Here is a 72,089-nt window from a genome sequence, read left to right on the forward strand (position 1 = left end):
CGCTCTAAAACTCATAATTGTTCTTTTGCTCTCGAAAACACAACTTATATAGTCTGATTTAATTGAAATTAGTCGGTTGAATTTTCCGTACAATCTGTTGATTTCACTTAACTTAAGTGAAATCAGTTGATTGAAAAATAATTCAACTAATTGAATGCATTCATACCAAAAACTATTAACAAGCCTTTTAACTTGTTAAAGCCCTTTTTAACATATTAAAAAGGACAAAGTAAGACTAACGAGACATCTAACCTATGTCAAATAGCCTACCAACATTATATAACGTCTAATCATTACATTTAACACATTATTTCCATATTTAATACACTAGAAACGTAATCTTCAAGTGGATATTCATCAATCTTCATCAAACACATGTGATCTTCATGCACTTGGCTTTATCAAATCTTTGCTTCAAACTTGCTTGTGCCAACAATCTCTCCTTGATTAGATGAAGCCAACACCATCAAGTTGAATTGATGAGCTAAGATCCATTGAAAAACCTAAAAAAGCTTTTGTACATAAGATACCAATATACAAATACACACCCAAGCAAAAACACATAAGCATACATACATATCACATATGCATATGATCCCCCTATCCCTAATAATTTGATTTGAATTGATATTTAAGATCAAGTTTGCTATGTTACATGGCTCCAACATATTTAATTTTAGGTTTTCCAATTTTAACCCAATTTTACTCATTTTTAACTCAACTTTACTCATTTTCTCACCCTTTGAATTAATCAAATTAAAGATAATGGACATATCATTTTGGAAAGAGTAAAATTTTCATTAAAGTAGTAACATAAGGGACTATCAGGGCAACTGATAGTGAATACAAACACTATAGAATCAAAACAGAAATGTAAAACCAAACATGAAGCTGAGACTGGTATAATCAGTCGATTCACTTTGAAAAATAACTGATTAAAATACTAGAATAGACAAGCAAACACACAAATGCAACAACAATATGCAATGCATGACCTTTAAGCCATCCCCTTCACTCATTTGTGGGGTTTCCTCTGTTGTAGACATTCGAGAGGAGGTCATGAACATTATGAAGTTGATCATCCAAGTCTTGGAACCTTGTTGTGAAATAAGCATGATGTGCATTTTGTGCCATGTTCAAATCTTGAAGTTGGTTGAGAACCATCCTCTCAAATTGGGAATAAGTAGGTCTAGTGTTCTCAAGAGGTTGATAAATCTCAATGGCCATGGGTTGTGGATCATTTTCTCCTTGGTTAGCTCCACTTGTGCCCGCTTCATGATCATTGGCTCTAAATTCAATGTTTGCAACTTGCTCTCCTTCAACCAACCATGTATTGCCTACCTTGGTGAATCCCATCTTGTGCATATTTAGTGTGGAAACATATTTCAACAGGCCAGTGGACTCCTCAAGCTGTCCTTCCACATCAACACCAAAATGCTCAATGAACTTGGAGATGAAAACCACATATGGAAGCTTGAAATCAGTGAGCCTTTTTGTCTTCATCATATGGTCACGGATGTTGTATGTCTAATCAACTACCACACCATTTTGGATGCAATACATCACCACCAAGTCACCTTCATTCAAGGTTGCATGATTGCTCCCCCTAAGCATGATAATTTTGGTCACCACTATGGCTAGCAACCTTTCCTCCACACGAAGCTTTCCCACATAGAAATTTTGAGTTTGTTCACCTTGATTACACACACATTGGTTGATATATTGGACCTTGTTGAATTCATCCACTGTGGTAGTTTCACGCTTGTGAACTTGCACACCCCTTTGCCTTAGGCCAACCATATCCTTCCACGTTTGCCTAATAATATCCATCTCAACACCTTTGACACTTGATTTGAGAAGGATAGAATATGTGAAGCATGTGAAAAGGGAAAGCAAACCAAGGTTTCCTTTAAACAGAAAAACTGTATTTCAATTGAAAGGCCCTTGGAATTGCTTCACATGGATCTATTTAGTCCTTCTTGATGAGGTCGACGACACCGTTAATCAGATGGAAATTGCTACAAGCAATGGAGAACGACTTCCAAGTGTCGATTGTTCGTGAAATCGACGAGAAATGTAGCGGAAGACTCGATTATGGAACGAATCTCTCTCGTTCTCACACGAAAACTCACACACTCACGGTGTTTGGGCAACTCGACAAGATGAAACCTCATCTAGGGTTTTTGAGCTAAGACAAAAGGGGAAAATCCACTCTCATATTCTTCAAAGCTAGCTTACAACTAAATGACCTGCACCTTTTTTAGATGAAGGGCAGCCGTGAGAAAGCAAATGAAAAAGAAAGGGAACACCGTCTAACAAAGGATCCTAACGGCAAAGATGAAAAGGGGTTGGTTGTCCGTCAACTACGAACCCTACACACTAAGAGTGGGACTGTGTTGAGTGGCAGCAACAAACCCTAGTAGAGGGTTAACACGCGTGATGAATCCTAACGGCTTGGGAAGGTCTGTGTGACAATGGGATGAGGCAAAGCGTGAGAGAAACCTAGCAGCTGTTGTTTCAACACGTGAAGAAACTCGAGAAGGTGTGGAATAAACGCTAATAGAGGTTTGAACCCTAGCAGAATGAATGAGGAGAGAATAGGCTGCAACGCGTGATGAAATGACAAAAAATGAGCTTTCCCTTTTGTTTGGTCACGCGTGAGGTTTGGGAGAATTCGGCTCGGGCCCAATAAAAACGTATAATGATGCTGATGCTTGCAGACGTGCAATGGAAGTGATAATGGGCTTCAAATGCCAATTTTAGGCCCAATGCCTTCACGTAGTCACACTGGTGCATACATGATGTAGATAAGCCTCCAACCTCCAAGGGATGAATTGGGCTATTCAATTCAAAGGCCCAATACACTTAACTATGACTCAAATGTGTGCTCATGGAACAGACTTAGAAATGGGCTGCATTGAAAAATAACCTCATTAGAACAATCATTTATTTAATTAAAAAATAAAAAAAATAAAAGAAATGGGCCTGGCCAATGGCCCAAACTATGAGCCTTGCTGGGATCACATCACTTCTAGAACCATGAGTCTTGGTGGAAACTTCTATGCAATAGTCAATGTTGATGATTACTACAGTGGATGAATTCAACAAAGTCCAATATTTCAACCAATGTGTGCGCAATCGTGTGGAGGAAAGGTTGCTAGCTATGGTCAATGGCGGAACTATGAGTTGACATAGGGGAGCCACAACTCCCCTATTTTTTTTAAATTTATTATATATATATATTTTATATTTTTTTAAATTATATTTATATATTATTTATATTAAATTTATATTATGGAAATTATAATAAAAGATAAAATAAAAAATTTAATGGAAACATTGATTTATAAAAGAGATTAGGATTTTTTTTTTGTTATAGAATTTTTCACCATGTAAATTATCATGAAAGTGTGTGAGGAGAAATAAGGTTTAATTAGTCGGATGGTATCCACTTTCATTTAGTTGTGTCAGTTTGATACCCGCTTTTAAAAAGGTATCAATTGAGTTCCAACTTTTGAAAAGATGTCTCAATTAGGTCCTTTTCAACAAAAAATTATTAGGTCCTAAATTTTGATATAAATATCAACACTTAATTTTGTAAGTCATTTTAAATATCAATATTGTTAACGGCTATAGTAATTTTTGTCTGAAAGGGACCTGATTAAGACACTTTTTCAAAAGTTGGGACTAGATTGACACATTTTTGAAAGCGGGTACCAAATGGACACATCTGAACGAAAGTGGGTACCATCGGACTAACTAAACCGAGAAATAAATACAGAGATAGATTGGAAAATAGAGGTTAGTGAACATATAGATAGAGATTGAAGTAATTCTCGCATGATCTCTCACAGATCAAGGTCAGTATCTTATTATGATTTATGTATGTTAGATTTATGATTTTTGTATGATGTTTCTCTAAATTAAGTTTATCCCAAATTAGTATAAACCTAATTATGATTTTAGGGATTCTTTTATGAAATTGGTATGAACCCTAATTATACTTTTTTCCAAATTATTATAACCCTTAATTATGAAATTTAGGGATTTTGTGTTTTCTGCTGCCTATGGTATTTTTTTTAAGTTTTGAATTTATACCGTGTTGCTTATTTAATTAAAGTGGTATGAGTTTTGTTATGTCTTGCATTTTGCATTGTGATAATTGTGATTTTTGAATATAAATTTTTTCTTTTTTCTAAATAGGTGAGATGTGATAAATTTATATTAAAAAGATTATGATAAAGAGTAAAAAAATCGATTCTTCTTTTGAAGAAGAAGGTTTGTGATCAAGATGAAAAAAAGGCATATATGTTAACTAAACTTTTTATGAGAACCAAGAATTCAAGACAATGAAAATCAAATCTCTAAAGTTTCTAGAGTTATATATAATGAATTTAAAAATTTATTAGAACGCGATCCGGAAAAAGCGTATTCAAATTTGACAATACCCACCAAATCAAATTGATGAGGTACAAAGAGCTTATCTAAAATAATATTCATGGTTTGGTATCATGATATAATAGAAAATAATAGTAATATTTTTTTGAATTACACTATTATGTGTGTTTGTTTTAAGTAGAGGAAATGAGAAGAAAAAATGAATATTTTTTTTTCTAACTAAAACAAATTATATATAACAAATTTAATTTGGCACCCCTAAATATTTTCTCCAAGTTTCGCCACTAGCTATGGTGGTGATCAAAATTATCATGCGTAGGGGGAGAAATCATGAAACCTTAAATGAAGGTGACTTGGTGGTGATGTATTGCATCCAAAATGGTTTGATAGTTGATTGGACATACACCATCCATGACCACATGTTGAAGGCCAAGAGGTTAACTGATTTCAAGCTTCCATATGTGGTTCTCATCTCCAAGTTGATTGAGCATTTTGGTGTTGATGTGGAGGGAGAGCTTAAAGAGTCCATTGGCCTGTTGAACCATGTTTCCACACTCAATATGCACAAGATGTGATTCACCAAGGTAGGCAACACATGACTGGTTGAAGGAGAGCAAGCTGCAAACATTGAAGTTGGAGCCAATGATCATGAAGCGGACACAAGTGGAGTAAATCAAGGAGAAGATGATCCATAACCCATGGCCATTGAGATCTATCAACCTCTTGAGAACATTGGACCTACATATTCCCAGTTTGAAAGAATGGTTCTCTACCAACTTCAACATTTGAACATTGCACAAAATGCACACCATGCATATTGCACAACAAGGTTCAAAGACTTGGATGGCCAACTCCATAATGTTCATGACCTCCTCTCCAATGTCTACAACAAAGACAACCCCAAGGATGAATAAAGGGGATGACTCATAGGTCATGCATTGCATATTGTTGTTGCATTTGTGTGTTTGTCTGTTTGTTCCAATATTTTAATAAGTTGTTTTTTGCTTTCAATCGACTAATTATATTAGTCTTAGCTTCATGTTGTGTTTTCCATTTCTGTTTTGATTCTGCAATGTCTGTATTCACTATCAGTTGCCTTGATAGTCTCCTATGTTACTACTTTAATGAAAATTTTACTCTTTCCAAAATGATTTGTGCATTATCTTTCATTTGATGAATCCAAAGGGTGAGAAATATGATGAAAGTTGAAAATGAGTAAAGTTGAGTTAAAAATGAGTAAAATTGGGTTAAAGTTGGAAAACCTGAAATTAAATTTGTTGGAACCATGTAATATAGCTAACTGAATGTGAAATATGAAGTTAAATCATATTATTAGTGATAGGGGGAGCATACACATATGCGATATGTATGTATGCTTGTGTGTTTTTGTTTGGATGTGTGTTTGTATATTGGTATTTTGTATGCAAAAGCTTTTTCAGGTTTCTTTATGGATCTTAGCTCATCAATTCAACTCGAGGGTGTTGGTTTCATCATATCAGGGGGAGATTGTTGGCACAAGAAAGCTTGAAGCAAAAGATTTGATAAATCCAAGTGCATGAAGATCATATGTGATTGATGAAGATTGATGAAGATCCACTTGATGATTATGTTTGAATTGTATTAAATCTCTAATTGATGTGTTAAATGTAATAATTACATGTTATATCATGTTGGTAGGCTATATGAAATAGCTTAAATGTCTTGTTAGTCTTAATGTGTCCTTTTTAATATGTTAAAATGAGTTTTAAAAGGTTAAAAGACTTGTTGTATGTAGTTTTTATGGTATGAATGTATTCAATTAGTTGAATTGTTTTTCAATCGAATGATTTCACTTAAATCAAGTGAAATCAACTCATTGTAAGGAAAATTTAACCCATATATATATATATATATATATATATATATATATATATATATATATATATATATATATATATATATATATATATATATATATATTCCTTTTTAAAAAATACAAATATTTATATTTATAAAAAATATATCATATACATACGAAGAATATTGAATTGTAAAGTTTTAGATGTTGCTGTTTGTAGCCGTATTAAGAAAATATGAAATTTTACAACTAATAGAAAATGATATTATAATTAATAATAGTTTTGTTTTCATTGAAAATTTATAACTGAAAAACTAAAGGAACTCGATTAAAACGTACTTACTATATTACAGAAGTTCAATTGAAAATGTTAACTGAACGAGGTTTAAAACTTAATTAAGTATGAAGAAAAAATAAAATAGAAGACGTATGTATATATAAATGGAAAACAAATTATAATAAAATTTAACAAGCTTAATATTTTTAAAGAGAATGCTATTTTAATGAGACGTATAAGAAATCGTCTTATTCATTTTAATATTAGTTATCTTTAAAGTTTCAAAAGTTTAATATCTTTCTTTGTTTATATATAATTAAAAAATATTGTAAAAGCAAAAATTATATTTATATTTTAAATCTAGTTTTCTTATGAGGACAAAAAAAAAAATGTAGCTTAGCATGTGCATTGGATGTAGGGTGGCGAGAGGCTTGTATTGAAGCACGAGGGTGGATCGCACATTTAATTACCTGTCAAAATTAACTCATATTTATTTACCTTTAGCTTTTCCCATTCGTTTGTTTTCAAATGACATTAAAAGCAATTGTAACTATCAAAAAACGTTGTACGTAGCTATCATTGAAATGTTTCGTTTGTGGATGGTTGTGTTTGCTCTGTAGCTTTCCAGATTTGTAAGGGGTTGAATTGGGTTATCATATCAAACACTTTCTTTTGTTTAAATTGAAACGTGTGTAGATACGAGGAGTTGCGTGTTATTATCGTGTTTCAATGGACAATAGTATTCTGGGTCTTCTCAAACTTCGAATTATAAGAGGTACTGATCTTGCAATTCGCGATGCCATTAAAGGACGTGCCAGTGACCCTTATGTGGTCGTCAGCATGGGCGATCAGGTTCCAACTTGCAATTTCTACACTAATCTTTTCTTCCTTTACTTCCTTTAAAGTTCCATTGTTAGAATATATATCAACTTAATTGAGAATAGATATGAGTGAAAGTAATATTTTAAATTTTAAATTTGGTATTAGGATGATGATATATATATATATATATATATATATATAGCTTTAATTAATTAAATCATTGTTATCCTTTTATTTAATTATTTGATCTCTATTCATATGTTATTTAATATTTTAATTTGATATTTATATAATTATAACTTTTTTTATATTTAATATTGAAAAAAATTTGATGATATAATTAGGGATGTCAACGGGGCGGGTAGGGTACGGGTAGTAGCTCCCCTGTACCCTACCCGCTGGATAAATATTTGCCCCGTACCCGTACCCATATCTGTCGAGTATTCGTTATGCGAGTACCCGTCTATTTTTTTCATATCCGCGGATATCCACGGGTATCAGTGGGTATTTACAAAAATATTGTAAAAAATAAATATTTAACCATAATTAGTGCTTAGATCAACAAGTCCCCTTTCTCCGATTGATTCTTGAAAAACAAACAAATAACAAATCACTACCAATTTATATTGTAGTTTATTTTTGAATAAAATATTAAAGAAATTACTAACTTCATCAATGTCCACTTTTTGCAACATTGTATAAAGTTTCATGTTGTCCAATTTTAATCTAGAAGAGCCTTAAAACATAAGAAGTTCAGTAAAAATTTCTAACAATCACTTAATTAAAATATCTAAGTAAAAGTGTTAATTTCATTACCTTCTATGTTGGTCCATAACCAGTCTTAGAGACACATCAATACCTCCACAGTATATGGAAGTAATTTACTCATTTGTGGGGTAAGAATCTGACCACCATTATTGGATGAAGACTCATAATGTTGTTTACTAATATATATATATATATATATATATATATATATATATATATATATATATATATATATATATATATATATATATATATATATAAGGTAAAGTTTAGCGGGTATGGGTATCCACGGGTACGGATACTATGATACCCGTACCTGCCCTGTTAACATGCGGGTATCAAAAATACTCATACCCGCAGGTAGCAGGTATCCATTTTTAATATTCATTTCCTACCCGTTGCGGGTTTTATCCGCAGGTACGGATTTTTTTTACGTCCCTAGATATAATATTCTCTTTACTGTAATTTTTATTTATGTAAAATAAATTATTTAATTAACATTTGAAATAATAAAGGATGATAAGTTATACCGATTTAATGAAGATAGGGAGGAAGTAAAAATTTCATATTTGTTGAATGTGAAGAATGGGATAAGGAAACATTTATACTTGGAAATTGAGATTAAAATAGTCATCCGTATCTTCCCTTTCCTATTGTCATCCTTAATGACGAGGGTAAGTACATTTTTTATCAAATCAAGAAATTAATCAAATAATATTAGAAACTAAAATTTAAATCTCTTTCCATATTCATAAAATTGGTTTAATAAGATTAAGTTTGGAGCCATTTTTATATTACAATCCAACCTTATATTTATTTAGTTAATGTGATATTTAACACATTCTCTCAAGTTAATAACATTAAGTGTAAAAATAGATGAAATTCTATAAGAATGGAATGTCTATTAAATATGTATAAGTAATAGAATAAAAAAATAATATCTTATTAATGTCTAAACAAATATCAAAACATATTAAAAAATAGAATTTAAACTTGAAACAACTCTACATAACTACATAGTTGACTTAGTAAAATAAAATTTATATGCACTTATATATATATATATATTATAATCTAGTTTTAGAAAAATAAAATTTACATATTATATATTTTATAATTTAATTTTATCTTTAGTTCGTATTGGATCTTCAACAAACATTGTTTTTAATCCGTTTATCTTGGATGAGATTGTATTTATAATTTTATCAACGAATAGTTGTTGGAAATACATCTCTCTTTAATTAAGATGCAATTCCTATGCATTGAAATAAGATCTTGGAATTCTTTCTTTGACTCTCAAAAAAATTTACATTCATATTTAAAAAGGTGAAGAACATTTAATATCCATTATCACTCTTGATCTATAAGCCTCAAGCATTCACACACAAGTAGAGTAATTCAACTAGTAAGTTGAAGAGTAGTAATGAGTTGAGTATGGAGAGAAAAAAGAGAGTTTTCATTATTTCTTGGTGAGATAGTTATATGTCATCCAAAGGGCGAGTTTGTGTATTATCCTCTTGATAAGACAAGTTATTTTGTAATCCTTCTTTTATCGTGGAGGTCTTATACTGGCTTGGTTCCATGGTTTTTCCTTCTCACTTTTGAGTGAGTTTTCCCTATTAAAAATATTATGAGTTATGCATTTTTGTTATCACTTTTTCTCTTAATCCTTTTTTAAGTTACACAAATAGAGGGAAATTTTTTCCGCTTCCACATATTTTGCCCAATTTCCCAACAGAGGTATCAAAGCTCTCTTAATTCAAAGGAGCAAACCTATTAATTTAAGATGAAAGGAGTCATCTCACATGATGGAGATATGCTTAAGCTTATTGTTGACAACTACTCATATTGGAAGCCAATGATGGAAGATCATTTATACTGTAAGGATTTCTATGAGCCTATATCATGCAATGTGAAGCCGAGAGAGAAGACTGACAAAGAATGTGAGCTTCTGAATTGAAAAGTCGTTGCTATGATTCAAAAATATATTGATAGAAGTTTGTTTGAGTATGTGTCGACGTACACTAATGCTTATGAGTTATGGTCTAAGCTTGAATCTATGATTCAAAAGAAAACTCATAGAAATAAAGCCCATCTTGTTAGAAGATTGGTGCATATGGAATACAAGGATGGTCAACCACAATTATTGTATAAGAGAAATATTTTTTTCTCATTGGAGAAGACAATTACCCATTATGGTGATTGTTCATAGATTATAGACTCTAGTGCATCGTTCCATGTAAGTCCACATGAAGGCTTCTTTTCAAATTATAAGAAGGAAGATTTTGGCACTATTAAAATGTAAAACCCATTTCAAGCAACATTGGCATAGGAGATGTGATCATGCTAACAAATGCAGGAAACATGTACTTGACCTGCGTCTAAATCTTATTTTCGTTGGGAAATTAGACGATGTTGGACTTGTAAGCCACTTTGGAGCCAAAAAATGGAAGCTAACTAAAGGAAGCATGGTCATTGCCAAAGGCTTAAAAGAAGGATCCTTGTATATATTTTAAGGAAGAATTTGTACTCGAGTAGCAAACCTAGTAAACGATTCCAAAGATCCGTGGTATAGATGATTAGGTCACATGAGTGAGAAAGGATTGTAGATCCTTGCCAAAGATGATCTTCCTGGAATAAGTGGGCAACATTTGGAATCTTGTACTGATTGTTTGGCTGGGAAGCAGCGCAGAGTTAGTTTTTAAAGAGTAGATGATCCCTCAAGGAGGAAGGAGGTTCTTGAACTTGTTCACTCAGATGTTTGTGCTTCATTCTAAAGATCTCTTGGAGGTTCGTACTACTTTGTAACCTTTATTAAGGATTACTCTAGAAGAGTTTGAGTGTATTTGTTAAAGACTAAATGTCTAAGGTCTGACAATGGTGAAGAATATTATGGGGCTCTTGAGGAATATTTCCAAAGACAAGGTATCAAGCTAAAGAAGACTGCTGCAAAGACTCCTCAGTTGAATTGAGTGGCTGAAAGAATGAATAGAATGAAGATAAAGTTAGATACATGTTAAATCATGCAAATCTCCTTAAGCCTTTTTAGGGTGAAGCTATGAAGACGGAGGTAACACTCCTAAATCTCTCACCATCTCAATCTTTGAAGGGAAAGATTCTAGAGGAAGAATGGTATGGGAAGAAGGCTTCTTACGATCACTTGAAAGTCTTCAGATGCAGAGCATTTATCCATATACCCAAAGATGAAAGAATGAAGTTGGATGCCAGGACTAAGGAATCCATATACCTTGGATCTCCGAAGGATGAATTTGGGTATAGATTATGGATCATATAAAGAAGAAAATTGTTAGAAGCAGAGATGTAGTGTTTTTTGAAGATCAAATAATTAAGGATCTTCAATAGATAGGACAAGCAAAATTCAAGTTGAGCAATGGTGATGTGTTAAATCACTCTACAAGTAGAGTTTTTAGAGGAGATAGTTCTCAAAGTCAAATTGTTTCTACGAATTCTAAGTTATCATATTCTCAGAAAAATCTTGAAAAGCAGGTAGATGATTAGACGAATCCAGAACTCCAATTAAGGCGGTCTTCAAGAGTTAGACATCCTTCTAGTAGGTACTCATCAGATGAATATGTTACATTCACTGCTGATGGTGAACGATAAAGCTTAATGAAGTTATGAAGATGAAAGATGAAGAAGAATGAATCAAAGCCATGAATAAGGAAATTACCTTGTTGCATGAGAACCAAATGTACGAGATTGTAGAGTTAACCAAAGGGAGAAGAACATTAGAGAAAAAGTGGGTATACAAGCTACAGTTTGAAGAAGGGAGATCATAGCCCCAATATAAGGCCTAAATTGTTGTAAAGGGTTGCAATCAAAAAAATTGAATAGATTTTAAAGAGATTTTCTCACTAGTAGTGAAGATGCCTACTATAAGGGTAGTTCTAGGTCTAACATCTTGCCTAGACTTAAAGATAGAGCAATTTGATGTTTGATATTATTGGATAAGGAAAGCTTTGAATGATGGCTTATTACAATTGGAGAAAGTTCACACAAATGATACTTTGTCTGACATTTTAATTAAGATGATACTATTCAGAAAACACTCGATTTGTTACAAGGAAGTAGGACTATAATTAAATACCCTAAATTAAGTCAAGAAGGGGGAAAAATGTTGGAAACACATCCATCCTTAATTAAAGGATGCAATTCCTATGGATTGAAACTAATAAATGGTTTATTCCAAGGTCTTGGAATTATTTCTTTGACTCTTGAAGTGATGTAGGTTTATCTTTGGAACGGTGAAGAACATTTAATATCCACTACCCACTACCACTTTTGATCTAGAAACTCCAAGCCTTCACTGTAAATAGGGGTCTTGAGAGAGTTGAATACATACAAGAGCAGTTGAGTAATCTAACTAGTAAATTGTGAATTAAATATCATTTGAGAGAAAAAAAACGTGTTTTCTTTATTTCTTGGTGAGATAGTTACAAGCCATCCAAAAAATGAGTTTGTATTTTATCCTATTGATAAGAGATATCCATTTGTAATTCTAACTTTATAATATAAAGATCTTATACTGGCTTAGTCCGAGGATTTTTTCTTTTCACTTTTGAATGAGTTTTCCACATTAAAAATATTGGGTTATTCTTTTCTCTTATTTTTTTTTTCTTTTAAGCCTATTTTAAGTTAACAAATAAAAAGAAACTCTACTACAAATTTTGCTCAATTTTCCAACAATAATTACGTTATTACGATATTCGTTTGTACTTTTGGGAAATGTTATAATGGCATTGTATTAAACTCTTTGACTTTGTATTTTGGTGCAATTATTATTTTGCATATCAAAAGAAAGAAATTGGTATTTATGATGGTATTTGTATTAAATTATTTTGAAATTTGGCACAACAAAATTATGTTTTTGGGAAGATCGTTTGGGAGGGCTATTAAAATGCTGTTTGTTTTCGATATCAAACACATGTTTTCAATATAACAGTATTGTATCATTGGATAATTGTGGTCTGAAAATTATTATCATATTTATGTAGAAGCTGAAGACTTCAGTTAAAAAAAACAACTGCAATCCTGAGTGGAATCAAGAAAGGACTCTTTCTATAAAGGACGTTACAACCCCAATACATCTGGTAAGGTCTCATGAAAATTATAACAGCAAAATAAGAATTCATATAATTAAGGGTAGACAAAAAATCCGGTTTATCTGATCTAATCTAGTTTTGATCTGAACTGATCGACTAAAAATCTATTTTCTAAATTCTAGATTTGAGTTTGAATCCATATTTTTTAATTTTTCAAAGCAGATTTTCTGTTTTACTTTTATGCATTTTAAACTTTGGATAGTCTAAAGTTATTATTTGGATCAGACTAGAATCCCCTCAAATCTAAACCACATCATTTAACAATCAAATTGTTGCAGTTGTGTTGATTTTTCCATGAATTATGTCTATGTAAACTCTTGAAATTATGCTCAAGAAAAAAATCTGCGTGTCTGCTCCTGGAATATGCCATGGATTTTGCTGTGTTAATTTAAGTTCACTTTTTTTATATACCAATTATTAAAAATTAGGGCTTAATAGGCATGCATTGTCAATGTAAAAATTTACACTGTCAACTAATAAAAAAATCATGTTTTGTATTATTTTTAAAGTAGTTATTCTAGAAGTGTAAAAATCTTTCACTATTAGAGCATATACTTTTTTTTTTTTTAATTTTGTTGGTATAATATTCATAGTTGGAATTGATTTTTGAGATTCTTTTATTTAGAAATGATCTTTGCATCTTTTACTTTACTTTACTTGAATTAAGTGGCTCTAAAAATAAGAATTTGCTTCAGTTGAAACTTAAGTAATAGTATGATATGGGAATTTTCAGTAAAAGTATAGATTTAGAAATGAATCTAAATTTAAAACTGTATCTAAATAATGAATTTAGATTTAGAACTTGATCTAAATATTTAGATTTGAAATTTAGGAAAATTCAAACTGGTTTCACAATATTTTGGATTTGGATTGGATTTTCAAAAATCTGATCATGATCGCCCTTATAATATCACAAAAGTTAATCGCATTAGATGCTATGTTGATATATATGTTTTCATTGAAAACTTTTTATAACAAAAAGAGTAAATAAGGGGTCTTGTAAGTTAAAATCAACAATAAAATGTTTAACTTGTTTTCTTTTATGAGTCCTTCTTTATTCAATGATATAATAAAATTTAATTTGTTAGAAAAGATTAATTCATTTTATTTATTTATTTATTTATTTCATCAATTGTATGTTTGGTACCGAGGGAATAAAATAGATATTATTTGGATGAAAATAGATAAGAAAGGAATATAATTAAAGTAAAAATTGTAGGGTGAAAAACAATATTAAAATATTTTTTAAGATGATTTAATTTAAAAAATCATTTTATTATTTTTAATATTAAATTTATTTTGATTATCAATATAGTATTATCAATATTATTATAATTATTTCATTACTTATACTATTATTTTTTATTAATAACGTGACTTATATATATATATATATATATATATATATATATATATATATATATATATATATCATTAATTTAATTTATTCTTGTTAATATTAATATTGACGTACAAAACAAATAACCTAAACAAAAGAAAATACAGGAAAATGAAACATAAAGAAAATGTGAAACAAAAGAGGGAGAACGTCATATAATCCATTATTAAAATTGCATAATCGATTGTCCCTCCTTATAAAAAGTGTGAATCTTACCTTTTCTTTCCATCATCTTGTTTTCTTCTATATAACTTTCTTTCATGTACTCTCTTTTATCTGTTTCAAAGAAAATTAAATTATTAGTAGGAACACTTAATATTTAGACTATGAGAGTAAAGAAAGGTAAGATTATTAAATTAAAGTATATAATTTGACTCGTTGACTAGTTGTTGAAGATTTTACATCAACTAAAAAAAGTGAATTTATAGTATATAAGTAAGTGCAAACTTGACTCTACAAGTCAGTTTTGTGGAGTTGAGTTAAGTTTAAAGTTTACTTTTTAAGATGTGTAAGAGTTATTTAAAGTGCATTCTATCAAGATTTGTTGTTTGTTGAACTTATCATGTCACATGCTATCAGACCACTTATTAATATTTAATTGATATATTGGTGCATGTTTCAAAATCAATATATTTTAAAAGCACAACAATCACAAAAGAAATTACAAGGAAATCTAAATTAACTAGGATAAAGTTAAGTATTTGAGGAAGTAATAACAAAAGAATACTTGAATGAAGGATAAAGTTAAGTATTTGAGGAAGTAATAACAAAAGAATACTTGAATGATGGAAGAAGGGTTTTGCATTTTTTTTTTGTTTTGCAGTCTGTTTATGACAAAGACACATTCTCAGGGGATGACAAAATGGGAGATGCAGATATAGACTTAAAACCATATGTTCAGTGTGTACAAATAGGGTTCACTAAGCTCACAAATGGTACTGTAGTGAAGACCATTCAACCAGATGAAACTAATTGCCTTGCTAAAGAAAGTAACTGCATTTGGCAAAATGAAACCATCATCCAAGAAATGGTTTTGAAATTGAGAAATGTTGAGAGTGGGGAATTAGCTGTGGAAATAGAGTGGGTTGATGTTATTGGTTGCAAGGGCTTATCACATCTCGATCTTTAACTTTGCTTCCACCATTCCTAAAGATATAACCCCATTTGCTAAATGTTATGTTGATTATGAAATTTTTGTCATATTTTGAAGATATTAGTATTAAATGCCTTATGTTGATATCTATAAGTGTAAACCAAATTCGTCTTGGTATTACTTTTACGATAGCTATTACAAAAACTATAAAAAATTATATGATCGATTATAATCGAATAACAATATTATTTGATTATACAAGTAAATAACTATCGTCTTCAATATTTGTAAAATATATCACTCGTCGAGTAAGATAAACACTAACAAATTCTGAGATTATTTTTGTGAGAAAATAAAAGCTAACAATCCAATGAAAAAAAGCTATAAAACATATTTGACATGCCATGCTTGGAATTGTGGTTCTTCAACAAGTACCTTCATGAAGGAAAACAAAAACATTTATACATGCTTTTGTTTGGAAGAAAAACCTATTTTTTATGGAAAGAATAAGAAAAATAAGATTAATATATATATAGAAGTGGGATTGAGATTTTATATTAGATTAACATTTTTACTATTTTAAATAATTCAAGTAATAAAATTATTTTACTAGTGTCGCAAAGACTTCCTACGTCAGTTTTGGATATACAATCGACATAGAAAGTTTCTATTTTCTATGCCGATTCTAAACCCTCATATAGTGTTAATGCTAGTTCCGGATCCATAGAAAGTCTACTTTCTATGTCAGGTCATAATCAACATAGAAAAATTTGTCATGTTTGTAACAAAAAGTCACTTTTTGTGGCGATTGTGCACCCAACTGGCATATAAAGTGTAACTTTCTATGATAGTTACAATCATAACCTACATAGAATATGAACTTTCTATGCCAGTCATGACAATAACTAGGGCAGACCTTGGTTTTGACAAAGGGGAACCACGACTCCCCCAAAATTTTCTCATTTTATTTATTATATATTTTAAAATTATATTTATATATTATTATATTAAATTTAAAATTATATTTATATTTATATCTTATGTACAACTTATTTTGAAGATTACTTCAACTATTTCAATTTATTTCATATTAGTAATTTTTTACATTTAGTAATAGTTTTTTATAGTTATTTTATGAAATGATAATGAATGGTGGTCATATATTTTTTTGAATTCTATTATCATGTGTGTTTGTTTTAAGTAGACAAAATGATTTTTTTTTAATTAGAAAAAATAATTTATGTATAAAAATTCGGCACCCCTAAATTTTTTTTCCAAGTTTCGTCAATGACAATAACCTTCATAGAAAGTGGTGTTGTTTTCTAATTCCACATAAGACAACATTGAAAAACCATACAAAAGATGACCAACATACTCACACTAGTATTGAATGCAACACTTGTTTTCTCAATTACATCAACAAAATCATGCTACAAATAGTCGTACCCGACATTCATTTAGTCCCTTGCACATTCATTTAGTCCCTTGCTGCAAATATAGGTGTAACAAGTCAATAAAACCATGCAATAAATCTAGTAATATGCCAACAACACGAAAGTGAATGGATTTCCAATTGTTAGCTACAAACCATAAAAATGGAATCAGGATCAGGCGGAGGGATTCGTGAAACATCAATTACTATTAGCTCATTGAAAATATAAGACTTTAAGACCTTAGTGGATGTTGTTTGCATATATAACCAAAATGCTTGCACATATAAACTTCAACACAAACATATCCAACAAAAAACGTGGCAGTTAAAACCATGCAAAAATTATCAAGCTTTAAAATGGTTTGGAGGAGTCATAGAAATGTTAACAAAGTAAACAATTATGTATCTCTTTACTACCAAGCGTTTGTACAAATTAAATAGTTTCCTGCCATAAAAAATGTGACATTTGAAATTAGAAGGTAATTTTACAAAACTGTGCTTTTATATCTGATCAACTTGTCAACTTTAGCACATTGAGAGTTTAAAATACGAAACTTGTTCATGGGAGACTCGACATTAAAGGTGATCTAGACTTTTTAATATCCAATCTAGAATCAATCTAAATCCAATAAAATAGATTAGATCTATAATCTATAATCTATATGAACTAAATTTGGATTTTTTTCAATCCAATTTAAATTCAATTAAAACTAGATTTAATCCATTATGTCAATGAAATTAAATTGAATGACACTAATCTAATATATTAGGTCCATTAGATATGGGTGGGCTAACTTGGCTCAAACCTTCATCTTAGGCTGACTCACCTTGACCTGTCGGCTTAAGTCGACTACTCGACTCGACGTTAGGTCTAGCTTTACACGGCTCGACCAATGCCGACTTGGTGGAATTTTGGCTAGTAGTCAAATTTCGACCAGGGTCGCTTTGGCTAAATTTTGGTAGAGACCTACTCAACCAAATTTTGGGCGGTGCTAACTTGATCAAATTTCGACCGAGGCTAACTTGGCCGAATTCGGTCAGGTTTGACTCACCCCATTTTCAATCGAGGCTGAATCTGCCAAATTTTAGCTGGCTAACCCGATTGAACTTTTGCTGGGCTGGCTCGACTAAATTTTGGACAAGGCTGACTCGACCAAATTTCAGTCTAGGACGACCTAGGCTGAATTTAGGGATGGACAAGTCGGCGACCTTCGGTCAAGAACAACTTTGCTTGACTCTCGGTAAGGACAACTCAGTCAAATTTCTACCCGGGCTAGTTCGACCAACCTTTCATCGTGGTCAACTTAGAATGACCCTCGTTCAATGACGACTAGGGTTGGGCTTCAACTGCGAATGACTCAAGCTAACCCTCAATTGTGGACCTTTGACGTACTTTCATTTTGGATATTTAAAATCCAAAATATTATCCAATTTAAATTCAATCCAAATCCAATTAAATGGATTGAGATTTGGATTTTTAAAATTCAAATTCAATTAAATGGATTGGATTTTAAATCCATAAATATGGATTTGAATTTGGAATAAATCCATTTAAATGGACTTTAAACAATTTGCATTTGGACTCTCATGGACTCAATCTCAAAATTTGGATCTTTTACCCACTCTTGGAATGTGAATAGTTGTAGAAAACTGACTATAAATATTGAAAAAATAAACACTAAAGTTTGAATGAACAAAAGAAATCAATGCTGCTAGGAGGTACGTTTTACCAATAAAGTTTTGACAAACATGCTTTCGCATCCAACATCCATATACATGTATTTTCTTGAAGCAAACCATCAGTTGAAACAAGAATAGCAAGTAAAGACTTACAATTACTTCATCTGGCAACTCATAAACGGGCACAAAGTTCTTTCAAAAAGAGTCTTTGTTAAGAACACCAAGATAATATTTTACAACTGTAACACCCCGATTTAGGATGTCACAAGCAGTTATAAAACACACACTTCGTAGAAAAACAACAGAGATGAAACTTTAATATTATCTTTAAACGTGTAAGTCCAAAATAATTTTTCAAAAATTTTTCAAATAACAACAGTAACCTAAAATAAATTACATTGCCTTTGATATTTATTCGCAATAAAACTTAATAAACGAAAACCTCGAGTCCATCCCATTCTCTCATCAATCTACACCACGTCGAACACACATGTATTATCAACTACTCCCGTATAACACACACGTTCTACGATCATCGCATAAACACACAAACAAACAAATAGGGATAAACTAACCATAAATAATGATATATAAAAGTAATTCAGCAAAATAAAACATGGAAATTAATACTCAACATTACATCCAAGTAAAACACTTAAGCGTTATAATCACAATCAAGCTTTGGTTATCCCGCCACCTAGAACCACTCGTTTATGTGACTTATTCTCTTCTTAAAATGAACCAAATGCACTAAATCTGACGCATAAAAAGAAGAGAAAAAACAAGGTTGCACCCCAACCAACAACCCCGAACGTCTTTTAAGTAATAAAAGTACCGTTTACTTGGCCCCTAGATTTCCATCAAATATTTAAACATGAAGTTTTTCTATATAAGGAGAACAAAAATACATACATCCAAACACGTAAAGAGAGAAAGGAAAGAACTAATAAATAGACAAAAACCAAAGCATAATGTTATCTATGAGTAATGCCATGCTAACCCTTTGAATGCACCAACCCCTCCCTCGCAGCCCCACAAAGAAGTTTTCAACATCATGACTTTCCTAATGGCCGCGAGAGGAATGAAACAAACTAATATACTAATGGTTGCATCAAAACAAGAAAATAAGTTACATTTAATGTGGGTCCCATGATTTCCACCAATCAATTATGCATGTGATATGCAATTTAAAGAGTACACAAGTGCATGACTTTATGTGGTGAAAGAAAACAGACCAAAGCACGTGGACCCCATTCTCCTTCAAACACCTAATTCATAAAGTGAAAAGAGAAAGGCCAAAAGCTACAAAACCATCACATAACTAGAAAAATAATTTACATCCAAAAATCTTACACCAAGCATCAAAATCAATGCACCTCAAAACAAAAGGAATAACAAAGTTTTAAGTGAACCCATGGTTCCTTTCAAAGCACTACCACATGAATTAGAAACAAAAAAACAAATAAAACCCCACACAATCCAATTAAAACATTAGAACAATAGTCTGCAATATGTTAAAGAGAAAATAAAAAAGAGAAAGAAGAAGAATCATGGTCTTGGAAAGAAATCGAGAATGCACTTGCAACTTCAAAATGTTGTTGGTCCATCAAAGGTTACAAAAGTGTTGACACCTTAAATGCACAGTTAAGCAAATGGAAACATGCACTTTACAAGGGATTTATTGGAGTCTTCAAACCATTGTACCATCTACAATGGTAATGAAAGACGTAACTAAAACTACTCGTCAAAAAGTACAAATTCATCAAATATTAGAGGTTAGAAACAAGGTTCACCAAGGAAAAGGAAAAGAAAACACATTATACAACTCATTTTTCCAAAGAAACTAAAACGCAAACACCATGAATTTCAATAAAAAACGTGACCCTCATGACCAACAAATATTCCAAACATGTTGCACCAATGTTATATAACACTAAGCCCACATAGAATCCTGCTGTAGAGAATACATGCACGCACTAAAACCTCACACTAAACCTGGTGAACATCCACCCAAAAACGTGAAAACTAAATGGAATATTAGACCTATGCATGCACTCCATCACAACTTGGGGTATAGGTTTGTAGGTAGCCCATGAACCCCTTGCATCAATGAACATGCACCAAACATCAAGCATGCAAAACGTAGATACGACACCTTCACACCCCCTCCCAACGCAGATGCACACATAAACAAGGTTTGTAAAGTAACCCCTTTCCCACAGAGCACGAAAAAGAGCATGGTTTACAACGTAAATCACGACACCCATAATCAATTCATTATTTTTCAAAGTTTGAATGTCAATCAGAAAACACAAAGAGAGAAAAAAAAAGACAAGCACAACCTTCACAAACACATACAATGGCCATATATAAAAAAAATAACCACAAACGATTTGCTTCTCCTACCTGGATTTGGAGCTTTAACCTAATGTCTCCCTCTTGCAGCTCTTTCGCGATCTCTCTCGGTTTCTCAGCCTCGTCGTTTTCTCCCCTACTTTTCTCTCTAGCCACTCAAAACCTTTTTTTTAACCTATATGCTTTACCCTAGAAGTCATCACTATACCCCTCTACTAAAACCCTAGCATTAAACAATATATTTTATTTCAATTAAGATTTTGGCAAGAAAATAAAAATTGAATATGGGTTTCCTTTCCTTTAAATTGGCAGCAATAAAAAAAATAAGAATATGTGCGATCCAAAAACGTGTTGTAGCAAGTAATGCAAGAGAGAGAAAATATAAAAGATTTAGATGGGCCCCACAATAAAGGAAGAGAGAGAAAATAATGTAACAAATAAACATATCCAACAATTGGCCAACCAGATTCAAACTCCAGCCCATGCACACCCAAACATATATTTCAACCATTAAGCTACATAATTTCTCATGATTTTATGCGCTCCACAAATTTATAAACACTTATATTCATATTGAATATAATATTAATAATTAAAATAAATAAAGCAATAACTTAAATCACTTAAGTACTTATCCCCTATTTAATAATTCAATAAAATAATTAAATTAAATAAATCAACAATCTTAACAAAGCCATTAATTCTTTTCATGGGTTTTTTTTATTCTAATTTTTCTCGAGTCTTACATTCGACCCAACATAAAAAAATTTCGTCCTCGAAAATTGTCTAAATTGTGTACATAAGAAATTTAAACATCTTGGATATCTAACATCTTGCACATTAACATGATGAAATAAAAGTCTCACACCAAATAAATATGCATAGATAAAACATTCACTATCAATACAAAACAACAACCAAATAATTATATAACAACAAAAAATTATTCATACCTTTAATAGAACCAATCTCATAAAAAAACAATTATATTGTGATATCATACAACATTATATTACCCACATAAAACTCACCTCGCCTGATCCCAACATATGCATAGCTCAACAAAAATAACAACTCGAAACATGTTCCCAAAACCAACACATGCAATCATCAACATATTACCCCCAAGTAATATCCAAGGGTATGCCATTTTCTCATAACCAACCATTCTACCTTTCCTGCGCAACAACACATCTTGGAAAGAGCATTTCCCCTACTTTTCCCTAAGACTTATAAGCAACAACTCTTACCTGCTCATTAAAACCCAGTAAGAGCACTCTTGCTAAGCTCATGTCAAAGACTTATGGCTAAAAGAAATCCTTTTACCTTGACTCACCAAAGTCCTATGGGTAAAAGAATCATCATGGCTTTACAATTATTAGATAATTCATACTGTCCCATCACATATGTATACACATGTATATCATTCCTCATAATCGCAACATATTACCTAATTCACCCTTCAAATAACATCACATAATATACTATTCTCTCATAACCAATACCTCTTGGAAAGAATTTCTCCCCTTATACACCAACACCTCATGGAGAGAACAAGCAACAACCCTTACTTGCTCACCAAAACCCGGTAAGAGCACTGCTTCCCTACGACTTATAAGCAACAACCCTTGCATGCTCACCAAAATCTAGCAAGAGCACAACTCTTACCTACTCACCAAAACCTGATAAGAGCATTGCTTTACCTAAGACTCACAAGCAACAACCCTTGCCTGCTCACCAAAACCCGACAAGAGCACAACTCTAACCTATTCACCAAAACCCGGTAAGAGCGTTGCTACTAAGCTTAGGCCAAAGCCTTACAGTAGAACAAAAACCCCCCTTTTACCCAACTCACCAAAGTCCTATGGGTAAAAGTGCAGCCTGATTTTACAGATATGAGAGAATTCATACTACATATCACATACACAATCAAGCATAACATGCTTCATCACTATAACATTCACCAAATGTAACATTTCACCTTAACATACATCATACCAACATCATAAATCACACCTCACCTACCTTATGAATGTACCGCTTCTGCTCCCGACATAGCAAACAGCCTTCCTACCGCCTTCGACTTCTCTGGGGAGTCTTTTGTGTTTGATGTGGCACTTTAGACATCCCCTTCTTAAGGCAAGAGTTCACGTAATGACCCGTCTTACGACAAACGTAACACTTCCTCTCATTCGGCTTTGATCCCGAAAGTTTCGGACAATTTCATCGAAAATGGTTTCCTCCACATTCGAAACACTTCATTGTCCCCTGTCCATCACGTTGAGGTCTAGTGTAGGGTTTCTCCTATCGTTTCTCACCACTGTTACTGTTATGATGTGTCCTCATAACCCGACTTGGGTCCACCTCTAGTTGTTTTAATGTCTTTGCTTGTTCCACCAAGATAGTGAATTCTCGAATCCTCAAAGGTACGAGAAACCTGAGTAACTCGTGCCTCAAGCCCCTCTCAAACTTCCTACAACGCCACTCCTTAATGATAGTATGAGAGTAGAACCTAGCCAGGTTCTTGAACCTATCCACATAGGTCGACACTAACATATTCTCGTGTTTCTGTGTGAGGAATTCAGCCTCCCTCTCATGTTTAGTAGAGTCGGGAAAGTACTTTTTCAGGAATCTCGTCTTGAAATTCCCGCAGTTCACTTCCTCTTCTACGGTCTACATTTGTTGCTACATTCCCACCCACCAATACTCTGCATCACCTATCAGTAGAAAGCTGGCATAAGTGAGCTTTTGTGCCACTGTGTAGTCAATCACTCAAAAAATTTTCTCGCACTCCCTAAGCTAAGCGCGTGTGTCATCAAGGATGGCCTTGCCATTGAACTTGGCCAGCTTGTGTCTTAAGAAATCCTCCATAGTAGCCACTCTCGGTGTAGGCGGTGGTGGAATCATGGCTCTTGGTTGTGCTGAAATTGGTTGCATCGCATCCACTAAACGATAGATGGCTTGAGCAATTTCGTTAGCCCCGTTATTATTTTTGTGTCTTCTGTGTGTCATTGCCTGGACATGTAACATCCCAACCGGATATTATGGGTTTAAATAAAATAAAATAGAAATAATATTAATACTGCATTAATATAATTGTAATTCCCAAAAAAGCGGGAAATTTAAATTCTTTATTACCTAACAAAAATAACTCCAAATTCAAAATTCTCAAAGCTCAATAAAATACTAGAATCAGTGTCATAATAGTTTAAAACTTTATTCAAAAACCATAAATGTTAAACACTCAATAAAAATGGTTCCCATGAGTTTCCCCCACTCCGCTGCTAAGGCTCACCAGATCCACTTGTAACATCATTTGCTCTCGTGTATCGCGTACACAATCATCGTCAAACACAAGCAGATAGGGTGAGCAAATAATCAAAATAATCATATATACAACATATATATTACAATCACACCAAAGGAATTCCATCCTTTGATTCCATACCCATGGCCACCACCATGTTAACCATGTTCTACGTCTTCTGATGAGTATCTCAAGATGTCTTGTTGCCACACCTACCAACCACAATTGGTAGAGCACGTGCGGGAAACCATGTTACGAACCACACTCCGTAACGCCATGTGGAGTTCCCAATACGAATAACATTAGTAACGTCTCAAGACTACCAAACTTGTAAGCTTAATACTGAGGAGAGCAGTCTAACTAGACCCATCCGTACACGCCACAACGTGCACACTCACATTGGCAACACTCGTCAACCCGAGCCACAACTCAAGAGTTCCACGTGTTCATCTGCCATCTCGAGCCACAACTCCAGAGATGTAATTTTGAGCCACAACTCAAGGAATGCCACGTTCTTAACCCTTATCCCGAGCCACAACTCAAGGGATACGTTTTAAGCCACAACTCAAGGAACACCAGCAAGTCGACCTTTGAGATATCATAGAAGCCTTATAGACCACTCACATCAAGGCAAGCAAAAAAAAATTCTATTACAACAATATCGCCTGGTGTTGCTCTCGAGCCGCCAGGTGAACCACGCTTCCAGACCGCTTGGCGGGGACGCGTGCCACCATGCACCAAGCGCCATTACACACCCTGCCTCTACAGGTATCGCCTGGCGGGACTACCTTCACTGCCAGGCGTCACACGTTCTTATTACCCTTTGTATTCACAGGTGTCGCTTGGCGGTTCCCATGCTACCGCCAGGCGCCACACCAGTACTCGCGCAATACTAGTTCTGGTTTAGGTTCAGGTGCAGTTGCTCACATCCTCACACACACAGTCACTCAACCAATCCATTTGTCATGTCATAGCTCAATAATAGTGCCCACAATACCCTACTTCCATCATAATTACTAAGTCAAGAGTTCTCACTTCAATCATATTATTATTAGAATCCTTAACCACTCGTACCTAAGGTGATGCTATGCCTTATACCATTGATATAAACACCTCATCACAATAAATTAGGAACATTACTAATACCATACCATTCATTAAATGATCTCATTTGTCTCAATACCTTGTCCTAATCTGTAGTTTAACAAGCCTAAGTTTATCCATATAAGGTTTTATATATATATATATATATATATATATATATATATATATATATATATATATATATATATATATATATATATATATGTGTGTGTGTGTGTGTTTGTGTGTGTTGTGTATATATATTGAGGATATATATATATATATATATATATATATATATATATATATATATATATTCATAACTAATCCTCTATAAATACAATTTCCCATTACTATAAGTCATGCCAATTCCAATACATCACATTAAACCTTATTAACATTTACCACCAGTTTTCAGTTTAGGTCAATTTCTATAATATTCCCAACCTCTAAAATTATATTGCACATGACCCAAATTACTTTCCCAACCACCATTACGCACCAAAGCTCACAAAACCCGTAACTTTGCTATTCCAGGAACCCCAAAATTCTCCCTCCACCTGCGAACCTTAGCCCATCTCCAACAACTCTGATTTCAATCAATTTACGACTTCATAGGCTACACTTCAGTGTTTAGGACTACGGTTCACCCCTAAAATTTCCCATATACGAAATTCATTCACATTTTCCACTTAAATCAGTGCCACTATAATAATCCCCAAATCATCAACCCTAAAATAATTTTTGTATGATTTTCATCCCAATTAACCCTCAATCACATGGAATTGAATGATGGGTGGCGGGTGTTCATCACCGCCATGCACTTCATTAGGAAAACCCAGAAATTGGGTTATGAGCTTGCGTCGCCTGGCGGTCCATAGCCTGCCGCCAAGCAGTTCCTATCAGGAACTCAAAAAAACAAGCAAAATTGCATGGGTCGTTTAGCAGGTTTGAATGAGCCACCAGATGATTTCTGGAAAATTTACAAAAATCCAAAAATCGAGATATTGGCAACCATAAACAATGCACACTCATTTCATACAACAATCATTAACCAATTACAATAAAGTTACGAGTTCAACACCCTTAACATGCTTAAAAATTGAGAATTTGGAGAGTTCTTGTGATCACCAATAGCCTCCCTTTGACTCTCTCCCAATTCAGTTCCTTTGCTGCACTCAATCCTCACGTTTTTCCTCTAAAATATCACTCCTCACTATACTCAAAATGGCAAACTCAAAACTCTCTTTCTCCTTCAATTTTCCTCTTTAATTGTACCTTAATGGTGGTTAATTAGCCAAAACTAAAATGCCTTAAACTTGGTTTTAATTATCATTCAATTTGCTATTCTCTATGGTTTTCCAACCCCCTTGGATGCTTCTAAGGCTGCTAAGGTTTCCTTGCCCCTTCACATTCATGCCAAAAGAAATTTTGACAAAGAAAAGAGTTTACTTTGGATCCTCCAAGGTTCGAATCCCTAACCATGTCAAAGCCAACTCAATGCATAATCATTTAACCAATTCATGTTTTGTGATAATTCATATAATTCTATAATTATATTATCACTCAACATGATCAAGCATATTGTTAAAATAATAAATAGTTAAATAACACATAATTGGCATACATACAACTTAAACCCAAGTCCTCTCACACAAACAAGTACTCTCGACCACTTGAACTAGTACTTTTTCACGTCATATTAATCCATAATTAATGTCATAAAGGCTCCCACTACCCGCATTTATTAATTAATTATGTAATGAATTAATTAAATTTAGTGGATCTTACAGGATACATCACATTATTTATTTATTTATTTTTTAGTTAACACCATCAAATATAGGTTCAGTCATAACTAAGTAACACAAGCATTAGTAGTCAATCGCAACACACAAAGTTTCGCAACCGAAACGTGACAAACTCACTTCCCAAGGCCTAAAATCTTTTGAAGACATTTTTTCAAGTTTATAGGTTTTTCGGTTTTCTGTTATTTCCACCATTAAATTCAATAATGATGCATGGTATATAATAGGAGTAATTAAAGAAAACATTGTAACATCCCATTTAATAAATAAACCCAATTAAATAAAATATCACATGTAATATAATATAAAGAGCAACACCATGAAGTATATATGTATCAACCATTTTAGCTATCCATGAATATACTGGAAGGAAAGACTAGGCACACTACGATGCCATGAACAAAATAAAAATGGTTCAACTGTTGCCCAAGAGCTTGCTCATAGAGCAAGAGATTACAATATAACAAAGGTCCTTCAAAACATGAGTCCAACATCAACCCATGACCATCTAAGCTGCATTATCCCCATTGTCACTACGAACACAAGGGGTTTCCATATCTGCTCACACAAAAGAATTTCTAATCATTGCAAAAAGGAAAAACCACACAAGAAGACAAACACAAGCAGAAAGGGTAAGATAGAGTAAAAAGATCTTTATCATACAATTTAGCATGCAATTGAAAAGCAAGTACACATCAATCATCCAAGCATGTGATAGCAAACAAACAAGACTCTATGACTCAATTTATCCAGATACATATAATTGGTCAGATTCGCTGGATACTTGCACTTGTGGTGACCTCTACTGCTCTGCAGAGCCATTGCCAATGGGTTTCACCCTACCACGTACGAGGTTAGCCTTCAAACATCTAAGGCCATTATCCTACCAAAGACTAGGGCCTCCTGCTACTCTCACCACTTGAGTCAGTCCGCTCTACGTGAGACTAACTAACTCTTTAGAGTTTCAGGATGCAATCCTTACTTGAATCCTTACCTAATTATATACACTACGGCACCACCACGAAACCTTACCAAGAGGTTCATGGAATTACGTCCACCACATCCAACACCACCATGAAATTTTACCAAGAGTTTCATGGAATTACGTCAATCTCATACCATAGTCATGTCTCACCAACCAAACATAGATTTGTCAAGCATAACAATTTCATGCTAATATCCAACCAATCATTATTCATGCACTTATTCATACCAAGCTCGTCAATTCTAGTCCCATTATATCATATAGAACATACAAGGCATGATACATAAATTTTTAAAGCAAGAAACCATCCAATCATTAGGAACATACATATATCCAATCAACTTTGTCAATCTCGCTCAGGCTGAGGAGCTCTCGCTCAGGCGAGAGGAACCCCTCGCTCAAGCTACCAGCTATTGCCTGGGCGAAACTGCAAACAAAGGGCACGTCGATGTCTCGCTCAAGCTAGCCCATCTCGTTTCGGCGAGATTGCTCTCACTCAGGCGAGAGGCCTTCGCTTAGGCGAGTCCTCGAAATAGAGAGAGGGTGAGTTGTTGTTGTTCTCGCTCAGGCGAGAGCTCCTTGCTTAAGCGAGAGCTTTTCATTTTGAGTGACCACTCAGCTCGCCTAGGCGAGTTCAGCAGAACCCACCTGCTCTCACGCATGAAAAGCGAAAAATCAAGCAGATACTCAAGGCACAAATATTTTTCACACCATTACAACACCATACAAACATTTAAGAACACGAAATAGACTAATAACAGGCAAACTAATCTTAAAGACATGAAACCTTAACTTCCCTTACATAGAGTGGAGTTAAAACGTAAGCACAACGGTCCTTGGAGAAGAGAGGAGTATTGTAACTCCAACCAGTGTAGGGAAATTGGAAAAACAGACGCAAAGAGGCTAGCATAAGGTTTCAACGTCAACCCGAGGTAGAACACAAACACTGGAATGGAAAGAAAGGGGAAAAGTTCAAGTTCAACTTACCTGGAGAAGACGTTAGAGTGAAACAGTGGGTGCTCCGATTGTGCCCTAGCAGAGCTCACGTATGCAGTTTTAAGAGGGAGGAGGGAGATGGTCCATTTCTAGAAAATGAGAAAAGTGAATTAGGGCTAGAATGAAAGGTCCCATTGCCTTTGGACAAGGATTGGTAAGGGGTTTTGGGCACCTTATGGGCTGGCTTTAGGCCCAACAAACAAGGTTAAGCCCTTATATCATAATGTAGAAAAGTGGGCCTTACAGACGTTACTGTAATGATGGTTGTGAGAGTCCAAACAAACATAAATGTTTAATGTTTCATGAAAAGGAGGGAAAATGAAAGGGAAGTGATGACAAGGAAAAATGGGAGTTACGTGATGTTGTTGCTATGCAATTTGTTTTTTAGTCAAAGATCTTCTCTCACAATCTTAATAATCTCACCAAACCAATCTCCTTTCCATTGGAAACCATGAATCACCACACTAAATTCATAATTTTTCTTTACTAAATTACAAGCTTAATGGATTGGCAAACAATTTCAGATTGGCTTTGGAAACACATTTAAAAAAAGAAAAAGCATGGCAAACGAGTTAGTCTGTTAGCCCGTCACAAGAAGGGACAAGTTATATTTTCTAGCCTGTGTTGTTTAAACGGACTGACCCATTCTGATCTGTTTTTAACAAGTCAAAAACGAATTAGGTTAAAACAAACTCAACTAGCCCATTTTGTCATCTCTAGATAAATCGAGATGTCTCTAGAATACAAAATTGAGTAAATCTCAATTTACTAAAATAAAAAATTTACACATAAACATCAATATAATATAAATAACATGATGAAAAAATTATGACTATTATAATTTACATTAAGAAAATACAAGATAATTATTTTATTCTCTTATTTATATTTAAGAAAATAAAAAGTATAGTTTGTATGATATCAAATTAGAGTGAAAAGAATAGAGTAAATAGTTTATGTAATTATGTATGGGTTAAAAACAGAAATTACGTTCATTTTTTGTTATTAAAACTAAATTATTTTATATTTAATGATGACGATATAACACGAGGAAAAAATATGTGCGATTGAGCCTACTCGTAGGATCTTGAAACAGTAGGAACCACACATTTGAAATGTAAGCCAAAACTGCTAAAAAAATAATGAAGCCTACATAAAAAACCTAGATTTCCAAAGATTCCTCTAGAACCCTCCTCTCTCGGTTTTGTTTGGAGCAAAATAAAAAATCCAAATCTTGTAGGTGTTGAATTTTGTGTGTAGACATCGAAGTCTTTGGTTTTGAGGGAAGAAGAAGAAGGTGTGTTTCAATGGACAATAATGTGTTAGGTATTCTCAAACTTCGAATCATAAAAGGCATTAATCTTGCAATTCGTGATACACGTGCCAGTGATCCTTATGTCGTCGTCAGAATGGGTGATCAGGTTTACATCTTTTCCAAGCCCATATTTTGTTTTGTTTTGAAAGCTTCATTTAATGAAGATTGATTGTTTGTTTGTGTTCATCTTCTTAACCATGTTTTGTGGAATGATATTGTGTTTAATCATTAACCTTGTCGCCCTTCTTAACCATATATTATCTTATAATTATAGGCTAAATATAATCACTTATAAGAAGAACACACGTGATATTTATTGTGAAAATAAAATATAATATACTATAGTTATGTGTAGTGATTAAGATTTAGTATTTCATGATTGTTTTGGTTCTCACATTTCCTGATATATTTGTGTCATTTTCTTTCTTTCAAAACGATAGAATATTTTTGGAAATCTATTTTCTCTTTCTTTCCCGTCTCTCAGAAATATATTTCAAATTAGGTAATTCATAAATATAAATCTGCATTATGAATTATGTATTCTATAAATCTAAAAATCTAAAAGTACATTTTTTATTATGTAATTTATAAATTTAAAAATCTGAAAATATATTACTAAATTCAAAAATATACTCTAGATTTTATAATTCATATGTTCTCAGATTCCACCATCCAAACATTTTAGATATTTCAAACACCCCCCATGAAAGTGCAAAAGGAAACTATGGAAATGCAAAAAGAAAGTGTTCTGTTATTGAGTGAATTGTATGTAATAAGCCCATTTAATTAGAAGTGGGGTTTGTCTAAATAAAAATTACGTTTTTCTATCAAAATTTGCAGATAAAACACTTTTTGGATCGTTAAGAATATATTTGAACAGTTTTTTTTTTTTTTCTGTAAGTAACTTAAAAGCAAAATAATTTTCCATAGAGTAAAGTTGGTTTATACAAATTAAAAATAAAAAGTTGTATATGGAAGTTCGTATTAATTAATTTATGCATAAGTTAATGTTAATTTATAAGATAATTAATAGTTCGAGTTTTTTCTCCTTACTTTTCTTTAAATATTTATAGAAAAGTTTGTCAACTTTTATGTAAGTCTAAACATTGATCTAATAACTGATGCAGAAGCTGAAGACTCGTGTTATAAAAAACAACTGCAATCCTACGTGGAATGAAGAACTGACCCTTTTCGTAAAGGATGTTAATATTCCATTACATCTGGTAAGCTCTCATGCAATCTACATAAAAAAAAAAAAAATCTTATCGTAACAAAAAGAAATTTTTGTCCTAATAAAATTAAAATTAACTTAGAAAAGTTTAACGTATAATTTTAACTTAAAAAATATTCATTCATTTTTTTATTCTAAATAAATTATTACTCATAAACTTATCTGACTAGCTTCATAATCTTTTAGATAAAATTATTTGCATAAACGTTATGTTTCTCCACTACCATGCATTCATTATTTATTTATATATATATATATATATATATATATATATATATATATATATATATATATATGAAATGTAGGTATCATATGTATTATCACTAAAACAATATATATTTTCGTGGTCAAGTTTTTTTTAATTTAGAAAATATTTATAAATTTTGTTATAAATAATAATTTGTAAGAAATAATTGCCATTTTTTTCTAAATTGTTTCTCCGCTTCATTGTTAGGACTTAGAGTTAAGGATAATTTACAATTGATAAGAAGTAGGGTAGAATATTTCTTGCAATCTTGTATGTTGAATTATTTCAACATTCTCAGTAAGTAGTTCTTCTGAGAAAGCTAAATCATTTTATCTTTTTTTGTTTTGGTGAATTTACATCCCTAAAATTTTTTTTGACGGTATCAAACTCCCTAGCCAAATATGTCCTTAATTATTGGATTTGAACTTTGTTAAGGCCTACCACCAACATATCCTCGAAATACAAAAGCCAGATCATAAAATCAATCACATCAAACCTATTGTGGTAGGTATAATGGTAATCAAATCTTAGGTACCAATATATATGAATTCCTACTTTAGATTGCACAAAGACTTGGTAACCTAAAGTCCAAATTTTTATGTTCTTTAAAGTCTTCTGATGTATGCTCATTTTGCAATTCATTTTTCCTAAAATTACATCATTGATAGCAACCTTATGGGTAGTATGAGTTTGGATCCAACTTTATTCTTTCTGAGAAGTTTCACATCATATACATGAGACAACCAAATACATGTTTGGAAGAATAATTGGTTGGTATAACACTACATGTATCCACCAGTGTCTTCAAAGCAATTGCTACTGATAGAGATCGATTTATCATGTAATAAACAATTTTAAATACTTTTAGTCACTATCAAGATAATCGTTCTTCTATACATGAGAGTTATATTATACACTCAATCACACCATTATGTTGAAGTGTATGTGAAATAAGAATTTGTCTTATAATACCCTATTGCTAGCGAATGGCACAAAACTTTCATCTATGTATTTTCCTCTACTATCTATTCACAAGCACTTAATTATTTTGCAGTGTCAAACTCTACTCGTGCTTTAAATTCCTTTAACACCAAAAACACTTATAACTTCCTCTTATTGGTACATACCTATGATCTCTCAGACGAATCATCAATGAATGGACAAGATAATACTGATGATTTCTACACATTAAAATGAATCAACTATAATATGTGTTTGTTTTTGGTAGCCACTTTAGCAAACTTCAATTTGTGTTATACTTGTTAATCATACATAACTCACAAAAAGCTAAGAAACATCTAAGTCCAAGTAAAAGATTATGTCCTATAAGAACTTTTCAAACCTCGCTCTGACATATGACCAACTCTACAATGTCACATCATCACCATTTTTTTCACTTACTAATGCAACTATTGAACTTGCTTCTTGTTACATAACTCTTAAATGTATGTACATATTTTCCATGGTCTTCCATGCTTTCATCACTATCTTATTCTCTCTCACCATCTTTAAGATCTCATTTCAATATGATTTTACACTCAAACATCATTTAATTTTCCAATAGACAATAAATTCATTTTCAATTTCTTCATCTATTGTACTATTTGAAGTGTGTATACAATATCATTATTCATTTTTATTTTGACAATATCATTTCCAATAATTTTTAGGGCATGATGATTTCTCATGAACATGGATCCATCTAAGATAGGCTCACAAGTGTAAAACCAATCTCGGTGTAGAGTAATGTGCCAAGTTACACCTAAATTCATGATGCACCTATCGTGAAATAAATTTCCACCATTAGAGCTTATTATTACTTTTCTAACTAGAATGTCTTCTTCCTTTGAGACACTTGCAACACAATCTTCCTTTCCTATATTCTTCCTATTTTGACAATATTCCTTTCCATACCCTCTCTTACCATATGGTAGCATTCATATTCTTCTTACTTATATGCTTTTATCCACCATGATTTTGACTCTCATTAGTCATGTTTTGCTGATCAACTTCTCGTCATTAAAATCATCATCAAATCCTTTGGTTACTTTGAACCTTTTGGACACACTTAGCTATCAAGTATTTTGTTTGTTAAAACTTTCATAGACATACGCTTTCATACTACCACATTGTATGTCTAGTAACAAGAATAATTCTTATTGAAACAGTACTAAAAAAATCACACACTTCTTACCAATTGTTTTTTGAAAACTTTTTCTCAGGAAATACTTATAATGTTTGTTATGAATAATAATTTGCAAGAAATTGCTACCTTTTTCTTTTGCAAAATATTCTACACAAAATATTTTTCATAGAAAATTTTGTAGAAAATACTTGTAAATTTTATAATTTTGTAGGAAATAATTATTCACAAAGGAATTATCTGACAATTAAATTTCTTAGAAAAAATAGAAAAAATGTCTTTTCTTGCAAAATTTTATCATAAAATTGCAAGAAAAATCCCATAAAATATGAAAAATTTTAGGAGTGAAAAAATTTCAACTTCGTTTAATCTACAAATAAAACTACTACTCATTTTCTCTTGTAAAGCGTTATATATATATATATATATATTTTGAAGATCACTTTTATTCTCTAATTAATTTTATTTTTATTTTTGTCATCAAATATTTGTCAAAATTGGTTTTACAATGACCGCAATTGGTTACATTTATAATTACGTTTATAAATTCTGACTTAATTCTAGATATATGATCATGTGATGTATGTAGTTTATTTCATTTTAGCTTGTTTATTTCATTATTCTAAAGAACGTGTTTTCAATTATGTATAAAGTTACATTAATAATTGGCTAATTCAACATTGTAATTAATGACACAAGATTTTTTTTCCAAAAGCTTTGAATAATTACTATGTAAACCATTATACCAACAAGTAATTGATTTCAGCATGGAATAATGACTTTCTTGTTTAAATAAAAAACTCATATGAAATTGATTACAAAAGATAACATTTAATAAAGGGTTAAATCTATTTTTAGTTTCTAAACATGGACATGAAATTGAAATTCATCCTTGTTCCAAACTTTGATACATTTTGATCACAAAATTTAAAAATAATGCTTATAGTCTTTTTAACCCAAGGAAGGTAACTTTTATTTATGTGTTCAACAATGTTTTAGGTTGATATGTGAGTTGGAACAAGTCCTAAAACAAATTATAGTGTAAATATAAGTGAGTATAAACCTCACCTTACAAACCAGTTTTGTAGGGTTTAGTTAAATTTAAAGTTCACTTTCTAAATTACACTAATTAATATATTATAAATTCTTCTTATCTCCATTGAATGTGGAAATTTCAATACCTTTTATGTTTTTATCAAATCTAAATCATAAACTAACCAAATCAGGACGCAAATGAAAATTCTAATCATGAACAAATTTTTTGTATCCTTGGTGTTATTTGCTATAAAACTTTATTTATTCTTCTTTTAAATGCCAAAGTACACAAAGATTGTTGATGAATATATTGCATTCTATTTTTCTATGCAGACAGTTTATGATAAAGACACTTTCACTGTGGATGACAAAATGGGTGAGGCAGAGGTAGACTTTATACCCTTTCTTAGGTGTAAGAAGATGGAATTGAAAAACCTTCCAAATGGTTGTGCAGTGAAAAGGATCCAACCAAATAGAAGTAATTACCTTGCTGAAGAGAGCAGTTGTGTTTGGAATGATGGTGATATTGTCCAACAAATGATTTTGAGATTGAAAAATGTTGAGAAGGGGGAAGTGGTTGTGCAAATTCAGTGGGTTGATGTTGTTGGTTTTAGGGGATTATCGCATATAAAACTTTGAACATGTTTTTGTATGTGAAACATTGAACCCTAAGATAGCAACTTCAAAGATGAATGGAGTATTAATTTAATTTATTGTGATGTAACCTTTGTCATTCTATTGTTGAATTTTTAATCCTATTGAGGTCATAAACTTGTAGCAAAAGAGATTGCATATATTCAAATATTAAATAAATTAATATAAGATATTTGTTTGTCCTTTTGTTTGGTTTGGACTTGGTACGACTATGTGTGTTTGTGATATTTGAAGGTAAATTTTGAAATGAACAAAGTCTTCTAGTTAAGCTAGTGTACACTCTCTAGTTAAGCTTTGTTTATTACACTTGTTAGATATTTTTTAGTTTTGTTATAACGTGTTTTACAACATGATTTATTGTTTGATTTAAGTTGTTTAATTTTTCTATATTTTAGGAGTCAATTTTATATTGACCCGTTTTTGTTCTTTTATGTGTAGCCTATATAATAGAAATTTTCTCATTGAATAAAGTGTGCAAATTTCTCCCAAAATAGTGTTTTCTCTTATTTTATTATATTCTTCCTATAATAGCGGTATCCAAGCTATCCATGTAGAACAATACATTATTAAAAACAAAAGCAAAATGTGCTCTGTTAATTATGTCCGACCAGCGATTTCATGATTCGATGGTCACTATAATCATTGAAGTATGTTGATGGAAAATTTTCTACGATCCAAGGAGTACTTGCAAGTAGTCTCTATAGGAATACCAAAGTTGGCTGAAGGCACGACAACAACAGATTCCCAACAGAGGTTGAAGCTTTGAAATCGGAAGACGTTAAGGCCAATAATTGTCTTTTCCAGGAAGTTGAAAGCATAATCTTGGAAACTATCCCTAGCAAAGATAGATCAAAGGAAATTTGGGACTTAATGAAGAAGAAATTTCAAGGATTGACTAGAGCAAATCGACATCAACTTCAAGCACTTCGATCAGATTTTGAAGTTCATCGAATGAAATCTGGTGAATCAATTTCTAATTACTTCTTAAGAATGATGGCGATCATCAACAGGATGAGAACAATGGGAAAGAAATTGAAGACGTGGTTATAGTTGAAATAAGTTTACGCTCATTGGTACCAAAATTTAATTTGTGGTATGCTCCATTGAAGAGTTAAAAATTATTAATCTTTGTTCTAATGATGAGTTAAAAGACTCATTATTGCTACACAAGAGAAAGTTGCAACAATAAGACCATGTAGAATTAGCATTAAAAGTCTCATAAACTCAATCGAGCAAAAGAGAGGGAGGATGTAGATCAAACAAAAATAATAGAAGTTAAGGTAAAGGATATGGCAAAGGTTAAGATAAAGGAAACTATGGTTATCAAAATCACCATCAATGAAACCAGTCTCTAGAAAGAGGAAGGGGACAAGGTTGTTATCAAGAAAAATCTGCTGACAAAACAAATGTGGAATGTTATTGATGTAACAAATATGGTCATTACGAATTTGAATGTCAATCAAAATTGCCAAATACACACAATGAAGCATCCAATTTCACCAAAAAAGAGGAAGAGGACGTTTAAGAAATCTCATTGCTTATGGTTTGTCATGAAAGGAGTCAACCAGCAAGAACATAAGGTATTTAGACATTAGGTGTATCAAACACATGAATGGAGATAAGTTTGTATTTTCCATTCTTGATGAATCTTTTAGAGATAATGTGAAGTTTGGAAACAAGTTATTGTCAAAGTGATGGGAAAATGGCAGGAAACTTTACCTACTAAAAGTAATGTTGCTCAAATCATGTCCAATGTCCATTTTGCTCTAGACTTAAAGACCAATTTATTGATTTTGGGACAATTGCAAGAGAAGGGTTACAAGATTATAATTAAAAGTGGGGTGTGTTGAATTCTACACTAGAGAATCTTGACCAAAAGTTTTGGAGGGCCCAAAGTAATATAATTCGTTGATCATTAGATTGGATTATTAGTATAATGCCTGAAAAAATGGCTAATCTTACTGAAAATTGGATCATTAGATTGGATCATTAGTATAATGCTTTAAAATATGTGAAGAAGTAGAATCTATCTTGCTTTCATATTTCCTTCCTATCATTTTTAAACAATGAATCTATTCTTTTATTCTTCATCAATATACCTATTTTTTTAAAATTAATATTAAAAATAATTTATCATACTCTAATAGAAAATTGAGAGACGTAATTATTAAAAGAAAAATATATTATAGTCAAGTAACGATTAAAGATCGGTTATGAAAAAACACATAATACATTATTTTTTCTTCTATGTTCATAAGAAAAAGAATATACAAAAGACTCATAAGATAAAAATAATGTTAACTATTAAACTAGTGTTTCATTATCAAGTGAGACAAGAGAGTTACCTTTTTTTATTCAAGAAAGGAAGAGAAAAAAAAAAAAGAAATGAGAGCAAAAATAATGAGTTTATGTCTAATTTTCTTTTTTCTTCAAAAACAAAAGGAAGACATGTGAGAGATAGTACAATTTGTGAAAAATTAAAAAGACAATGACAAAGAAAATAAAATTATTTTAATAAATATTTGATTTAATTACTCCTTTGGTCCATGTTTTTGTCAAAGAAAAATGTTAAGTTGGTTCTCCAGTTTTTTTTTAGTTCTAATTTGGTCTCGATTTTTGACTATCTTATGCAATTTGGTCATTTTTGTTAAATTTCTTGAAATATATCAATGATTTTTCATTAAAATTGAATTTGTAAATAAGGATGGTTTGTTTTGTTATGTAATTAACATAATCCTAGTGTCAATTTTGATGAAAAGTCTTTGACCCGCTTTAATAAATTTAATGAAAAGAACCAAATTCCATCAATTTTTCAAAAGTCGGGATGAAATTGATACTAAAAACATACTAGAGGACCAACTTAACATTTTTAGACAAAAATATGGAGCAGAAGAGTAATTAAACCTAAATATTTTTATTTTTTATTATATTAAATTTTATGCTTTATTATTTATTAACATTAAATGTCGTGCTTTATAAAAGAAATAAAAAACACAATTTAATTTCCATCAAATTTTCAAATATACTACCTATAATTTAAAAGATTTCAAATACACAAATAGCAAAATTTTAACATGTGTCAAGCTCTCACACATTACACACAAAGTTTGCAAAAAGCAAAAATCAAACTTGCACATAAAAAGAAACATGTGTCATATGTCACTATTTCATCACATCACATAAAAATATGTCATGTATCAACTTATTATTCCACGACACCAAAAACTTTATATTAAGATTAAAGTTAAGATTAATGATAAACCAACCACTCAATTTAAAGATTATTAACGATAAATTAATTAATTTATAAAACTAAAAATAATAAATATATATTTAATAATAATATTTCATGAGATACCATCTATAAACAATACATTTCAAATCATCACAAAAAGCAATTTTTAAACCTAAAATAAAAAAAAAAATACCAAATTGTGATAATAATTGTAATTTAATTTTAATAAAAATAAATATGAATTTTGATCTAAAGATGATTAATGATAAATTCATTAATTTATAAAATTGAAAATAATAAATATCCATTTAATAATAATATTTCATATCAATTTAAAGAATTAAATTTTAATACTTTTATGTTTTTTATCATTTACTTTATTTTATTAATTTTTTACAAGGAAATAAAATAAAAATCTCAATATATAATATATAATTATATCTATATCTATATCTATATACAAATGGGAACTAACAAATAGCAACGTTTTCAATTAAATACTATATATCATACACTTCAATTCAAAAAATTTTATCTACAAAAAGAAAAAAAGCTAACATGTCACACTCTCATAATTTTGACACTTCAAAAAAAAATTCAAAAACAAATTTAATTCTCTCTCTCTTTCCACTTTCTCCACTTATCCCACTACTTCTTTTTTCCTCTCTTTCCACTTTCAATTCTCCGCTTCTTTCTCTCTCTCTTAAACTTCTTCTCTCTCTTTCTGACTTTTCGTCTCTCATCTTTCAAACGCTTCATCTTCTTCTCATTCTCACTTTCTCATTCTTTCTTGCACGAGTTTCTTTTGATTTTTGTCTCTCTTTCTCCTAATGTTCATGGACTCCACTTAATGTTCATATGCAGATCTCTCTATATTTTTGTCTCTCTTTCTCAGGCCATCGAAACACCATGGACTCTACCTAATGTTCATTTGTAGATCTCTCTGTATTTTTTGACTTTTTTTGATTCTTGATCTCAATGTGTTTCTGTACAGGTTTCTGAAGGGAACAACTGATATTTTTTTTTTGTACGCATGTTTCGTTGTATTATTTCAGCTTCTTCTCTCTCTTCCCATTTTTCTAACATTTTATCTTTTTTGGAATTTTTTTCAGATGCATGAACGGAGTAGAATATTGTTCACTGCCAGATTTCAGTTGATTTAACTAAACATTTGATGTTTTCTTTTATTTTTTACCCAGGTTTCGTTGTACGGTTTCAGCTTCTTCTCTGTCATCCGATTTTTCTTTGCGGCCAGGTTTCGTGTGATTACCATATTTCGTTTTTGGTTCAGCTTCATATTCTTCTTATGAAACTATTTTTTAGTTTTCGTTGATGCTATTTTTCAGAACTTACAGGCTTGAAATGAAGAGTTCCAAAACATGCAAGAGTCTTAAAGACAAAAAAACAGTATGCCTTTTTCTCTGCAGATCTCTTTGGATTTTTTCTTTTTTTCGATTTTTCATCTCATTATGTTTCTCTAACATCTTCGCATCTGTTATTTTTTTGTTTTATGTGTGTTTTTGAATTTTTTGGTGATCAATGAAGTGACTCTTCATATTCTTCTTATATTTTAACCCAGATTTCGTTGATGCTATTTTTTAGAACTTACAGGCTTGAAATGAAGAGTTTCGAAACATGCAAGAGTCTTAAAGACCAAAAAATGGTCATTCTTTTTCTCTGCAGATCTCTTTGGATTTTTGTTTTTTGTCGATTCTTCATCTCACTATGTTTCTCTAACCCCATCTGTTATTTTTTTTGTTTTATGTTTGTTCTTGAATTTTTTTTTGTCATCAATCAACTAACTCTTCATATTCTTCTTATATTTTAACCCAGATTTGGTTGATGCTATTTTTTAGAACTTCCGGGCTTGAAATGAAGAGTTACAAAACATGCAAGAGTCTTAAAGAACCAAAAACGGTCAGTCTTTTTCTTTGCATATCTCTTTGGATTTTTGCTTTTTTTCGATTCTTCATCTCACTGTGTTTCTCTAACATCTTGGCATCTTCTATTTTTTTATGGTTGTATGTGTTCTTGAATTTTTTGGTGATCAATGAACTGAGTATAACAGTTGCTCCATGTTTTTGATCTTATTCTTCTATTTTTATGGAGGTTTCTTATTTGTTTTATCTTCTTTTTCTACCTTTACCCAAATTTCTTCTTTTTTAAAGCTTTGATTTAGTTTTTTTTTGTGGTTTAAATGTTTTTATTCAAGACTCTTGAAGACCAAAAAACTGTCAGTCTTCATGTCAATGTGTCTTCTTTAATTTTTTCTTCATGAATGAACTGCGTAGAACATTGGTCACTGCCAGATTTTAGTTTTTCGAAGCAAAAAGTTTATGTTTCTCAATGTGTTTCATCTTATTCTTCTATCTTTATCCAGATTTCTTATTTTTTTTATCTTCTTCTTCTATTTTTGTTACCCTAATTTTTTTTTGTTAAAGCTATGTTTTTTTTTTCTGGTTTAAATTTTTTTATTCAAGAGGTGGGATTATCATTTTACGAATAATCATTTTATAATTATCATTTTGTAATTAATATTTTGTTGTATTTAAAATTTTTAATTTAACCTATTTTTTTTAATTCGTATTTCATTTTAAGTTTTTTATTCCCAAGCGACTGCATTAATTATGAAGCAGTCTATCTCATAAGTACCGATGCTTCGAACACGTATGACTTATCCTATTCTCTTTATATATATCTTCTTTGTTACGCATTACCAACTATCGAGTGACAAATCTTCTTTTTTTTTCTCTTACCTATTATATCCTCTTACCTATTACGCATTACCATACCGTGGTTTTAACAAGAATTGATTTTTTTTGGTTCCACAATGACAACTGTGAAGTATTTTTTTTTACTAAGCTTTTGATTATTTTCATCCTTCTCATTCAAAAATATTTTACTTCTTAATCTTGCTTTTATGCAATTGTTTTTTTTTTGTTTTGATCTGAAATTTGTTTTTGTTTTCATTAATGAAAGTTTAGAAAAGATCGGCCAGAGACAATGGTACGTAAAGTTTATTTTTTAATAAAAATTTGATTTTTTATTCACATCCTTCTTTAACATCTGTTAGTTTTTAGTTAATTTAATTATTTTTTCAAAAATTAAGTTAATGAAGCATTTATTCCTTAATTAAGCATTTGACGGCTTTTCATTTTCTAATTAATAATTTCCTATTTGCTTTAATGTTATTATTTTTATTTTAGAAAGTTTTTTTTTCGAGTTTGTTTTTTATAATGTTTATTCCCAAGTAATTGCAATAATTTCGAAGTAGGATGACTATTAAGTACTGATTGTTGGAATAACTATGACTTCTCTTATTTTCTTTATATATATTCCCAATGTCTGCAATTCTTCATTACCAACTAACAAGCAATAATCTTCTTTTTTCTGTTAGCAATTTTCTTCTTTTACCAATCTTCTTCATCACCACTCTATTATCCTACAATGGAATTCATGCCCACTCCACAATCTATTGATCATAAGACCAAGGTCTGTTAAGATAGGAGCTGGCTGAAAAGAAAAATTGTGCTCTTCATGAATTGTCTGCAGAGGATCACCATAAAGTTGTTTATGAAGTTGAAAGTGAAAATACAAGCATAGATATCAAAGTTCTCTATCCATTAAATTTCTTTTAAAGTTTAGCAAATATTTATGTAATTATAATTTAAACTTCTTATATAGATGAAGTTAAGCGTGTTTTAATGTAAACTTTATATATATATATATATATATATATATATATATATATATATATATATATATATATATATATATGAAGTTATGTGTTTTTTTTTCTTCATGTTATATACTTCTATCAAAGTCATTAATTAAATTGAAAACTTCTTCAATCTAATCACCGAAAATCAGAAGTTATAAATAGCTATAAATAATTTTTAAACATATTTCCAATTAATAATAATTAATTATTTTCTATTTAAATTCAAAATGTAAACGTTACTAAAATACATTAAATATTAGGTATTAAATTATTATTTTTTAAAATCATTTAACGTAAACATTATAAATCATTTGACGTCAGTTTAAATATTAAAAATGTAATAAATGTGAAATAAAAATGAAATATTGCAACAGATTGGAAATGAAATTTATCATTGCTCACAACACAATGCAAACCTCTTCCTATTACAACATCCTTTTGTATTCCAACGCATTAAAACAAATCTTGCAATTAATAAAAAGATTAATAAATATGAAAAAGAAAATGAAATATTGCAACGCATTGGAAATGAAATTTATCATTGCTCACACTGCTTCAGATAATGATCATTAAAGCACTGTTATAGATACCTGAACTGCTCCATCATCTCCCACACGTTTTTATGATTTGTCTGATTCAAATTAAAACATTCAAATAATCTATTATTCAAAACGAAATTCGAATATGTTTGACGGTGCAAGTGTGTATAATTTTCTTTCATTATCATTCCCACTGCCCAAGACAATAATCATTTCACTGCTTTGATCTTTCAACTGCTACTTTTATTTTTTCAATACGAAATACAAAAGACGTCTCTTCACATCTCAGACTCCATTAAAATTTTATATCATTTAAAATATTATTTTTTAATTGTTCAATAAAATCACTTTCAAAAAGTTTAAGATTTTTGAGCTTTTCAAGACAATTTCTTTGCTTCCAACACATTTGTAGTTACTTAATGCCATACTCAACCGTAAAAAATCTCATTCTGATTTTTTCAATGTTTTTAATTTATAAACTCTGATTTTGAAATTGTGCAATGATATGATTGTTTGCACTGCTCGATATATTTTGTAAAGCTTGCAGCACAATTTTCACTGGTAAAAATTAATGCAAAGCAGCATGTCATATCATTTTAATAAATTAAATTAATAAATTAAATTGAGCAGATATTTACTTGGCTTCTCGAGTAAGTTTGTATCAGTATTCAAATGTTATCTGTTTTGTTGACGTAAATTTTTCTATGCACGAGACTTTCTTTACTTTTTATGCAATTATCAAAAGTTTTCAACCAAATGACTTTTCACCACCAACATCAGATTCTTATAAACGATCCTTAACCAAAGGTATGCACTTCATATGTTGTTGTTTACAAAAATACCAGAAATTATGCAGTTCATATGTTTTTCTTGACATTATTAGGGTTTGTCCTTCTGTTCTCCAATTCTGAAATAACATCTTTTTTCTTCAATCCCTTTTTGTTGAATGCTTTCTACGACAATATGTATTTGCATATTTGCATTGTTTCCACTTTAGTGTTACAATTAATGTTTGACTGCAGAATAGACCACGCTAACAAATTATGTATTTACTTTTAAATAATCTGTTACATGCTTTCTGTTCAGCATAATTTGTTTCTATTACTCTTCACCTTTTTTGTAACATGTGAATACATGCATATGAATACTTAATGGTTTCTGACATGAATAGCTGATATTTACAGTTTTCACAAAAACATGTTAGTATGAAATCTGCATTTGTATGTCAAAAGTATATATTTCTATTAATATCATATGCTTATCACTTTTTTAATAACCTACAACTCAATGTTTGCAGAGACCTAATTTGTATTTTTTGTCCTTTCTTGATTCTATGAATACATGCATATGAATATTTAATGGTTTCTGACATGAATAGTTGATATTTGCAATTTTTACAAAAACATGTTAGTATGAAATCTGCATTTGTAGGTCAAAAATATATATTTCGATTAACATCATATGTCTATCACTTTTTCAATAACTTATAACTTAATTTTTCATCATATATATTATTGGATAGTACTCATTGTTCATTGCTATTATAAAAAAGTTAAATCTAAAAAACCCCATGCAGGTAGAACAACTAGTTATCTATTATAAATGTAGAAAGATAGTGTACTAGGTAAATTACATTCTTATCCTTATTTAAAATCTGAACATCTGTCCAAAAATAGGTTCTTCTTGTCTTTCAGTACCAATCTAATAATTTGACACCTGTTCTCTTCAGACTTTTCTTTCTTCCAACTTTTCTTTATTACAATTTTATATAATATTTATATTTATAAATTAAATAGCTGCTACCAGAGGCGGAAGAATGAAGGGACATAGGGAGCCACGACTCCCCTAACATTTTTTTTTTATTTTCTATATATTTAAAAAATAATTTTTATAATTTTTTTTATTTATATTAATTAATTTTTATTTTATTTTATTTTTTATATATTTAAAAAATATATATTTATATATTACTATTTTATTTATATATTATTATTTTATTTATATATTATTACTTTATTTATATATTATTATCTTATTTATATTAATTTAGTTTGAAAAATCTTTTTTAAAATTTAAAAATCATGTTTTTTCTTTATTATAATTTTTTATACTTTTTTATTTGGTTTCTCTCTTCCGTGCATTTATCTCTTTCTCTCGTTTTATTTTCATCTTAATTTTCACCATCAATTTTTTATTATTTTCAAAATCAAATTGCACTACGACAAAATTAAAGAGTTCAGGAACATTTTGGACCGAACAATTTCTTCTTTTGAGTAAGTTCATCTTTTCCTTTTTTTTTTTAAGCAATATGTTTCCCTCTTGTATGTGGTTTTTCTATGCTCTAGGCATATCTCTATCTGTTAGAAATCATAAAATCATGTTTTAATTGTTTATCAAACTCTTCTTTGTGTAGATAAAGTTATTTTAGGCTTTGAAGTTGTGTAAGAGAAAAACAAGATTATGAATCTACTTTAAGGTAACAGAAGCTAATCATTTAGAAGTTATTAGTTTTTTTAAAATATTGAGTCTTGCTTTTAAGATTTAATTTGGGGTATTCATAATTTATCTTTTTGTAAATAGGTGAGAGGTGAAACATTTATATTAGAAAAATTATGATAAAAAGTAAAAGAATTGAAATATTACAGTGGAGCATTATTTCAAAGTTGAAATATTCTTTGTTACCGTTGATAAGCAATTACAAGAGTTAAATTGTAGGTTTAATGACCAAGCAATGGAGTTATTAATTCTAAGCTCTGCTTTGGATCCTTAGGATGCTTATAAAGCCTTTAATATTGATAAAATTTGCACTCTTGTGGAAAAATATTATCCCATGGATTGTAATGAGCAAGAGAAGATTAATTTGAATTTTCAACTTCAACATTTCATTATTGATGCTCGTCAAGATTCAAATTTGAAGAATTTATCAACAATACAAGAGTTATGTACATGTTTGGCAACAACAAAAAAGTCTGAAGTTTACTACTTGATAGATAGATTACTTCGTCTTATCATGACTCTTCCAGTTTCTACAACTACAACTGAAAGATCTTTTTTTCTGTAATGAAAATAATCAAGAACAAGTTGAGAAATAAGATGGAGGTTGAATTTTTAGCAAGCACTAATAATCTATATTGAAAGGGATATTGCAACTAGTTTCAGCTCTGATTCAATTATTGAAGATTTTAAGTCATTGAAAGAGCGTAAAGGAGCATATGAATAAAGGTAACTTTTATTTTTTTTTTATATATTATTGTTGATGATAAACTTTATGTTACTCTTTCATATATATATTATTGTTATATTGTTTAGATTCTATTCTTATGAGTGCTTATTTTGAATAAAAAAAATAATGTAGAGAAATTAATTTTTTTTAATTAAAAGAAATTAAATTTTTTTAATTAAAAAAAATTATATATGACAAATATAATTTGCCCCCTCTAAAACTTTTGGTTAAGTTCCGCCACTGGCTGCTACACTTCTATTTAATTTTAATAACTCTGTTACAGTTTCGTAGAATACATATACCTTTCTTATTATAATTTAATTTATCTATTTTTATTTATTTCAATATTAAAAATACATTTAAGTAACTTTAAATATCTATATCTATATATATATATATATATATATATATATATATATATATATATATATATATATATATATATATATCGTTGATATATTCTTACCGTCAATAGCTATAATAGTTTTATTTATTTTCAATATTTTTAGTACTAATATATTGTTATTATAGTTTTATATAATATATGTATTTTTTATTTTAATACTTTTATTCCTAATAATTATTATAGATTTATATGATTGATATCAGTTAATTTTAATATTTTTATTAGAGCTGTCAAAACGGGTCACCCGATCCAATCCGGCTCGGTCCGTGATGGGTTGGTTACTTAGTGGGTCAACCCAACCCGGCTCACTTCTTAGCGAGCCAAAAAATTAGAACCCGATCCGACCCACCACGGGTTGGCGGGTTAAACGGGTTGGCTCACTGACTCAATTAATTTAAAAAAAGCACACACAATTTTTTTTCTTCGATCCCAAAAAAACAATTATAATTCCGATTAAAATCTAAATAAACTTCAATACAATCCAAATAAAATCCCAAATTATGTTAAACTCCAAATACAAACCAAAATCACAAAAATATAAATTACTATCTAACATCAAATCATTCTTGTCACTTATCAAATTGTAGTATTAGAGTCTTGAATGGATAAATCCACAACATTTTCTTTACGTTCTTTTATACCAATTTTTGTAAAATGATCCCAAACCTTAGAAGTAGTTCCCCTAGGTCTCTTACTTTCTCTACCAAAATTTGTACCCTCATTATCAATCTCTTTTACAGTTGGTGGCAAAGAATCATTCAAATTATCATTAACACGTTGATCATCTACTGTTTCAGAATTCATTTTGTTCTGTAATCACCATAAACGTTAACTATATAAACAAACAACCAAAAATGTCAAGTAGCATAAATTTAAAATAAAATAAAGTATGAAGTGAAAGTGAGAGAGAAAGATGAGAGATAGAAATTAGAATTGTGAAAATAATGAACAATCAAATAATGTGAAGTCTGGAAGCAGCGGTTTCAAGACGACAACAACAAACAAAAAGATGCAATGGTGAATTAAAGAGAATAACATTTAGGTTTAGGGTTTTATTTTTTTAATATTATATATATATATATATATATATATATATATATATATATATATATATATATATATATATATATATATATATATATTAATTTAATATTTAAAATTTATTGGCGGGTTGGTGAGCCAACCCGGCTCATCACGAGTTCAACCTGAATGAGCCGGGTTCTTAGTGGGTTGGGTTCATTTTTAACCCGTACTGAAATTTGTAATTTTTTTTCAACCCAACCCGGCCTGAACCCGTGATGAGTCGGGTTGGCTCGCGGGTTATAACCCATTTTGACAGCTCTAATTTCTATTAAAGTACAGTAGATATAATTTTATATAATAAGTATTAGAGTTTTATTTAATTTCATTATTTTCCTAACAATTTAATATAACTTATATTTTTTTCATTACAATTTATAATACAATTTGATCACTGTAAGACCCACTTTAATTTTGTCCTAAAATTTAAGGGTCTCTCTTAGTCAGTTGGGCCTAAGGTTGGTCCATAAGGCATCCCAAAACTCCTAAACCAGCCTAACCCTATCATGTTCTGCCCACTTTGCAAAATCAGCCACCTTACTCCTCTTTTCCCCTTAAACAGTGCTCTGCTAGGGCTCGAAGCTCATTTAAATTCAAGTCAGCTCAACCTCATTCTCTGCTCCACGTAAGTTGTTCTTTCGCTCACGCTCTTTCTTCTCCAACTTGTTTTCATGGTTCCTGTTAGGGTTCACCATAGTAATCCCATTTTCATTATATGCCACTGTTCTCAACTCTTGAGTATGCTCCTAGAGTTGTTGGGTTCGTTGTCGTAAGTGCCTGTGCTTTCCACTAGCATTTGTCTAGGTGAGGGAAGCTAGGATTTTTCATGCTTTTATAAATAATGTGCCTGTTTTGGTTCTGTTGGGTGCTCTTGATAATTTGATGTGCTTTTGATGGTGTGAAAATAATCGGTGTATTGTTTCTGGATGGATTTTTGCCTTTGCATGCGTGAGAGCAGGTGAGATCTGCTATGCTTGCCTAAGCGAGATGTTTCTCGCCCAAACGGGAAGCTCTCACCTAAGCGAGAATGACAGTAACTCACCCCCTTTAGTTTCGAGTGCTCGCCTGAGACATTGTAACATTGTAACACTTAGCTCGGGGGTGAGCAACTCGGGGGTGAGCAAAGAAATCCACCACAAGTGCAAGCATCCGCTGAATCTGACTAAATTATATGTATCCCGATGAGTCAAGTCTAAGTCTTAGTGTATTGTTTGAAAGGTCATAACATGTTTGGATGAGATATACTAGTTGGAATGTGAAATAGCATGTAATTGTATGATAAACTGTTTTATACTATAGCTTATCCTTTTGCTTGTTTGATTGCTTGTGTGTGGTTCTTCTCCTTTTACGATGATTATCAATTTATTGATGCGAGCAGATGCGAGGAACACCGGGGGTCAACAGGGAGGTGATGGTTCCGCTGCGTAGCCCATCTGGGCTGGATGCTACTGTTTGGGCTTTCTCATAGGGCTATGGCCCATGTACTATTTTGTCCTTTAGTACTTTAATAACTACTGTCAAGTTCTTGTATTATACTTTGCATCTAGCATCGTGGTGTGCCTTGGTTTCTTCTAGTTTTTTTTTTTGATATTGTAAGGAGTAATGGTTATACTTTCGGATTTGTTTCTTAACTCTATCGGTGTGACATTTCATTTAAATTAAGAATATTATTTAAATGGGGTGTTAAAATAGTAATTTTAGTAATTGTTATTATTTTATATTTCAATATTAGATCATGTTTAACTTTTTTTTACCTTGTGCTTAGCATGACTTTCAGAATAGATTTATTTATTTATCTAAACATTATTTAAAACAAACGTTTAAACCTATAATCATATTTTTTTTACTATTAATATACATTTTATCAAATCTATAGTAAATTTATTTTATTTTTTTGCGACAAATTTTACATTTTTAATTTGGAACTTACTATTTTAACAATTTTTATTATATATGTTAGCATTGAAGAAAAAAAAAATATAAATACACTAAATTTATAAATGACTGTGAACTTTATTTTATTATATTTAAAGCTAAAATTACATTACAAATATAGGTAAACTAAAATTTCACCCATTAATTTCAATTTATTATACTGATTTTTTAAGTGAAAACTAAAAGTCATAAACGGAATATCAGTTTCATTCACTCTTTTGCTAAAAACAATGATTGATTAGAATTTATAATAATACCGTCTAATTTAAAATGTCTTGAGAATAAAACAAATACCAAACAACATTCATTTCTTTCGTTATCTATTATTAACAATGATCACCATTTTTATTAAATATTAAATTATTCCTTTACATAATAATAATAATTATTATTATTATTATTATTATTATTATTAATAGTTAAAGTATTATTTATATTATAATTATATATTATATATTGAGATTTTTATTTATAATATATTATATATGCATGTAAATGTATTTACAAATTTTAATATCAACTCCATGTTATTTTTATTTAGTTTGAGATCATATTTTAGAATTAGCATACATTTTACTTTAATTTCATTTTAATATACACATCACTAATAAATTATTATAACAATTTTATAATTTAACACAAATGAATTCAAATGCAAATTTGTGTTGTTTTTATTTTGTATGAGATCATTCATATCTCAAAATACGAATACATTCTACTTCTATTTTGTACATGCATTTTACTTATATTTTTTGTGTGATCATATTTCAATTATTTGTATTTTTTTTTATAATCATAGTATAATTTTTAATTAAAATGTCTAATTCAGAATTTCAATCATAAAATTATACATCATTAATAAATTATAATGCCAATTTTATAATTTAGCACAAATAAATTTATATCCAAATGTTATTTTATCATTTAAAAATAATAATAATATATTTGATTCCGAATGTCAATATCTTTCCTATATCTATATCTATCTACATTTGCATGAATGTATTTATATTTACAAATTTTAACATCAATTTCGTGTTGCTTTTATCTTCAATGAGATCATTCATATCTAATAATGTTACTTACATAATTTTTACGATATCATATTATTATTTGAATTAATATTAATATTAGTAATATTAATATTAAAAGTAATATTGGTATTATTGGTTTTATTATTGATATTAGTAATAATATTATTAATATTAGCATTAACATTAACATTATTAACATTAACATTATTAACATTATTATTATTATTATTATTATTATTATTATTATTATTATTATTATTATTATTATTATTATTATTATTATTATTATTACTTAACAAATCATTTCTATATCATAATATAGGAACATTATCAACAAAAGACATATTAAAATATTTCATTTAATATAATATTTAACTAAAACATTTTATTTTATAATATATTTAAATCATATTTCATAATAAGCCTACATTTTATTTTTATTTTATACATACATTTATTTCTATTTTCTACGATGTTATCTTTAAATTACCTGCAAAGTTTTTTACAAGATCTTGTTATTTGAATTAATATTATCATTAATATTATTAATATTAGTATTAGGGATGTCAACGGGGCGGGTAGGGTACGGGTAGTAGCTCTTCCGTACCCTACCCGCTTGATAAATATTCGCCTCGTACCCGTACCCATATCCGTCGGGTATCCGTGATGCGGCGCCTATTTTTTTTATATCCGCGAGTATCTACGGGTACCCGCGGGTATTTACAAAAATATTTAAAAAAAATAAATATTTAACCATAATTAGTGTTTGGATCAACAAGTCTCCTTTCTCCGATTGATTATTGAAAAACAAACAAATAAAAAATCACTAACAATTTATATTGTAGTTTATTTTTGAATGAAATATTAAATAAATTACTAACTTCATCAATGTCCATCTCTTGCAACATTGTCTAAAGTTTCATGTTGTCCAATTTTAATCTAGAAGAGCATGAAAACATAAGAAGTTCATTAAAAATTTCTGACAATCACTTAATTAAAATATCTAAGTACAAGTATTAATTTCATTTCCTTCCATGTTGGTCCATAACCAGTATTGGAGACTAGAGATGGCAAATAAACCCGTCCCCGTGGGTATTGCCCGAACCCGTCCCCGTTTTGACGGGGAATCCCCGCATTGACTGGATATGGATATGGGTATGGGTATGGGGAATCCCCAAATTTTTCAATTGGGTGTGGGGATGGGTATGGGGATGTACATATCCCCGCCATAATACACATCCCTGTTTAAATTATTAAAATATTCTCAATTAATTAAGTAACCATATATATATATATATATATATATATATATATATATATATTATTTTTTATTTCTTCTAATTATTTGGTTTGTCATGAAACTCATTCGCATCTCAATTATATTTTTCATCTTATCATAACCTTTATGTAACTATGTTAAAATAATGTATATTAATTAAAAAAAAAGTATGTCTCACATTTGAATCTTTTTATTATTTTTTAATATTTTTATTTATTGTATATTTTCCTTTCACATGAGAATGTTTAACACTCTCTCAATTTAAGTATTTAATAAAACAAACATTTCGTTTACTAGGTAATATAAAAAAAATCCTTTATTTATTATTATTATTATTATTATTATTATTATTATTATTATTATTATTATTAGTTTTTGTTTCATTTGAATAACTCTTTTGTTTCACTAAAACAACTTTTGTTATTTCTCAACCACCGAGTATATATGTTGATATTTGAAAAGTTTTCTTAGATCTCTAAGATATTTTTCAACTTATCATACCCTTAATTATACATTTGTTTTCTTTTATGCGATTTCTTTCAATAGTCTCTCAAATTGTTTGTAAACATTTGTTAATTTTTTAATATTTTTATTTCTTGTTTATTTTCATTATGTAGAATACTATTTCAATATATTTTATCTATATTATTTTTTATTTTATAACTCATTATCAATCATACTGTAATTTTTTCACTATAATGGTATAAATAACTTTTATTTACTACAATATAAAAATTTAATGTAATTGTCATGAATATTTTTTATCACCATCTAACATAATTGAAGTTCAAAAGATACAACATCTATGTTAAAATTTTATTATTATGATTATTATTTGTTCTTTGTATCATTTTGATCAAGTAATGTATTATAACTTTGATTAGTGTATAAAATAGAGATTCATTAGAATTTAAAAGATTGAAGTAAACAAACATTTAAAATATATTTTAATTTGAATATTTGTTTTACTTTTATATTTTTAAAAAAATATTTTTAAATTTTATCAACTAGGTTTCATTAATGTTTGCAAATTTAATAAATGTGGTTGTTCTTATGAAATTTTATTTGGTATTATAATCTAAAATGTAAACAATTTATAATTTATTTTAAACTTTTATTATGATTATTATTTGTTCTTTGTATCATTTTGATCAAATGATATATTATAACTTTTATTAGTATATAAAAAAGAGATTCATTATAATTTAAAAGATTGAAGTATACAAACATTTAAAATATATTTTAATTTGAATATTTGTTTTCCTTTTATATTTTTTTAAAAAATAATTCTAAATTTTATCAACTAGGTTTCATTAATGTTTGTAAATTTAATAAATGTGTTGGTTCTCATGAAATTTTATTTGGTATTATAATCTAAAATGTAAACAATTATAATTTATTTTAAACTTTTATTATGATTATTATTTGTTCTTTGTATCATTTTGATCAAATGATGTATTATAACTTTTATTAGTGTATAAAAGAGATTTATTAGAATTTAAAAGATTGAAGTAAACAAACATTTACAATATTTTTTAATTTGAATATTTGTTTTTCTTTTATATTTTTAAAAAATATTTTTAAATTTTATAAACTATGTTTCATTAATATTTGCAAATTTAATAATTGTTTTGATTCTCATGAAATTTTATTTGGTATTATAATCTAAAATTTAAACAATTATAATTTATTTTAAAGTATTTGATATCGAAAGAAACAATCATCCTTCTAGTATTGAATATTTGATAATATTATGTTTCTTTTATTATTTTATAAATATTAATTAAAATTAATATTGAAGTAGTAAGAAAATGGGTATGGGTACGAGATTATACCCGTTAGCTGGTGGGGATGGGGATGGGACAAAACTTTGATACTCGTTGGGTTTGGGTATGGGGATGATGATGAATTTTTTTTACGGGGATGGGTATGGGATAGCGAAACCCGTACCCGCCCCGCCCCGCCCCGTTGCCATCCCTATTGGAGACACATCAATGCCTCCACAGTATCTAGAAGTAATCTACTCCGTTGTGGGGTAAGAATCCGATTACCATTATTGAATGAAGACTCATAATGTTTTTTATTAATATATATATATATATATATATATATATATATATATATATATAAGGGTATTTTTCTGAATTAAAATTTAGCGGGTAGAATACTATGATACTCGTACCCGCCCCGTTAACATGCGGGTATCAAAAATACCCGTACCCATGGGTAGCGGGTATCCATTTTTAATATCAGTTTCTTACCCGTTGCGGGTTTTATCCGCGGATACCCACGGATACGAATTTTTTTGACATCCCTAATTAGTACTAATAGAGTATCGATGATATTATTAGTAGTAGTAACAAATAATTCATGTCTTAAATTTACAAATAACAAATACACTGTAATATATTATATTTAATATAATATTCAACTAAAAATATAATTCAAATGTTTAATTATATAATTGAACGTCACTAATCAATTATTATTTCAATTTTATAATATAACACAAATAAATATTTATTTAAATGTACTTTTTTAATATTAACATTTATCATCAAAAATATGTAAGATCCTATATGTCAATATCTTTAATATTTATTTGAAGGTTTATATTTAAAATAAACTTCGTGTTATTTTTTTAATACAAGATCATATTTCACGACCTGCATACATTTTACTTTCATTTCATTTTAATATGCACATGACTAATAAACTATTATGTTAAGTTTATAATTTAACACAAAAAAATTCATATTCAAATTTGTGTTATTTTTATTTTATATTCATTCATATTTCACAATACACATACAATTTACTTTTATTATTTATATACATCATATTTTCTATGGGATAATATTTCAATTACTTGCATAAATTCAATAAATCATAGTATAATAATTAACTAAAATGTCTAATTCAAAATTTTAATCATACAACTATATTATCAATTTTATAATTTAGCACAAATAAATTCATATATAAATGTTAGTTTTTGGTCTTAAGATTTATTATTTTAAAAAGTAATAATATCTTTGATTCTCTATGCCCATATCTTTCCCTATATTTATATCCGTATATATTTGCATGTGTTTTTATTTTCAAATTTTAACATTAACTTCATGTTTTTTTTTATGAGATCATTCATATATCACAATATTCTAACATTTTACTTTTATTTTGTACATACATTTCATTTTTATTTGCTAGAGAAGCATATTTCAAGTACTTGTATATTTTCTATGGGATCATATTATTATTTGAATTAATATTAGTAGTGGTATCAGTAACATTATATCATATATGCAGTGGTTTGTATATGCAGTAATATCTTTTCATATGTAGTATATAATTTATCCTAACTAATATTATGCTTGTTTATGTTTGTAGCAAGATGAACAAGAGTTGCATGTATCAAAAAATTTTAAGGATCCAATAGCAACTTTAGTTGAATATACTGCAAGCATGAGTACAAATGATGCTTCTATTCCTTGGAATGCCAATGTTTTTGGCAGATAAAGCGAGTTGTCATTGTACATATATAAAAGTGATTTGATGGAGATCATATCAGGCACAGAGGACTTAAATGTGTCTATTCTGCAATTATGGATGATGTAAGTGAATCATTTTTAAATCACTTTTTAATCGCTTCCTTCTTAGATATTAAATGTGTGTCTTCATTGTTAAATTAGGTACTTGCATGGTTTGAGTGTGCAAGCGGGAAAGGATGACATATATGGGTTTATAGACCCTCATTTCATGACTCCAATGGGTAGCAGGAACCCTGAAACAAAAACATACATCCAAAATTCCATAATGCAGCGAAATAAAAAGATTTTCATTGCTCCATATATAGATAGGTAACTATATCCTTATTTTTCATTTCATAAGGTCTAAATTTTGTATTATTAAAATTTGAGGTATTTAAACTAATTTTCATTGTAGTTGTCATTGGTAATATGTATTGCTATTAATTTTTCCAACACTTTTGCAGAGATTCAATGATCCCAGTCCAATGGATTCAGGAGCAATAACTTATGTTCAAAAAGCGTGGGCGAAGTACTTTCTATCTGTAGTTAGTGAGAGTTAGGTTTATTGACACTTAGAGGCAATTTAGACTTATGTTGTCATATAAGTTATTTGTAACTTTGGTGGAACTATTTAGATTGGAACTCTGTCTGGATTGGAATTTTATCTTAATTGGAATTTTGTTTTTCGATTTGGTCTCTTTTTCTGAATTATAGGTTCGGATGAGGCATTAAACAATGGTCGTTGTTAAAAAAGAGTCCATAATTAACGACGGTTATGGTCATAACCATCGTTAAAATGAGTATAATCCACGATGGCTAGTGCCAAAATTGTCGTCGTTCAGTTTCTAGGCTTCTACTCCATGTCCAAGCCCATTTTGTTGTCGTTCATAGTCAACAACAGCTCTTCAAACCATCATGGTATTGTTTAATAATGACAACGGTCCTATAACCGTCATTGTTATTTATGGTTTTAACAACAGCTTAACAACGACGATTTTGGGACCGTCTTCATAAGCTTTGTTTAGCTGTCGTGGATAAGCATTGCTACAGTAGTGATAGTAATGGTATTATTGTTATTATTATTGATATTATTATTATTATTATTATTATTATTATTATTATTATAAATAACTAATATATTTCATTCATATTTTACAATATGTCTACATTTTACTTTACATACATTTTACTTTTATTTTCTATAATATCATATTTAATTACCTGCATAACTTTTACGGTATCATATTATTATTTAAATTAATATTATCATTAGTCTTATTAATATTAGTTTTAATAGTAGTATTGATATTATTATTATTAGTAACAAATAATTCATGTCATAAATTTACAAATACCAAAAAACAATGTAAAATATTTTATTTAATATAATATTCAACTAAAGAGTATAATTTGAAAATTTATTTATACAACTACCCGTCACTCATCAATTATTATATCAATTCCATAATCTGGCATAAAAAAATTCTCATTCAAATTTATTCTTTTAATCTTAATATTTATTAAAAAAAAAATCTCTTGATTGCTTATGTAATTACCTTCTAATACTTTTTTTATGGTTTATATTTGTCTGTGATTCTTTACAAATTTTAATATAAACTTCCTGTTATTTTCTTTTATTACGAGATCATATTTCACAATATGATACATTTTATTTTAATTTCATTTTAATATACACATCACTAATAAATTTTGTTATGTTAATTTTATAATTTAACACAAACAAATTTATATCCAACTTGTGTTGTTTTTATTTTGTACAAAATCATTCACAATATGCATACATTCTAATTTTATTTTGTACATACATTATATCTTATAAGGATCATATTTCAACTACTTGCATAATTTTAATGGGATCATAGTATAATTGTAAGGTCCACTTTATTTCCTACCTTTATTTTAAAGGCTGCCCCAAACTGTTGGGCATAAGGGCTGGCCCAAAGGGGAAAAGGAGACCCTAAGTCTACCCTCACCCTTCCATTCCACTTACTCTTCAGATTTCGCAGCCGTCAAACTCCCTCTTTCGCAACAGGAAGCTCTGCTAGGGTTTGATCCCAGCTCTCGGGCAAGACAACTCTAAACTCAGCTATGCTCCATGTAAGTTAATCTCGAGCTCGTGCTTCTCACTCTCTAGGCATCCTTTTCTTTTGTTGATCACAGTAGGGACTTTGTAGTAATCTCGTTCCTATTCTGCTCCCCTTCGTTTTCAGCCCCTTGGCCTACTCTTAGGACTGTGGTGCTCTCTGTGTGCGTGTCAGAACTTCCCGCTAGCTCGTTTCCAGGTAAGGGAAGCTAGGGTTTACGATTTACTTATGTTCTTCGCATGTTTTTCTGAGTTTAAGTTATATTCTTGAGGTGTGCTCATGATTTGATTGTTTGATATTGGTAAAAATGTGGTTTCGTTGTGGTTTCTGTGTTCTGCATGAGAGAACAGTGGCGAGCACTGGTTTTCTCGCCCAAGCGAGCTTGCCTCGCCTAGGCGAGATCAGCAGAGGCTCGCCCAGGACCTGCTGCTCGATCTGTCGCTTAGACGAGGAGTTTTATTTTTGAGCGAGGAGTGATCTCGCCTAGGCGAGAAGGGACTCGCCTGAGCGAGACCTCGCATAGTCCGCTGCTCCCCTGCTTGAGTTCTGGCCTAGGCGAGTCGGGGCTCACTTGAGTGAGAGGACCTCCCTCGCCTGAGCGGGACCTATTAGCCTGAGCGAGACTAGGGGGTAAGTTATGGTACTATTGTTGAATGGTGCATTGATGTTTGACTGCTCATCTGATCTAAATGCTTTATTATGAGGGATGAGGGATGATGCCATTATTGATATATGAGGTTGTGGCGGAAATGGTATGTTGTTTTATGTTGTATGAATTGGAAAGCATGAGTTGCATGACGGGATTGTTATACATGATGTTAGTATTATGGAAACTTCTGATTGGTTGGTGAAACATGTTCAATGCGTGAGTAGGGCGTAATTTCATGACTCTTGTAGTGAGAGCTCATGGTGGTGCCTCATTTGTCGGACGTAATCCCATGGACCCTCCTAATGAGAGTCCCTGGTGGTGCCTCACCTATTGGACTTAATTCCATGAACCTCGTGGTGAGAGTTCATGGTGGTACCTCAACGTAAGGACGTAATTCCACGCGAGTATCGTGGTGGTGCCTCTTGTAAGGGTATAATTCCGCGAAGACCTCGCGGTGACGCCTCACTGGTAGGACATAATTCCACTACCACGTGGTGGTGCCTCATTATGCGTATCCGGATAGTCAAGTCTTAGGAGTTTTAAATGATTTTTGGTAGTCCATGTGTGAATGCCTGCTGTTCATGTTTGACTCTGAGATTTGTATGTTGACTACTTTAATATAAGAGTTATGCACACTAGCTTACCCCTGTTTGCTTGTTTTGTTGTCTTGTATGTGGTTCTTCTCCTATTGCGATGATCATCGATTTTATTTATGTGAGCAGATGGGAGGGCTCCTGGCAGTGGTAATGGTGATGGAAATGCTACATCTTGATGGATTGGATGGGTATGAGGCCCACCATGGGGCCCATCGCTGAAGAATTTTCTTGCCATGTTTTCTTATCTGTACAAGACCTGGTACCTTTAGTTCACTAGTGTATTTTGTTTTAGGCCGTGTGGAGCCTCTTTTATGTTTTATGGACATGTTGGGGTATGGAGTACTTCATATTCCCAATCTTCGTACCCTCTGGATATTTTGTATGTGACGTTTTATTTAATGGGCTTTATCTATTTTTTTGGGATGTTACAATAATAATTAACTAAAATGTTTAACTCAAAATTTTGATCATATAACTATATATCACTAAACAACTATAATGCCAATTTTAGAATTTAGCATAAATAAAATCATATCCAAATATTATTTTTAATTCTTATATTTATGATTTAAAAAATAATAATATATTTGATTTTCTCTGTAAATATCTTTCGCTATATTTATATTTGTCTATAGTTGCATGTGCTTTAATTTATAAATCTTAACATCAACTTCGTGTCTTTTTTTTCTACGAGATCATTCGTATTTCACAATATTTATACATTTTACTTCTATTTTGTACATACATTTCATTCTTATTTTCTGGAGAAATATATTTCAATTACTTGCATATTTTCGATAAGATCATATTATTATTTGAATTAATATTAGTATTAGTATTAGTAATTTTTATGATTTATATATGCATGTGGTTCTATTTGCAATTTTTAATATCAACTCCATGTTTTTTTATTTAGTCCGAGATCATCTTTCACACGATATTCATACATTTTACTTTAATTTCATTTCAATATACACATCACTGATAACTTATTATGTTAAGTTATAATTTAACACAAAACAAATTCATATCCAAAATTGTGTTGTTTTTATTTTATACATGATCATCCATATTTCACAATATACATACATTTTACTTTTATTTTTTACATACATTTCACTTATATTTTTTACGCGATCTTATTTTAACTACTTGCATATTTTCTATGCAATGATAATACAATATTTAATTAAAATGTCAAACTCAAAATTTTTATAATATAACTATAGACCTAATCAATTATTATGTCAATTTTATAATTTTTGAAAAATAAATTCATATCCAAATATTGTATTTTAATCTTAAGATTTAGGTTAAAATACTTTTTGGTCCCAATTTTCGTCAAGTTTTTTCAAATAAGTTATAATTTTGGTTTTTTGTTCAAATAGGTCTCAATTTTCGTCAATTTTGTTCAATTGGGTCCTATTTTGCTAACACCGTTTAAATCATTAACGACCATGAGCAGTGATTGTCACGTGTCACTTTGTGGTCTATTTGAATTTTTTTTATTTTTATTTTTATATTTTTTTAAATTTTTAATTTTTTTTTTAAATTTTTTTAAATGTACACCTGTCAACTCAGGAGCATGCCACATGTCACTTCGTGGTTTTTTTGAATTTTTTATTTTATTTTTTTGAATTTTTTTTAAATGTCCACGTGTCAACTCAGTAGTGTGCCACATGTCAAAGTCAATATTCTATTTTCAGTTTGGTCCCTATATTTGTTATTTTTGTTCAATTAGGTCCCAATTTTTGTTAACATTAACCAATTTGGTCCCTATCGAAGATGTGACCAAATTTAATTTTTATATCAAAGTTATAATGATGTGAATTTTAATATATTATATAAAAATATTTAATAAAAAATGTGAATTTTAATATAAAAATTAAATTTGGTTTTAATTTGGAGAGAGAGACCAAATTGGTTAATATTAACAAAAATTGGGACTTAATTGAACAAAAATAACAAATATAGGGACCAAATTGAATTTAGAACATTGACTTTGACACGTGGCACGCTACTGGGTTGACACGTGGACATTTAAAAAAAATTTAAAAAAATTTAAAAAAAATATTCAAAAAAAATTCAAAAAAACCACGAAGTGACACGTGGCACGCTCTTGGGTTGACACGTGTACATTTAAAAAAAAATTTAAAAAAAATTTTAAAAAATAAAAATAAAAATAAAAAAAGTTCAAAAAAACCACGAAGTGACACGTGGCAGTCACTGTTCATGGCCGTTAATGATTTAAACGATGTTAGCAAAAAAGGACCAAATTGAACAAAATTGATGAAAATTGAGACCTATTTGAATACAAAACCAAAATTATGACTTATTTTAAAAAAATTGACGAAAATTGGGACAAAAAGATATTTTAACCTAAGATTTATCATTTTAAATAATAATAATAATTTTTATTCCTTACGTCGGTATATTTCCATATGTCTATATGATTTTATTTTCAAATTTTAACACCAGCATCATATTTTTTTATTTTGTAGAATATTATTTATATTTTACAATATATCTACATTTTACTTTTATTTTATAAATACATCCTATTTTTATTTTATACATAATCATATTTTAATTACTTATATGTTCTTTTCGGAATCATATTACCATTTGAACTAATATTAACTTTACTATTAGTAATCTTAGTATTTGTAGTAATATTGATATTATTACATTATTATTATTGATATTATTATTAGTAGTAATATATTATTATCATTATTATTATTATTATTAACATTGACATTGACAATATTATTATTATTATTATTATAATTATTATTATTTATTAACAAATGATTTCTTTAGCATAAATTTACAAACAAAAACAAAAAATAAAATAAGATAAAAAATTTAATTTAATATAATATTTAACTTAAATATTTCATTTTTAAAATACATTTTATTCATATTTTTTAATATTCTATATTTTATTTTTATTTTGTACATATTTTTTACTTTTATCTTGTATGGGATTATATTTAAATTATTTACATACAAGTTAAAATATTTCATTTAATATAATATTTAGCTAAATATTTTTTTTATAATGCATTTTATTATTATTTCTCAAATATGCCTATATTTTTATTTTATTTATTACATATTTTTTACTTCTATTTTTTATATAATCATTTTTAAATTACATACATATTTTCTTTGGGATCATATTATTATTATTATTTGAATTAATACTAGCATTAATAGTAATAATAATAATAATATTATTATTATTATTATTATTGATATTATTATTATTACTAAAACATTTCATTTCATATAATATTTAACTAAAATGTCTAATTTAAAATTTTAATCAAATAGTTATACATCTCTAATAATTTATTATGTCAATCTTAAATTTAGGATTAATAAATTTATATCTAAATGTTATTTTACGGGATAATTCATATTTTACGATATACTTATATTTTATTTTTTTTATTATATTTTAATTACTTGCACTTTTTTTTGTTGTTGATTTATCCTTTCATATTACTTTTATGTGCAATACAACCTTAAAAGTATGTATTGTCTATTATTATTATTGTTATTATTATTATTAATATATATATATATTTTTTTTTTCTCACTTTTATTATTATTATTATTATTATTATTATTAATATACTCAATTACTATTATTAATTATACTTTCTATAACATTATTTTAACATAAAATATTAATATTAAAATAATATTATTTAATTTTAATTAATTTACATATTAAAAAACTCTTATGATTAATTATTTAAATTTGCTATTTTGAATTATATTCAATTATAAATTTAAATATAATTATTTAAATAAATTATTTTTTATATTAATTTTTTTAATATAAATATATAAAAAATTTAACAAAAAGGATAGGTCCAAAACTAGTTATTTATTTAAAACTAAAAAACTACGGCAACGGAGCGAGGACGAGTTTCGCTATCCCATACCTATTCTCGTAAAAACAATTATTCTCATCCTTATACCCAAATCCAATGGTTATCAAACTTTTGTCTTATCTCTTTCCCATCGGACAACAGATATAATCTCGTACCCATACCCGTACTCATTTTCTTACTACTTCAATATTAATTTTAATAATATTTATAAAATAATAAAAACTACAGTAAAGGAAACATAATATTATCAAATATTCAATATTAGGAGGATAATTCTACCTTCGATATCACATACTTTGGTATAAATTATAATTGTTTACATTTTAGATTAGAATACCAAATAAAATTTCATGAGAACCAAAATATTTATTAAATTTGTAAACATTAATGAAACCTAGTTAATAAAATTTAAAAATATTTTTTAAAAAATATAAAAGGAAAAAAAAATCAAATCAAATTATATTTTATACACTAATAAAAGTTATAATACATCATGTAGAATACTACTATTTTAGTATATTTTATCTAATTATTTTTTATTTTCTAACTCATTATATCAATCATATTGTAATTTTTCACTAAAATTGTATAAATAACTTTTATTTACTATAATATCAAAATTTAATGTAATTGCCATGAATATTTTTGTATCACCATCCAACATATATTGGAGTTCAAAAGATACAATATCCATGTTAATTTTGTTTTATTATGTTTATTATTTGTTATGTATTATCATTTTTTTTAGTGTATAAAAAAAGAGATTCATTAGAATTTAAAAAATTGAAGTAAACAAACATTTAAAATATATTTTAATTTGAATATTTGTTTTCCTTTAAATTTTTTTAAAAATATTTTTAAATTTTATCAACTAGGTTTCATTAATGTTTGCAGTTTGCAAATTTAATAAATATTTTAGTTCTCATGAAATTTCATTTGGTATTCCAATCTAAAATGTAAACAATTATAATTTATTTCAAAGTATTTGATATCGAAAAACAACTGTCCTCTTAATATTTAATATTTGATAATATTATGTTTCCTTTACCGTAATTTTTTATTATTTTTATAAAAATTAATTAAAATTTATATTGAAGTAGTAAGGAAACGGGTACGGGTATGGGTACGAGATTATACTCGTTACCCGGTGGGGATGGGGATGAGATAAAACTTTGATACCTGTTGCGTTTGGGTATGGGGATGGGGATGAATGTTTTTTACGGGGATGGATATGAGATAGTGAAACCTGTCCCCGGCCCGCCCCCATCCCTAGTGTCAACACCAGAAAATTTAAAAAATAATACAAAACAAAAAAAAACTTAGGAAATACTTAAGCCACTCCTGCATCGATCATTTGTCTTCGTGCTTTTATTGCTTTTTCTCACAAATGTAATTAAGCTTCATTACTCTATCATCTACTCTTTCTCTTTTAACTAAGTTTTCACCCTTTGGGAAACCTAATAACATTTTTACAAAAGTAGATTTTTATTTCTTTCTTCCACAAGTGTTTTGATACCAATATTCATATTAATAATTTTAATTTTGTTTAAAGGGCTTTGACCAAAATGTTAGTTTTGATGCACCAATATTTCACAACCAAGAGAGGGGGGGGGGGGGGGGGGGTTAAACTGGTTTCTAAAACTTTTTATTCGTTTTTACACTTGAAAATAGTTTTTGTTAAATTTTTAACTAACTGACAAAAGAGGTTTTAAGAATGCATATTGTTCAACCTTTATACTTAGCAAAAATTAAAAGAGAATGAAAGACAACACAAAAGACAACAAGATTTATATTGGTTCGATTCAAATGAATCTACATCCAATCTCTAGTTTTCCTCAAATTTTACTATATCAACAAGAGAAGGAAACAAGAAACCCCTATGCAATTCCTAAACTCTAAAACCACACTTCTTAAAACACCCCTTCAAGAAATATGAAAATTGTAATGCACCAAGCAATTACACACAATTACCACAATCACAATGACAACACATAGAATTTAGATTCAAGAAACTACAGAAACTAATACAAAACAGTAGCAATGATGGAACAATAACACCTGATTCAGTACACAACTTTTTGTCAAGATTACACCCTCTTCATGAGATCTTGGTGATCATTCTTGATGAACACTTAAGTCTTTTCTGCAGAATTTTCTTTAAGAAGATATTCAACACTCTTTCCTCTTTCTTTTTAGTTGAAAAACACGTTAAAACAACAGGTGTAGTGATATGATTATATGAATCAGTTGTTGTCAGGACATATCTAGTTGACTAGATTATTTGGCTAGTCGACTAGATTAGGGTAGACCTCAAGTTCATGTTCTAGAACTAATCTAGTTAACTAGATTAGTATTCTAGTCGACTATTGAGACAACAAAACAACCGATAACGCTGTGGTGAAGCGATCAAATTACCACTACTTAACTATAGAAACTTTAGTATTGCCAAGTTAGCAGTGAACAAACTAGATAGGGTTAAGCTAACCCAAAGTCGTCTCCCAACAAACACATAATTACTTTTTAACAAATTAGTTCTTATAAAAACTATACAAAAGAGTTAGTCAAATAAAAAAAATATAAGAGATAAAGATAAAATAAGATAAAAATAATATTAAAGAAAAATAGGTCGATTCCACTACTTTTTTGAAATCGGATTCATCATTGGTTTCCTAAAGATTATTGTTATTGATTTCTTGTTTAAGACTTCAAATTAATCAATGTAACTTTTCAATTAATTTGTTGGCGTCCTTACTTTTAACCAAAGTAACTTCTCAATAAAAGCAAGAACTTTGTAGATTAATCATAGTAAATTTAACTAAAGTAACTTCTCAATTAAATATTACTAATCCTAGTCATGTCCATTCTTTTACCTCTTATATCTAGTAAAAAGCTAATTAACCAAAGTAACTTCTTGATTAATTATTAGCAAAAACTCATGCAATCATATGAAAGTTTCTAAAATTAGTCAAAGTAACTTCTCAATTAAAATTTAAAAACCCTTGGACTCATACGATTATTATGTTATGCAGATTTAACACTGTGCTAACTTGCTATAATGTAAAAATCATTACTTTTACTAAATTAAGAACCAAAAGACATAGATGAAAATAAATAACAACAAGAATCAAAAGAACAAACAAATTTATTCAAACCTCAGAATCCAATTAAGAAATTACAATGGAACTAACCCTTGAAGCTTAGCCCTCCATGGAGTGCAAAAGTAAAATAAAAATAGAAAAAGAGAGAGTAGAGATGGAGGATGAAATTTCCCCCCTAAAGGGTTCCTAAATTCCAAAGTGCTGAGGTTGTTTTCTCTAATTCCCGCTTGGTCTCTTTATATAAGCCTTAATTGGAATTGGACTTTATCTTTCCTATTGCTGAAATATTTTATCTTTTCATATAATATTTCTCAAATAATTAATAGATTTTATCAGTTTCTAAAATATTTGGAAGATTTTCTCTGTTGATAATTTGAGATATATCAAAGATAATTAATTAAAAATCTTTAATTAATTATTTTGTAACTTAATTTCTGTCCAATTTCCAATTATGCCCCTCTTGTTTGACCATTTGACTAGATTTTTGACTAGAATTGACTGTTTTAACCAGCTTTGACCAGTTAATTGTGCAATCACAAACTGATACGTGGCAGCCTTCCATTGGACAACTTGTTATTGCAAGGATTGATGCCACATGTCATGTTCTGGTTGGTCAGATTTGAAATTTGAGGGTTACCACATAGCAACATCTGAGTGCATCTAGTTTATGAGTGGAAAGAGAGGTGAAAATAGGCAAAGACAAGGGTGTAAAAGTAGGTTTTCTGAGTCCATGTGGAAAAAGGGGAGTGTATATGTAATTTAAGGGATGTAGAAGTGATTTTTCCAGAACTTGCTGATTTCAACCTTATTTAAAAGTGATTTGTAACTTCAATCAATTTATTTTCTCACCTTAAATGAGTTTAATCTTAACTTCAGCTACATTAACAAACGTTAAAATATCCAAACATAATTTATGCAGCTAAAAATAACTTTTTAAGACATTTTTATCATACAAGCTCAAATAGTTAAATTATCAAAACTATTAACTAAATCACTCTTTAAGCACATAAATTCAATTAAATACCCAAAATTAAACATTAAATGAGGACAAAAATACGTACTCATCAATAACACTTTTAACTATCACACACAGACCAGACATGGCTTAATGATCTAATCAACTAAGTGTGAGGCATTTTAACACACACATCATGTCATATATCATGTTCACACACACATATATGTCTTGTTTGAATTCTAACACTTCTATGCTATCATTTTTCTTGTGGACATCATAAAAAAACATCACAGATACACCCAATAGCAACAATCTCCCCTTTTTTTGATGATGGCCAAAACTAAATAATTTCAATAGAGTATATATCTGATTAATGAGTTCAGTTACCTATTTCACAACCATGCATTTAAACACATCATATCAGGATTTTTCACAGAGCAATGCATATCAAGTTATAATGCATATCAGGTGAAGTTAGATCAATATCAAGTTCTCCCCATTTTTAGACATAATCAAAACAGGGATTAATAATCAAATTAAACATGTTTCTCACTGCACAACCTAGAATAAGTGAGATTAAGGAATTTATACAAGCAAAACATATCAGAGATGTGCAGAGAGAAAAGAAAAAACCCAGTAAAGGCTAAAATGAAATAAACAATAGCAAATGTCACCTTGCTTTAGTCAGACATGTCATCTGCAGTGGAGTAGTCGTCGTCACTAGTGGTAGCATCAACAACATTGTTAACAGCATTGGCCATGGTGTGATCCTCTTCTTCATGGTATTGTCAGAATTTTCATCAGTGTCTTCACCAACAATATGATACTTCAATAGTTTTGTAACCTTGGCATCCAACTGTTGAATGGATAGTGTGAGAGCAATGAAAGACTATTGGATGTCAAATTATGTTGAGTAGTCAGTGGAGAGTGGTGGTGGTGAGTTTTCCTCAGTCTCATGGTGTTCATCCTTGAATGTCCACTCATTGTCAACCAGAATTAGTCCCATGTGGTGAAGAACATTAAGTTATATGATGTTGTTGTGAGTAAGAGAAAAGGAGATTTCTTCAGCCAGGTCTAGGTTGTAGTACTCAAACACTCTGGACATGAATAATCCATAAGGTAGGGGATACATAGGCAGTTTTGTGGTCTTAAGGATGGTATCACACACAAGAGCAGACTAGTTAACTTTAACCCTGGAATTCAAGGCATGCACCAGAAAAATGTCTTTAGTTAAAAGTTGACCATGGTTGTCAGCCCTTGGGGCCAAAATCCAGCCAATTATGAAAGCCATAACATGATCGTCTCTCTTCATGCCACCATCTTTGTACAAAGTGCATTTCTTTGCTTTTGCAGGATGTCACAATAATGATTTGTAGATCTCCATTTTGTGCATATTTTGAGGACCAACATAAGATTTTCTCCCCCTAATTGAAAGTTCGCAACAATTGTCCAAACCGAGTCATCTAGGGTTATGTTTACCCTTTTCACCCTTGATACTGCATACCATTTTCCTTTCTAGCATTTGTATAAAATAATTTAAGGAGATCAGGATAGTACATACCTCGAAGTTGCACAAAATTTTCCAAACTTTGATAGGCAAACTACTCTTGGAACTGAAATCCGTTGTCACTAAAGAAGCTTATGTAAATGTATTTGGGATTAATTATGTTGCAATACTTCCAGTTTCTAACGAAGTTAGCTTGCTTCTCGTCATCATTAATCCAACCATCGAGTTCAGTAGGGCGAGACATTGGTCTAATGGTCGTGCGCTTCATTCCTTGGTCCGAGGGAAGAAAATGCCATGGATGAAATTGTAGAGAATAAGGTTTGTGTGGAGAAGAGAAGAGTGGTCAGTGGCGCATACAACAAAGAATGGGGATTTAAGGTTCTGATCTTATTTAGGGATTTGGTGGTGTTGTTTATGGTTTTTGAAATTAATTTGAAAGTTATCTAAAAAATTTTACCAAACCAAGTTTGTTGCAGACATAATTAACTAGGTTCTTAATTTAGTCGAATAGGTTCAAATTTTGACATAGAAGCACAGAAAAATATAAAGCTAGTTAATTAGCAAGTCGACTATTTAATGCAGAATCAGAAATCCTGAACCAGAAATGACAAAATCTGATGTAGTATGGAGTTGACAGTTCACTAGTAATTCGACTATGTAATATAGAATGACAAGAACTGATGGAGTGATGGAAAATCTGGTGCAGTATTTAGGTGCTAGTTGATTAGTTAGTCAACTTTATTTACTGTAGAGTGCAAAATTTGATGTAGTATTTATGTAGTACATGTAAAATCAAGTATGCCAAGTTCATTTTGAAGTACATAAAATCTTTCTCTAGCCAAAGGTTTAGTAAATATGTCATCCAATTGATTATTGGTGTCAATATATTCAACTTTGCATTCCCCTTTTGCTACATGATCCCTAATAAAATGATGTCTTATTTCTATATCCTTTGTTCTAGAATGCATTATTGGATTCTTTGTGAGATTTATGGCACTAGTGCTATCACACCTAAGAGGAATGTTTTCAAAATGAATGTCATAATCTTCTAATTGATGCTTGATCACAACAACTTCCTACAGCAATATATTATGCTTCAATGGTGGAAAGTGTAACACATGCTTGTTTTCTAGAATGCCATGATACTAATGAGCATCCTAGTAAATGACATGTTCCACTAGTGCTTTTTCTGTCCACTTTGCATCCACCAAAATAAGAATCGTTGTATCCTACTAGTGATATGTTAGCCCCTCTAGGATACCGTAAACCTAGACATTTAGTGCCTTTTAAGTATTTCAAGAGTCTTTTTATAGCAGTTAAGTGGGACTCCTTAGGACATGACTGGAACGTGCACAAACACACACACACACACACACACACACACTATGCATGATATCCGGACGACTAGCAGTTAGGTAAAGTAGAGAACCAATGATACCTCTATACTTTGTTTGGTCAACACACTTGCCTCCTTCATTAACATCTAGATAGCAATTAATAGCCATTAGTGTGGAGGATTCCTTGTTGTTGTCTATAGAGAATTTCTTTAATAATTCTGCACAATACTTGGCTTGATGGATGAATATACCATGCTTGGCTTGCTTAATTTGTAGTCCAAGGAAGAAGGTTAGTTCTTCCATCATGGACATCTCAAACTCTTGCTCCATATTTGTAGAGAATTCCTTGCACAAAGAATGATTAGTGGATCCAAAAATGATATCATCTGCTTAGATTTGTACAAATAATAGATCTATATTTGATTTCTTAACAAATAATGTGGAGTCAACATTCCCTCTATGGAATTCACTCTTAATTAAGAATAGACTAAGTCTTTCATACCATGATCTTGGAGCATGCTTTAGACCATATAGATCTTTCTTTAGTTTGTATACATGAGTTAGAAATTCAAAGTCAAGAAACTACAAAAACTAATACAAAAACAGTAGCAATGATGGAACAATAACACTTGATTCAGTACACAACTTTTGTGTCAAGATTACATCCTCTTCATTGGATCTTGGTGATCATTCTTGATGAACACTTAATCCTTTATGCAAAATTTACTCCAAGAAGATATTCAACACTCTTTCCTCTTTCTTTATGGTTGAAAAAAACGTTAAAACAACATGTGCAATTATCTTATTATATGAATCAGTTGCTATCAGGATGTACCTAGTTGACTAGATTATTTGGCTAGTCGACTAGATTATGGTAGACCTCAAGTTCATGTTCCAGAACTAATCTAGTTGACTAGATTAGTATTCTAGTCGACTATTTAGACAACAGAACAACACTTTTAACTATCACACACATACCAGACATGGCCTAATGATCTAATCAACTAAGTGTGAGGCATTTTTAACACATATATCATGTCATACATCATGTTCACATACACACACACACACATATGTCTTGTTTGGATTCCAACACTTCTATTCTATCATTTTTCTTATGGACATCATAAAAAACATCACAGATACACCCAATAGCAACACAAAACAATCCCTTGTCTCTTAAGCTTTTTACTTTCGAAAAATTATGATTTCTATATATACTACAATTAAAATCATTATAAAATGAAAAAATTTAATCCTCAACCAAATAAAAACATAAAAAAGAAAATTTAACTAGAAATTTGGACATGATCTTATATTGTGACACGTAGCATCCTAATCCAATATGGTGTTCACTTTAAAATGCAATATCTGGCAAAGTCTCCATCTTACACATGTCAATTCTTCAAAAGATTAAGTAAAAGTAAGGAGCAGAAGACATCTAAAGTTCTTCTAACACTTTTCTACAAATATTATCCCCTAACCTTTTTTAATCTCTTATCCTTTTCAAATTTTGAAAACCCCCTTACTTTCTTCTCTCTCTTCAAAATGTAGCCTTCTCACTCTCAAACCTTTTTATACTTTTCTCTGCTCTGAATCCCTATAAACCTCCTTTCTCTTCTCCGAACAAAGACATGTTATTGGATCGGAGTTAATTTTTTTTTGAACTAACTACAATCCTCATTTCTTATTTCATGTTTCAATAGCCACTCAAAAGAAAGTTTGCCTTTCTCTTTTTAGCTCAAATATGCAAAAGTGTCGATCCTTTATTCCTTTCTCCATCCATTTTCAACTTCTCTCTTTTGCTTCATTCTTCTTTTTAGCACTATCCCCTGCATAATTTTACTGATTTCTGTCTCATAGGGATCCTGCATTTCTTTTGTTTTTTTTTTTGCATTTGATTTCATTGATTTTCCAAATTTATATTCATTCATTCGTTTGACAACTTTTAATTTCAAAAA

The 72,089-nt window shown here is 30.0% G+C and overlaps 2 protein-coding genes across 2 annotated transcripts; both read left to right on the plus strand.

Moving 5' to 3' along the window:
- The first annotated feature begins 7,034 nt into the window (after positions 1-7,034).
- LOC114167803 (protein C2-DOMAIN ABA-RELATED 9-like) lies at positions 7,035-15,870 on the plus strand. The gene is made up of 3 exons (XM_028052815.2): positions 7,035-7,364; positions 13,118-13,213; positions 15,448-15,870. The coding sequence occupies exons 1-3, from the start codon at positions 7,242-7,244 to the stop codon at positions 15,751-15,753; spliced, it is 525 nt and encodes a 174-aa protein (XP_027908616.1). The 5' UTR covers positions 7,035-7,241; the 3' UTR covers positions 15,754-15,870.
- A 14,681-nt stretch (positions 15,871-30,551) lies between these two features.
- LOC114166659 (protein C2-DOMAIN ABA-RELATED 9-like) lies at positions 30,552-36,130 on the plus strand. Its single transcript, XM_028051424.2, has 3 exons — positions 30,552-30,784; positions 31,806-31,901; positions 35,668-36,130. The coding sequence occupies exons 1-3, from the start codon at positions 30,671-30,673 to the stop codon at positions 35,971-35,973; spliced, it is 516 nt and encodes a 171-aa protein (XP_027907225.1). The 5' UTR covers positions 30,552-30,670; the 3' UTR covers positions 35,974-36,130.
- Positions 36,131-72,089: the final 35,959 nt, after the last annotated feature.

Source organism: Vigna unguiculata, chromosome 2 (assembly GCF_037176805.1).
Source record: "Vigna unguiculata cultivar grain cowpea cultivar isolate G323 ecotype 2 chromosome 2, ASM3717680v1, whole genome shotgun sequence".
NCBI lineage: Eukaryota > Viridiplantae > Streptophyta > Magnoliopsida > Fabales > Fabaceae > Vigna > Vigna unguiculata.

What these genes read in the sequence shown, in the direction of transcription:
- LOC114166659 (XM_028051424.2), top strand. Translation starts at nt 30,671, where the DNA reads ATGGACAATAATGTGTTAGGTATTCTCAAACTTCGAATCATAAAAGGC. An exon ending in TCGTCAGAATGGGTGATCAG is followed by an intron (nt 30,785 to 31,805) that starts GTTTACATCTTT and finishes TAACTGATGCAG; the next exon opens with AAGCTGAAGACTCGTGTTAT. An exon ending in TTAATATTCCATTACATCTG is followed by an intron (nt 31,902 to 35,667) that starts GTAAGCTCTCAT and finishes TTTTCTATGCAG; the next exon opens with ACAGTTTATGATAAAGACAC.
- LOC114167803 (XM_028052815.2), top strand. Translation starts at nt 7,242, where the DNA reads ATGGACAATAGTATTCTGGGTCTTCTCAAACTTCGAATTATAAGAGGT. An exon ending in TCGTCAGCATGGGCGATCAG is followed by an intron (nt 7,365 to 13,117) that starts GTTCCAACTTGC and finishes ATATTTATGTAG; the next exon opens with AAGCTGAAGACTTCAGTTAA. An exon ending in TTACAACCCCAATACATCTG is followed by an intron (nt 13,214 to 15,447) that starts GTAAGGTCTCAT and finishes TTTGTTTTGCAG; the next exon opens with TCTGTTTATGACAAAGACAC.